The 72,089-nt window shown below is 45.6% G+C and overlaps 2 protein-coding genes across 2 annotated transcripts in view; both read left to right on the plus strand.

Annotated features, from left to right (window-relative positions):
• The first annotated feature begins 33,678 nt into the window (after positions 1-33,678).
• On the plus strand, positions 33,679-50,452 carry LOC125554666 (bidirectional sugar transporter SWEET6b-like). The gene is made up of 7 exons (XM_048718149.1): positions 33,679-33,799; positions 35,580-35,676; positions 35,766-35,975; positions 36,083-36,251; positions 37,194-37,313; positions 37,460-37,613; positions 50,145-50,452. The coding sequence occupies exons 1-7, from the start codon at positions 33,679-33,681 to the stop codon at positions 50,450-50,452; spliced, it is 1,179 nt and encodes a 392-aa protein (XP_048574106.1).
• Positions 50,453-70,397: 19,945 nt separating this feature from the next.
• LOC125554667 (bidirectional sugar transporter SWEET6b-like) overlaps positions 70,398-72,089 on the plus strand; it is a 4,580-nt gene continuing 2,888 nt past the window's right edge. The window contains exons 1-3 of the mRNA XM_048718150.1: positions 70,398-70,477; positions 70,607-70,823; positions 70,882-71,043. Coding sequence (XP_048574107.1) covers positions 70,398-70,477; positions 70,607-70,823; positions 70,882-71,043 — 459 coding nt within the window. The remainder of the gene's footprint in view (positions 70,478-70,606; positions 70,824-70,881; positions 71,044-72,089) is intronic.

Below are 72,089 nucleotides of genomic sequence, written 5' to 3' on the forward strand. Positions count from 1 at the left end.
ACGAGCGCGGGAGAGGGAGGAGGGCGCTGCCTAGCGGCGACCCTCGCCGCCACCGATGAAGGGCCAGGGTTCCTTTTCTCCATGGCGAAAGAGAGAAAGGGGAGCAGAAGCTGAAGAAAGGAGGAGATGGGAGAGTGCGGGCTTCTATGCCCCTCTCCCGCTCCTTATAAAGGAGTGAGGCGGGGGCGCGGCCGGCCCGCTCGGCGAATCAAGGCACGAGAAGAGCAGGGGGTCAGGGCCAACCCACTGCCTCTGCTCGCGGCGGCCCAGCTTCCCACTTCCACCGTCCGCGACTCCAAGCGCATGAGAGCCGCGTGGCGAGGATGCGGAACCGAGGCGACGAATGAGGCGGCCTCGCCCCCACCCCGTGATCGCGGGGAGTGGGCGCCTCAGAAACCGCGCACTGGCCCCGTCCAGTAAATGCACCACGCCCCCACGCCTACCTCCGTTTAAGAAGGAGGGCGTAAACCGTTCCCTTCATCATGGCCTGACGCATGCTCGCGGGGCTTAGCCCCGCACACGCTGCCCACGTCACCCACGACGCCGCGTTTGACGCGTGCCGTTCTGGGCGTGCGCGGTGGAAGCGGAGAGATATGCGGCGCGACCCAGGCCGCGCGTGCCCGTGCACTGTTTTTGGGCCTGGCCCAACAGCGCTCGGCACCGTGTCTGGCCCAGGCCCGGGGGCTCCTGTCAGTGTACTAGAGTAGGGGTACCCCAGTACCCCGAACTTGTGCACGGGCAGTCGTAGCACTCCCGCGGCAAGGCTTGCCGGGTGACCGCCAAGACCCTCCGCGGCTACCTTGAAGACCATTCAAGAGCAAAGTACTCAAACCAAGGCCCTGGCAAGAGGAGCTTGCCGGGAAGAATACAAGACCCCGGCAAGAGGAGCTTGCCAGGAAGGCTATCAGAAGCGTCCCAAGGCCCCGGCAAGAGGCGCTTGCCGGGAAGGCCAACCAAGGCGTACCAGGAAAACTTGCCGCGGCGCCCCATGCGCCCCGGCAAGGCCCGGTGAGCGACAAGCTCCCGGACACGACAAGACGACGACCGCGGCAAGGAGCTTGCCGCGGGAAGCCCCCACTTCGTGCCCACGCTCCAGCACACCCGCCCACGTGTCGCTCTGGGGCCCCTCCCAAGCGCACGTGGCGGGAGGCCGCGCAGCGAGGGGTGCATAGTGGCAAGCAAGCGCTGACAAGATAACCACAGTGGCTAACGGTGGCGTCCCTAGAAAGCCTCTTTCGGTACTGTTTAGGCGACACAGACGGGCATTTAATGCCCTTGTCCCCTGCCGTCAGGGTTAGGTACGATAGCACTGTAGCAGGTAGCTGTGCCTGCTACAGCACCTAGCTGCCCCTACTACGGCACCTTTCCATTTTTGCCCTTGACCCCCGTTGCTCTATGTCGGTAACCCCTTGAGCATATAAAAGGAGGCCCGAGTGCAACGGGAGGGAGGAGAAGGGGGACGGCCATTTTCATACACACACGCAAGGTCTCGTTAGCGGCCGGAGAGTACTGTAGCGCTCCACGCTCCCGAGCTAGAAAGCAATACGATCCACAAAGCAGGAGTAGGGTTTTACGCATCCGTGCGGCCCGAACCTGGGTAAATCGCCCGCGTGTTTCACCTCGATCTGCTCTTTGCGCGACCTCCGCCCCCCACCGAACCGAAAGGGACCCGGTCCGCCGGTCCCATAGGTGTCCGTGGATCAGCTACCCCGGCAACACTCTTCTGAAATAGTGGGATTATCATAAAATAAAGTCATGACCTCTCTAACAGTTCTGTGACACCAAAAATTCTAAAACATTAGGCAAACATAAGCAATTTTTTTATTAATCTTATGTGAAAAGAATCAGTATTTTATCATGCTTCTATAAAAAATGAAAATTATTTTCCTGGGCGCAAAAGTTTCTATTTTTAGTAAGATCAAATCAACTATCACCGTAAGCCATCCCAAAGGTCTTACTTGGCATAAACACTAATTAAAATACAAAACCACATCTAAAGAGAGCCTAGCTGAATTATTTATTGAAAAATAGCAAGGAAAAGTATTGGGTTGTCTCCCAACAAGCGCTTTTCTTTAAAGCCTTTTAGCTAAGAATTGATAACTTCGATGATGCTCACATGAAAGACAAGAATTGAAGCACAAAGATAGCATCATATAGCATGTGACAAACACATCTAAGTCTAACATACTTCCTGTACATAGGCATCTTATAGGCAAATAAATTATCAAGACAAGGAAAAACTACCATATGTAAGGAAGAAGAAACGAACAATAGCAATCTCAACATAACGAGAGGTAATTTAGTAACATGAAAATTTCTACAACCATATTTTCCTCTCTCATAATAATTACATGTATGATCATAATCAAATTCAACAATATAACTATCACATAACATATTCTCTACATGACCACATGCATGCCAAGTTGACACTCTTCCGAAATAGTGGGATTATCATAAAATAAAGTCATGACCTCTCCAAACCCACTTTTATCAAAAACTTCATAAGATTGAACGTTATCCAAATATGTGGGATCTAAAGTTGACACTCTTCCAAAACCACTTTCAATATTATTGCAAACATTATTATCAATCTTATATTCATCATGGGGCTTAAATAAATTTTCAAGATCATAAGAAGAATCACCCCAATCATGATCATTGCAACTAGTAGACATAGAAAAATTAGCATACCCAAGCTTAGGGTTTTGCGTATTATTAGCACAATTGAAATTAATAGAATTTATAACATCATTGCAATCATGCTTTTCATTCAAGGAGCTATCGGGAATCACTTCTTTCAACACTTCATCACAAATTTCAGATTCACAATTTTCAAGCAAAACTTCATAAAGATAATCTAGCGCACTCAAATCACTAGAAATTGGTTCATCAAAATTGGATCTCTTAAAAAGATTATCAAGGGGATGAGGATCCATATCAATAGATTTTTAGAAAGCAAAGATGCAAGCACATGGCAACACAAGCAAAAGGCATACGGAAAAGCGGACGGAAAGAAGGGCGAAGAAAAAGGCAAATATTTTTGAAAATCATTTTAGAAGCGGGGGATAGGAAAACGAGAGGCGAATGGCGAATAATGTAATGCAAGAGATGAGAATTTATGATGGGTACTTGGTATGTCTTTACTTGGCATAGATCTCCCCGGCAACGGCGCCAGAAAGTCTTCCTGCTACTTCTTAAGCTTGCGCTAGTTTTTCCCTTGAAGAGGAAGGGGTGATGCAGCAAAGTAGAGATAAGTATTTCCCTCAGTTTGAAAACCAAGGTATCAATCCAGTAGGAGACAACACACAAATCACCGAATACCCGCACAAACAATCAAACAACTTGCACCCAACACGATAAAGGGGTTGTCAATCCCTTCACGGTTATTTGCAAAGGTGAGATCTGGTACAGATAGATAATCGATAAAGTAAATATTTTTGGTATTTTTGGTTTATAGATCGAAAAGTAAAAGATTGCAAAAATAGTAAATCGGAAACTAATATTGTAGATCGGAAACTTATATGATGGAAAATGGACCCAGGGGCCATAGGTTTCACTAGAGGCTTCTCTCAAGATAGCAAATAATACGGTGGGTGAACAAATTACTGCCGAGCAATTGATAGAAAAGCACAAAGTTATGGCGATATCTAAGGCAATGATCGTGAATATAGGCATCACATCCGTTTCAAGTAGACCGATACGATTCTGTATCTACTACTATTACCGCACACATCGACCGACTCCTACCTTCATCTTGAGTATTAAGTTCATGAAGAACAGAGTAACGCAGTAAGTAAGATGACATGATGTAGAGGAAATAACTCAAGCAATATGATGAAAACCCCATCCTTTTATCCTCGATGGCAACAATACAATACGTGCCTTGCTGCCCCTACTGTCAATGGGAAAGGACACCGCAAGATTGAACCCAAAGCTAAGCACTTCTCCCATTGCAAGAAAAACCAATCTAGTTGGCCAAACCAAACCGATAGTTTGAAGAGAATTACAAAGATATCAAATCATGCATGAAAGAATTCAGAGAAGATTCAAATAATATTCATAGATAAGCTGATCATAAATCCACAATTCATCAGATCTCGGCAAACACACCACAGAAAAGTATTACATTGAATATATCTCTAAGAACATCGAGGAGAACATGGTATTGAGAATCAAAGAGAGAGAAGAAGCCATCTAGCTACTAGCTATGGACCCATAGGTCTGTGGTAAACTAGTCACGCTTCATCAGAAGGGCAATAGAGTTGATGTAGAAGCCCTCCATGATCAAATCCCCCTCCGGCAGGGTGCCAAAAAAGGTCCCTAGATGGGATCTCACGGGCATAGAAGGTTGCAGCGGTGGAAAAGTGTTTTCGTGGATGCTTCTTGTGGTTTGGGGATATTTGGGAATATATAGGCGGAAGAATTAGGTCATGAGGGTCACGGGGGCCCCACAAGGGTGGGGTCACGCCCTCCATCCTTGTGTCCGCCTCGTGGCTCCTCCGACTTCATCTACAAGTCTCCTGGTTTGCTTCTGGTCCAAGAAAAATCATCGCGAAGGTTTCATTCCGTTTGGACTCCATTTGGTATTCCTTTTCTGCGAAACTCAAAAACAAGGAAAAAACGGGAACTGGCACTGGGCTCTAGGTTCATAGGTTAATCCCAAAAATAATATAAAATAGCATATTAATACATATAAAATATCCAAAACAGATAATATAATAGCATGGAACAATAAAAAAATTATAGATATGTTGGAGACGTATCATAGCCGCTGTCATTAGCCAATGGATTACCCTGGTCTAGAGCTCCCAGCCCATCTCACACCAAGCTAGTCACTAGATCCAAATATACCGAACATGTGGAGCGAGCAACTAACATCGCACTCGTCGCCTTCAAATCCAAAGTAGGAGGATTGAGGGACACCCTCTGCATGATAACCCATGTTCATCTTCCCATGGCCGAAGGAAATGACTCCTAGCACCGGCGCACACAACTCATCATCGTATGGACATTGTATTCTCCACTTGAGGCTGCCACCTCGGAATCACTCTCACCAGCGGTCATGTGGCCCTTCTAGTGGCTACAATGGTGGTGAGGTAAGATAAAAAGGGGAGTGGATTATCCCAGGAGGATTCCCATTCACCCTCAGAAGGACGATGAAAGGGCTGAGACAAATTCTTATTATAATCTAGTCCAATCTTTTCACTCCAACATCGCTCATCTCAGATGGTCAATAAGAGAGGTTTCTTCCACTCCAACATGTATTTGAGTTCCTTGCGCTTCTTACACGACTCCTATGAGGAGGCATCTATCTATAGATATGGCCGAATGGAGATGGTTGCCCCTCCCTCTTTTGGTTTCACGGGGAATTAGCCTATTCTTCAGGCCGACTGGGCCCATGGCAGCAACACATATTGTTCTTTGGGCGTGTGAAGCTTTGGTTGTGATGGCTCCAATTTGTTTTGGCTATTCAGGTTGGATGGATTACCAAGTGAAGTGTCACACATGGTGAGATCTTGTTATAGTGCATTCACTTGCCATGCTTCGTATTCGCAGGAACTCCGACATTGGCTCCAGCTCATTCTGCCCTTTATGTGAGGTGGTGGTTTCGACCCCGATCACGTCTTGGGAGTGTCTTACTGCTGTTTTGAGCTGTCCTAGAGGTAGTGTTGGCCCATTTGTCCTACTCCCTTATGCAAGCAGTGGTCAGATCTTTGGTGGTTGCCCATGAGGTGATGTATATACGCAAGGGGGGTACAAAAGAATAAGAACCCGAGGACCTCTTCATAATTTCTTTTCTTTCTTTGTTTTTTCTTATAAGTCGGCCCGCTCCATACTGTTTTTCCCCAAGTATTAATGACAAGGTTATATTGCGAGATAGTTGTCCTAGCTACAAGAGCTGAAATTAATAATGACAAGGGGCGGGGGGGAGGGGTTGTTTGAGAGGATAAATAAGAGAGGGTTCTTTCACTCCAACTGTTGTATTCAATATTATTTCCCAAGAATGTTTACATGCTTAACAGGTTAAGAGTTGAAAAAGCGGACAATTAAACTCCGTTGTACCTATTCACTAGAATGAGCCTCATAGCAGGTTAAGAGACTCCAAAAAATTATCCACACTGATAAATGAAAAAATATGAGTTCAGACACTCTCCCCTGCCCCAGTCGCAGCTGGAAAATGTTGCCGAGCAAAGCTCACTAGTGGTGGCAGGACTCTCTTTCCTGTGAGGCGTTGGGGTCTTGCATTCCAACGTGGCATGGCGCCGCCTCGGCGGCGACGTGGCCTAGGCAATCGGTGGCCACTCCTTCCAGGCGCGGCTCCTCCCAGGTAGCATGACACAACACTCGGCAGAGCGACATGGATAACGATGACATCGTCTCTCTTCATTGTCGATGTGTCTTCGCCTCCTGGTGGTGTGCCTTTGGGTGTGCCCTGTAGCATCACCCTGGTTCCAACTTGTCACTTGGGTGCTCCTGCTGCTCACCAATAGGGCTCGGGCAACCCAGATCTGGTTGTTGCGGGCTCCTTGCTTTGACTGGCTTGGCCTCGTCTTGCAGGGTGAAGCGATGGCGGAAGATCTGTGGGACAACATGACTAGGTGAGTTCCGTGGGAGTTCCAAGATAAAGCCTTCCAACCACAACACTTGTTGGTGTTCAAACCTTCGCGAAGACGTCTCCAATGTAAGATTTTGGCGGTATCATCTTCTTTCTCCCCACAATCTCCGCCACTCGTACGTTGAAAGATGTTTTTGGCTCCATGGATGGCTCTTGCAGAGTGGCTTGTTGTCTAGTGTGTGGTTTTAGTCGCGTATCCACGTCTAGACTGTGTGTACTTGCATCATCTTCATTTGTCCAGTAGTTGTTCAGCAATGACCAATTTCTCTATTTTTTCCTACTTTTTCCTCCACTATGGCATATCTTGATGGGGAACGTTGCATGAAAAGTAAAAAAAATCGACAAACACCAAAGATCCAATCTAGAAGATTGAAAGGATCGAGAAGAGGTGTCTAGAGGGGGTGAATAGACTCTTAACAAAGAAAAGTAGCAGTTTTTAATTTCTTCAAGTTAAGGTGGAGTTTTAGCACAAGTTTAAACATTCACAATACATTTCAAGCAAGCATGGAAAGAGTATATGAGCAGCAGAAAGTAAATCATGCAAGTTGCAAGAATGTAAAGGGATGGCATTGGATTATGCAAATGCAATTGGAGACACAGAGATTTTGGCGTGGTTCCGATAGGTGGTGCTATCGTACATCCACGTTGATGGAGACTTCAACCCACGAAGGGTAACGGTTGCGCGAGTCCACGGAGGGCTCCACCCATAAAGGGTCCACGAAGAAGCAACCTTGTCTATCCCACCATGGCCATCGCCCATGAAGGACTTGCCTCACTAGGGTAGATCTTCACGAAGTAGGCGATCTCCTTGCCCGTACAAACTCCTTGGTTCAACTCCACAATCTTGTCGGAGGCTCCCAAGTGACACCTAACCAATCTAGGAGACACCACTCTCCAAAAGGTAATAGATGGTGTGTTGATGATGAACTCCTTGCTCTTGTACTTCAAATGATAGTCTCCCCAACACTCAACTCTCTCTCACGGATTTGTATTTAGTGGAAAGATGATTTGAGTGGAAAGAGACTTGGGGAAGGTTAGAGATCAAGATTCATATGGTTGGAATGGAATATCTTGGTCTCAACACATGAGTAGGTGGTTCTCTCTCTGAAAATGAATGCTGGAAGTGTAGGCATGATCTGATGGCTCTCTCCATGAATGAAGAGTGGGTGGAGGGGTATTTATATCCTCCACACAGAATCTAACCGTTACACACAATTTACCAAACTCGGCGGGACCGAATCAGAAAACTCGGTCAGACCGATTCAGTTCATAATGTGACCATTAGGCATTTTGATGGGACTGATATGATCAACTCGGTGGGACCGATGTGCTAGGGTTAGGGTAAAAGCTCAACTCGGTTTGACCAATTACACAAACTTGGTGGGACCGATTTTGGTAATAAGCAAAACAGAGAGTTGGTCAAGCAAACTCGATGGGACCAATTGCATATCTCGGTGGGACCGAGATTATTGCAACAGGTAACAGAGAGTTTGTGAGCCCACCTCGGTGAGATCGAGATCCCATCGGTGAGACCGAACTGATTTGGGTTTCTGGCAGTGGCTATGTCAAGTGAACTCGGTGGCGCAGAATAGATCAAATCGGTGCGGCCGAGTTTGACTTTTTGTTTGGGACATATGTGGAAATGAGAAAGTGGTTGAGGATTTTGGAGCATATCACTAAGCACTTTGAGCAAGCAAGCCATTAAGCATAACCTCATCCCCTTTTAATAGTATTGGCTTTTCCTATGGACTCAATGTGATCTTGGATCACTAAAATGAAAATGTAGAGTCTTAGCTTGAGCCAATCTTTGTCCTTAGCATCTTGAAGGGGTTCCGCATCCTCTTGTCCAAGCCACTCCACTGTTGAACTCATCTGAAATATACTAGATAAAAGTATTAGACCAACAAGAGATATGTTGACATTGATTACCAAAACCACCCAGGGAGCACTTGTTCTTTCAATCTCCCCCTTTTTGGTAATTGATGACAACATACATCAAAGATTTAGATAAAGATATAAAGAATAGTAGGTAAAGCTTTGGAAAAACATGTAACATGCATAGGCTCCCCCTACATGTATGCAATCATGTAAATATAGAATACAAGAGCATGTGAATGCATAATCATGATAGAGCAAGCAGTGAGTTACATGTATCTTGGCTATATGCATCAGAGCAAATGATGTGGATATAGGAATTTTACCTTCATGTTCATGAGTCCTTCTAGCAAACAATATGTACATCAGCAAGAGATCATCATGCACATTAGTGTGATGCATATACTTACCTTGTTGTCTTAAGCTGGCTTAGGAAGAGATGAACCTGATTAAACAAGGTTATATAACACAGATACATCCACTAGACAGAGCAAACAGTAAACCACAAGAGTACCAAGATTGGGATGACATGTAGAGAATGAGTACTAGGTACTCCATTAGATATAGACATGTCCCCAAAGGAAAAAAATATGCAATGAATTCAAGATTTCCTTCCCAAGAAGTCTTTATCCCCTTGAATCTTATATTGGGTAATGGGAGAATATAGGGAAAGGAGAATTAGAGCAAAACAAATCAGAGCACAAAAAAACATAACACAAACTAACATGTCTTTCCCCTCTTAAAGACATGTGACTTCTCTCCTCTTGAATACCAAGCATCTGGGGTCTCTGGGGTCTCTCTCTCTGTTTGATGTGATCAAGCATTTCTCCCCTTTGAAGTACTCTCCCCCTTTGAAGTACTCTCCCCCTTTTGAAGTAAGTAAGCTTTGATGTGATCTCTCTCTCCCCCTTTGACATCAATTTCCAAGAAGGATCTTCTGGAGGGTGAGTCAAGATAGGTTTGGTCCTTGAGTCACAGAGCAAAGTAGCATATAGAATGTGATGCTGGTAGAGGAAACGAATCATTGAGTGGAGCTGGAACAACTATGCAGGATGCAAGTGAAAAAGTGTCTGCTCAGCACTGAAATCGCTAACACTAGTTGTTTACTTCGGTAGCACCGAAATGGTTCGGTTTGACCGAAAGTAGCAACCCGGTGTGTCCGAGTTCAACACAGAAACACCATTTTGTCACCTCAACTCACTAGGCAGATAAAATCTCACAAGGATTTGCAAGGAATTAACTGAATTTACAATGAATTGGATGCAGGAAATGCAGAACAAATCAAGAAAACAAATCTAGATGAAGTATGCAAGAGACAAATGCAAGAACACAGAGAAGCACTAGGGAACTTTATCTAGAATTGGTCGGCGACAAAGTCACCTATGTTAGAGTATATTGACTGAGGAGTCAAGTGAGAACACTTGATCGTAGGTCATACTCATCGTTTAAGCTCAAAATGGGGTTACCATTTTTTGTTTAAGCATTTTGATGTATTCACATCTCGTTGAGCTGCTTTGACCCATGACTTGGGGTAAAGCTTCTCTAAGATGGAATAACATACCTTGGGTGGTGGTGTTGAACTTCATCATGTAGTTGAACTTCTGTGGAATGCTCAAGGTTGATGTAGCTCATCAATGGTTGGGAGCACCACTTGTAGTTTGAGTTCATCTACCTACATGGGTTAGTCTTGCAAGGAAGAGCACTTGTGTATCCAAAATGACAATCATGAAATTTGATACCAAATGAAATTTGATATATAGGATTTGTCAAAGGATATGTTTGAAGGGATTCATGCTTCCTTGTCTTCAACCATCATATTGTAGAGACTTGGTGATGTAGATATTGCTCAAGATGTGAGTGATTTGCAATCTCATAGATTTAGATTCATCCAAGTAGCTACAAGGGTTAGATAGCATGCAAAGGTGAAAATATATCCAAGACATATGATCATCATCATAAGAGAAATATTAAGGAATGGTCAAAGGCTCATGCCTTGCATGTATCCAAATGGAGTTTCTACTCCAAGTTTGAAGCATCAATGATGTTCAATTCACCTCTCAACCAGCAAAACACTTTCTCATCAACTGGTTTGGTGAATATATCCGCCAATTGCTTATCGGTACGAACATGCTTAAGATCAATGTCACCTTTAGCAACATGATCTCAAATGAAATGATGATGAACTTCAATATGCTTAGTTCGAGAATGTTGCACATGATTATGATCAATCTTAATAGGACCTTCATTGTCACAAAGCAATGGAACATGTTTCTGTTGGGGATCGTAGCAGAAATTTAAAATTTTGTACGCATCACCAAGATCAATCTATGGAGTAATCTAGCAACAAGGGGAAGGGGAGTGCATCTACATACCCTTGTAGATCTCTAAGCGGAAGCGTTACTAGAACGCGGATGAGGTAGTCGTACTCGTAGCGATTCAGATCGCGGTCGATTCCGATCTAAGCGCCGAACAAAAGCGCCTCCGCGTTCAACACACGTACAGCCCGGGGACGTCTCCTCCTTCTTGATCCAGCAAGAGGAGAGGAGAAGTTGAGGGAGAACTCCAGCAGCACGATGGCGTGGTGGTGGAGTTTGTGGTATTCCTGCAGGTCTTCGCCAAGCTCTACAGAGGAGAAGGAAGAGTTGGAGGAGGGAGGGGCTGCGCCAGGGAAGGGGTGCGGCTGCCCTCCCACCCCTCCACTATATATAGGGGCAAGGGGAGAGGGGGAGGCTCCCTAGGGTTTCCCCTAGGGGCGGCGGCCAGGCAGATTGGATCTCCCTAGGGAAAATCCTAGGGACTTGCCCCCCAAGCCAAGCAGGTGGAGGCTTGCCTCCCAAGCCAGGTGGAGGCGCCCCACCTCCCCATGTAACGTGGGAAAGGGTGTGGGGGGCGCACCACCCCTTAGTGGGCTGGTTTGCCCCTTCCCCTTTGGCCCATGAGGCCCTCCAACACTTGCTGGGGCTCCCGAAACACCTTTCGGTCATGCTGGCCATAGCCTGGTACCCCTGGAACATTTCCGGACTCCAATACCCTTCGTCCAATATATCGATCTTCACCTCCGGACCATTCCGGAACTCCTCGTGACGTCCGAAATCTCATCCGGGACTCTGAACTACCTTCAGTAACCACATACTATTTCCCATAACAACTCTAGCGTCACCGAACCTTAAGTGTGTAGACCCTACGGGTTCAGGAACCATGCAGACATGACCGAGACACCTCTCCGGCCAATAACCAATAGCGGGATCTGGATACCCATATTGGCTCCCACATGTTCCACGATGATCTCATCGGATGAACCACGATGTCGGGGATTCGATCAATCACGTATTCAATTCCCTTTGTCAATTGGTATGTTACTTGCGAGAGATTCGATCGTCGGTATCCCAATACCTCGTTCAATCTCGTTACCGGCAAGTCACTTTACTCGTTCCGTAACGCATGATCCCGTGACTAACTGCTTTGTCACATTGAGCTCATTATGATGATGCATTACCGAGTGGGCCTAGAGATACCTCTCTGTCATACGGAGTGACAAATCCCAGTCTCGATTCATGCCAACCCAACAGACACTTTCAGAGATACCTGTAGTGCACCTTTATAGTCACCCAGTTACGTTGTGACGTTTGATACACCCAAAGCACTCCCACGGTATCCGGGAGTTGCACAATCTCATGGTCTAAGGAAATGATACTTGACATTAGAAAAGCTCTAGCAAACGAACTACACGATCTTGTGCTATGCTTAGGATTGGGTCTTGTCCATCACATCATTCTCCTAATGATGTGATCCCATTATCAATGACATCCAATGTCCATGGTCAGGAAACCATAACCATCTATTGATCAACGAGCTAGTCAACTAGAGGCTTACTAGGGACATGTTGTGGTCTATGTATTCACACATGTATTACGGTTTCCAGTTAATACAATTATAGCATGAACAATAGAAAATTATCATGAACAAGGAAATACAATAATAACCATTTTATTATTGCCTCTAGGGCATATTTCCAACAGTTTCATGTAGATCCCATAATCTTTAAGAGTTTGGGTCATCCAAAGTAATTGAGCACAACATGAACCAGCGGTAATGTATTCCGCTTCGGCGGTGGATAAGGATACCGAGTTTTGTTTCTTGGAGGACCAAGAGACAAGAGATCTACCAAGAAATTGACAAGTACCCGAAGTGGACTTTCTATCAACCTTGTCATAGGCATAGTCCGATTTGGAATAGCCAACAAGATCAAAAGAAGACCTCTTAGGATACCAGATGCCAAAATTTGGTGTATGAATTAGGTGTCTCACTATCCTTTTCACAGCCTTAAGATGACATTCTTTGGGGGGCGCTTGATATCGTGCACACATGCACACACTTAGCATAATATCGGGATGGGAGGCACATAGATATAACAATGAACCAATCATAGAGAGATAAACCTTTTGGTCAACCGGTTTGCCATCCTTACTCAAGTCAACATGTCCACTAGTAGGCATGGGTGTATTCATACCTTTGCATTCTTGCATGTTGAACTTCTTGAATAAGTCCTTGGTATACTTTGTTTGAGAAACAAAGGAACCCTCCTTGGTTTGCTTGATTTGCAACCCAAGAAAGAACTTGAGTTCACTCATCATAGACATCTCAAACTTCTCCGACATCAGCTTTCCAAACTTTTCACTAAAATGAGGGTTAGTCGAACCAAATATGATATCATCAACATAAATTTGGCACACAAATAATTCACCATTAACCCTTTTAGTAAAAAGAGTAGAATCAATCTTTCCAATCTCAAAGCCTTTTTCAATAAGGAACTTGGTCAAGCATTTATACCACACTCTAGGAGCTTGTTTAAGACCATAAAGGGCTTTGTGAAGTTTGTAAACATGATCGGGTTTCTTAGGATTAACAAAGCCGAGAGGTTGTTTAACATAAATTTTATCCTCAATTTCACCATTTAGAAAAAGCACTTTTAATGTCCATTTGGTACAAGGTAATATCATGGTGATTTAAGTAAGATGTGGATGGACTCAAGTCTAGCAATGGGGGCATATATCTCACCATAGTCCATACCTTCGACTTGAGTGTAGCCTTGGGCGACGAGACGTGCTTTGTTGTGAATGACTTGTCCATCTTCGTCTTGCTTGTTGCGAAACACCCATTTGGTACCGATGATGTTGTGGTTGTTGTTGGGCTTCTCGACCAATGTCCACACTTGGTTCCTCTCGAAGTTATGTAGCTCTTCATGCATGGCATTTATCCAATCCGGATCTTCCAATGCTTCTTCAGCCTTCATAGGTTCAATTCTAGAGATGAATGAATAATGTTCACAAAAATTAGCAAAACGAGTTTTAGAGCAAGTGATTCTCCCGGTTTGGATATCATTGAAGATTTGTTCGACGGGATAGTCTCTTGGGACTCTTGCTCGAACTCGTGAGAGCTTTTGCTTGGGTCGGGGTGGAACATCTTCTTCATCATATTTTTCTTCTCCTTGGCCTTCTTCATTCTTGGCATTGTTGTTCTCTTGTCTAGGTGCAGAAGGAGGTTGATGAGGTTCATCTTGGTGTACTTCCTTGTTTTCTTCATATTGGCGTGTCCCACTTGTGGATGCTTCCATGTCAACTCTTGGTTCACCTTGTCGTGATGTAGAAACTTCCACTTGGACGGACGAGGTACTCTCCTTCACCTCCGTTGGACGAATCTTGCCAATAGACAAGTCTTGGATTGCTTCCGAAGGGTCTTTGTCTCCTACCTCAATTGGCAATTGCTCTACTTGCGAGCCATTAGATTCATCAGACTTCACATCTACCGTATCTTCAACCTTTCGGGTGAAATTGTTGTAGACACGGTAAGTGTGAGAGTTTGAGCCATAACCAAGTAGGAAACCCTCATGAGATTTTGGAGCAAATTTAGAACGATGAAGCTTATCAAGAATGTAGCACTTTGAGCCGAATACCCGAAAGTATCCAACTTGGGGTTTGTTACCGATGAGAAGCTCATATGCCGTCCTGTCGAGTAGCTTGTGAAGATACAAGTGATTTTTTGCATGACAAGCTGTCTCAATCGCTTTTGCCCAAAAGTGTTTTGGCGTCTTGTACTCATCAAGCATCATTCTCGCCATCTCAAGAACAGTCCGGTTCTTCCTCTCAACAATTCCATTTTGGTGAGGAGTGTACGTAGCCGAGAACTCATGTCAAATCCCTTCTTCGTCAAGAAAGTTATCCACTTTTGCATTCTTGAACTCCGTTCCGTTGTCGCTTCAAACCTTCTTGATCTTCACTTCAAATTGATTTTGGGCCTTTATAGCAAAGTTCTTGAATACCTTTTGGACCTGTGATTTATCATCAAGAAAGAACACCCACGTAAATCTTGAAAAATCATCGACTATGACTAGACCAAATGAGTTACCACCGAGACTTTTATAGGCATTGGGACCAAAGAGATCCATATGAAGTAGCTTGAGCGGTCTTCTCATGGTCATGATGTTCTTCACGGGGTGGCTTCCTCCAACTTGTTTTCCTGCTTGACAAGCACTGCACAATCTATCCTTGTCAAATATAACATCTTTCACTCCAAGGATATGATCACCTTTAATTAGCTTATCAAGATTTCATATGCCCACATGACCTAACCTTCTATGCCACAACCAACCTTTAGAAGACTTAGCAATTAAGCAAGTTCTAGGTTGAGCCTTTTTAGTGAAATCAACAATATATAGATCACCTCTACGTATACCGGTAAAGACCATATTATGATTATCTCTTCGAAACACTTGGCAATCTACTTCAGTAAATAGGACATTGAAACCAAAATCAACAAGTCTAGATACGAAAATTAGATTATATCCAAGCGATTCAATGAACATAACATTTTGTATGGAGCTATCATGTGAGATGGCCACCTTACCAAGGCCAACCACCTGACCCTTTGAGTTATCATCAAAAGTGACATACTTTTGAGGGTCGTCGTTTTCAGCAAGCTCACGAAACATATCCTTATCTCCGGTCATGTGATCGGTACATCCACTATCAAGGACCCATTCCTTTCCTCCATCCATGTAGCCGCGAAGATTAGCCATGAGGCCAAAGTGTCTCATAGACTCGTCGAGATCAAAGTCACTATCATCATCCCCATCATAATATCCATGTTCAACATCGTCTTGTGATGAATCAATTCCTAGAGAGAATGATTCATTAGATAAATGATCATCACAATAATCATCTTTATGAATTCTAATGGCTTTGGAGATGATATTGTTAATGATTCCAACATCTACTTTGGCACGCATGAGGTTAGTAAACTCAAATAGACAATCACCAAACTTAGGATCATTGGAATTCATCTTACTCAAGGCAATAGACTTATGAAGAATTTCATCTATATTTTGCAAGGAATAGTTTGGAATTGTTCCTCAAGAAATTTCCATATAGTGTAGGCACAATCAAGAGTAGGCAAGCAACCAATCAAGTTTTCAGGCAAACCTCTAGTGATAAGATTAACAGTTCTAAGGTTGCAGATCATGTCAATAGACTCTTCAAGGGTACGTTGCAAAGGATCAACATGGGGTGCACAAGGGCTAGTAATGTAATTGTTCAAATGATATTCATTGAAAATTTCAAGCATGTCAATTTTCCACTCATGAAAGAATTCTCCATCAAGTATAGGCACTCTATGTCTAAGACTCCCCAACGTAGACTCATCCATCTTCCTCCAATGGTGATTAAACCAAAGCAATGGAGACCAATGCTCTGATACCAATTGAAAGGATCGAGAAGAGGTGTCCAGAGGGGGGTGAATAGACTCTTAACAAAGAAAAGTAGAAGTTTTTAATTTCTTCAAGTTAAGGTGGAGTTTTAGCACAAGTTTAAATATTCACAATACATTTCTAGCAAGCATGGCAAGAGTATATGAGCAGCGGAAAGTAAAGCATGCAAGTTGCAAGAATGTAAAGGGATGGGATTGGAGTATGCAAACGCAATTGGAGACATGGGGATTTTGGCGTGGTTCCGATAGGTGGTGCTATCGTACATCCACGTTGATGGAGACTTCAACCCATGAAGGGTAACGGTTGCGCGAGTCCACGGAGGGCTCCACCCACGAAGGGTCCATGAAGAAGCAACCTTGTCTATCCCACCATGGCCATCGCCCACGAAGGACTTGCCTCACTAGGGTAGATCTTCACGAAGTAGGCGATCTCCTTGCCCGTACAAACTCCTTGGTTCAACTCCACAATCTTGTCGGAGGCTCCCAAGTGACACCTAACCAATCTAGGAGACACCACTCTCCAAAAGGTAATAGATGGTGTGTTGATGATGAACTCCTTGCTCTTGTGCTTTGGTGTGTTGATAAAAGGTAATAGTCTCCCCAACACTCGACTCTCTCTCACGGATTTGGATTTGGTGGAAAGATGATTTGAGTGGAAAGCGACTTGGGGAAGGCTCGAGATCAAGATTTTCGTATGGTTGAAATGGAATATCTTGGTCTCAACACATTAGTAGGTGGTTCTCTCTTAGAAAATTAACGCTGGAAGTGTAGGCACGATCTGATGGCTCTCTCCACGAATGAAGAGCGGGTGGAGGGGTATTTATAGCCTCCACACAGAATCTAACCATTACACACAATTTACCAAACGTGGGACCGAATCAGAAAACTCGGTTAGACCGATTCAGTTCATAATGTAACCGTTAGGCATTTTGGTGGGACCGATGTGCTAGGGTTAGGGTAAAACCTCAACTCGGTTTGACCGATTACACAAACTCAGTGGGACCGATTTTGGTAATAAGCAAAACAGAGAGTTGGTCAAGCAAACTCGGTGGGACCGATTTCATATCTCGGTGGGACCGAGATTATTGCAACAGGTAACAGAGAGTTTGCGAGCCCATCTCGGTGAGACCGAGATCCCATCGGTGAGACCGAACTGATTAGGGTTTCTGGCAGTGGCTATGTCAAGTGAACTCGGTGGTGCCGAATAGATCAAATCGGTGGGGCCGAGTTTGACTTTTGGTTTGGGACATATGTGGAAATGAGAAAGTGGTTGAGGGTTTTGGAGCATATCACTAAGCACTTTGAGCAAGCAAGCCATTAAGCAACACCTCATCCCCTTTAAATAGTATTGGCTTTTCCTATGGACTCAATGTGATCTTAGATTACTAAAATGAAAATGTAGAGTCTTGAGCTTGAGCCAATCTTTGTCCTTAGCATCTTGAAGGGGTTCCACATCCTCTTGTCCAAGCCACTCCATTGTTGAACTCATCTGAAATATACTAGACAAAAGTATTAGTCCAACAAGAGATAGGTTGACATTGATTACCAAAACCACCCAGGGAGCACTTGTGCTTTCAAATATGCATAGATACGAGAGAGGAGTGTGTCTACATACCCTTGTAGACCGAATGCGTTAGTGTCGTAACACGGTTGATGTAGTCGTACTCTTCACGATCCAATCATGATCCAATCCGATCTAGTACCGCACGTGCGGCCCGCCGATTTTAGCACACGTACGGCTTGGCGGCGTCCACTCCTTCTTGATCCAGCAAGCGAGGGAAAGGAGGTAGATGAGATATGAACCAACACGATGGCATGCTTGTGGTGGTGGCAGCGGCATTCCGGCAGGGCTTCGCCAAGCGCGTACTGGTGAAACATGGAAGGAGTTGGGAGAGGTAACGGCCGAGGGTGGAAGGTTGGCTGCCCTCAAAGCCTCCCCACCTTTATATAGGCGTGAAGGGGGCTGGTGGCTTGACCTCCAAGCCCCTAGGGTCATTGGCCAACGTGGGAAGAAGGAAATCTCTCATTTCCTTCCACACCGATTGCTATCCCCCCTTTTTAGGGATACTGATCTTATCCCGTTGGGATATGATACTATTCCTTTTAAGGGGGATCTTGGTGCACCTAGAATAGGGGTTTGGGGCCTTTCCCCACTACCCACATTCATGTGGGTCTCCCCATGCAGGTGGCCCCCGCTCTGGAACCTTCTAGAACCTTCCTGGCATAGTACCGAAAAACCTGAACTTTTCTGAAACCCCGATAACAACTTGCCATATATGAATTTTTACCTCCAGACTATTCCGGAGCTCCTCGTGATGTCCCGGTTCCCATTCAGGACTCCAAACAACATTCGGATTTTCCACTATTAATATCTCAATACTACCCTAACGCTACTAAACATTAAGCATGCGAGGCTACGGGTTCGAGAATCATGTAGACATGACTGAGACTCCTGTTTGATCAATAATCAATAGCGGGGCCTAGATGCCCATATTGATTCCCACATATTTAGCAAAGATCTTTATCGGTTGAACAACGATGTCAAGGATTCAATTAATCCCGTATGTAATTCCCTTTGTCCGATGATATGTTACTTGCCCGAGATTCAATCGTCGGTATCTCCATACCTAGTTCAATCTCGTTACTGGTAAGTCTCTTTACTCGTTCCGTAATACAAGATCTTGTGACTAAACTCATAGTCACATGAAGCTTCTTAGGATGCTGTATTACCGAGAGGGCCCAGAGATATCTCTCTGTCACATGGAGCGACAAATTCCAGTCTCGATCCATGCAACCCAACAGACACCTTCGGAAATACCTGTAGAGCACCTTTATGATCACCCAGTTACCAAGTGATGTTTGATTGCACACAAAGTATTCCTCCGATATCCGGGAGTGGCATGATCTTATGGTCTAAGGAACTGATACTTGACATGAAGAAAGTTGTAGCAAATAAGTAAACGTTCTGATGCTTAGCTTATGATTGGGTCTGTCCATCACATCTTTACACATTTTTTTACGAATCATTGACACAACATGCCGATCCTATCTAACATAAACAAGTAAAATGCAAAACTAGGGTAAACCTGTGTTAAAAGTCTCCAAAATCTGATATTTCGATAGAAGTTCCACTAAATGGGGTAGTATGTCTCACAAATGCGCAACTACAGGGTAAAATGTGGAATTCACTCCCGAAAAATATATAAAATATTGGTTCAGGTTTGGCTCCACGGCATGGCGTAGGTGATACTGCCAATTGTGTGTTTCATTGTAGTGATTTCCTTAAACCTCTTGTCACCAGCTACCTAGTAGTACCAGTCTATCGTCCCCTAGTTTTGGTGGTAAATTAATTCACCGTGTACTACACATACATACCTACCTTTGACGGGATGCATGGCTACTACAGGAAACATGTTTAAACAGATGTAAACAAGACCTGCTGTTTATGACTTTAAGACACTCCTGATGGAGAAAGCTTGCATGATTCGGCCAGACCAGAGGGCCCCCCTGCCCCGCCTGATTGTTTTGCCAGGAAGGATCAAGGTACAAGGTTGGGCTGGCTGCACACAGATTTTAGTTGTGGTTTTTGACATGGGAGAGTGCCAACAAGCGAAGTGGATGTAGAAGGTAGTAGCACGAACCCCACTTGCTAGTGCAGGGGAGAACAGTGGTTATGAACATGACGGACTCATGTACGTCTGTGCCGATCGATGCAGTTCATCAGTTCACCCTGAGTCAGTGTGTACAGCCGAAGAACAATCATATGGCAAAAGAGCTCGACTAATCCTGCTGGACATGCGAGCAAATAAACAAAATGTTACTTATCATTTACAACACGTGCTGAAAAAAGGCATCCGGTTGCGGAGACCAGTTATGTAGTAGGTGACCATGCTGTTCTCGTGCATGCACCAGGAGCTACATGACCTCGTCGAGGCCCGCGTTCCCACTTCATGCCTTTTTTGCCTTGTAATTATTGTTTGCTATTTTATTTTGTTTAACTCAAGCCGATTCATGTCTGGTGCTTGTGTATGTGCGCGCGCGCGATTTTGGGGGGCGGTTCGCTTGTTCCACATGCCGTCCCAAGCCACGCTACCCGGGGAACCTTGTGTGAGATCCTCCGCAGGAGGGGTGGCGGCGGGTGCCGCCCGGTGGGTGGGTCAATTCGACTCAACAGGGGTGTAAGACGCTACATCTAGAGTTCAGCGGTATACATCCCAGATGTATACTTAACTTTTGCGACGCCCCATTCATAACCGTGCACTGATCAAACGTATATCATGCACTATCACGAACGATGACTCCACGTTAATATCACAATAACTTTTGAAATTTTCATGCCTATATCTAGTGGACGAGCTTGCAGGGTAGGTCAATCTGCAACAAATTGGGCTTTCCTCGGCCCATTGGCTGACAGTAATAGGCGTGAATGCTTCAAAGCTGGATAAGCAATGACCCATGTAGCCTTGATGTATCTCCGCAAGTGCCCATATCTTATCAAATTCTGCAAAGAAAAAAAAGTCTATTGGGACTAGCCTATTGATAAAGTGCGAGAAAGCCTAGTTGCGTGTTTACGTGTTTGCTTGCAGGAACTTCTAAGCCTTTGTAAATTATATATAAAAATGAACATACGTCGATACATAACATTTAGGGGAGGCCACACTGTATATAAATGGACCGAACAAGAGGGCCGGGGGGGCACGAGGGCACCTCACATGGCCTCACACTATGGCCATGAGACCCACATGCGCGGGTCCCTTAGAATTTTTTCCCTGAGGTCTCTTTTTACAACAAGGCAGGTCACGATCAAGCCTTCATATTTTTTTTTAAAGATTTTCTGGAGTTGTGGATTTTCAGATATTAAGAGACAACGATGGGAGGCAGAATTCAGCATCCAGAAGAGCTCCCGGAAAGTTAGATCTAATCTCGGGGGAGTCTCTCGTCGTCCACAACAATGGTCCAAGGAAGGATTCTGCATGCACCACCATCTACTTTTTAGTATGGGCTTTTCCATCACAAAACATGTGTAATCCATTTTGACACTTGATTTCTTGCACTATACATTATGTCTCCATGATTTATTGCATATTATGTTAATTTTTAAGCAGTAACTTGCTCTATGGGATTGGTGATATAGTATGAAGATTAGTTTTTTTTGCGGGGGGGAAGTCTTTCATTACTTAATGTGGTGCATCATTCTTACAAAGACTAACAACTTCATCAGTGCCTCCTCCTAACCACACCGCAGTGCGAGGAATGCACCGTCCATAGGTAGCGAGATAGTTATTAACTTTATTCTGAGAACGACTAATCTTAGTAACGAAGATCTCCCTATCATCTTTCATCATCTCCTGAATCTCTCCGACTAGCACCATATGCCTCGAACGATCAGGTACTGTAGCTTGCAGCATCGCCACCGCCTCGGCGCTATCAAGTTCCAACTGTATGGGGCAGTTGGTGCGGTGTAGGGCAATAGCTAGGCCCTCCTTGCGCGCCTCCAACTCGGCTACAAGAGCGTCATCACGTGCAAATAATTGCCTGCAAGCCGAGTATATGATCTGACCTTGTGCGTCCCGCAGTACCATGCCGCAACCGCCGGTGTTGTTGCTTGCCACATAACTACCATCAGTATTGAGCTTGGCCCAGCCAACAACCGGCTTGCTCCACTTGAGCTCCATGCATGCGTTCCCGGCCGGCCGCTGATCAGGAGCTGGACGTACACGGCTAGGATACAACACCATTTTTCCTTTAGCTTGGTCATGACGTGGAAATTGCTGTAGGCACAACAATGAGTTTATGTAACTCTGAAGAAATCTGCGGGAAGCTTCAGTAGGCGGTGGTAGTTTGTCATGGGTGATTTTGTTTCGGACATGCCACGTACGCCAGGAGACCATCAATAGAACCATGCGACTGAGCTCCGGCAGCTGATCAAGCACCCAAAGGAGCCATTCCGGCCCTATGTTGCACACTTCGTCCACGTTCGGGAGTGGCCAGTCCTGCGCCACGGCTCTTCATAAATCCTTCGCATGTGGGCATCTGCACATCGTGTGGAAACCGTCCTCGCGTTCCAATCCACAAAGGGGACAAACATCATTAGTTTCTAAATTGTGGAAAAATTTGTTTGCCCAAGTAGCAAGAGAATTTGTCGCCAATCTCCAGGCAAAAACTCGCACCTTAGGAGGAGCAGGGCACCCCCATATGGTCTTCCAGATGGCGCGACGGCCGTCCGGTGCCCTGCTCGACGCACTTGTGAAAGTGCAACTATCCCTGGATGGTTTTGGTAATTCCTAACAACATATAGCTCATTGAGCTAACATTATTCCAAGATTAATATTTCAGGAAAAGCTCAATGAATGGCATGGCATGGATGAGGAAAGTGGATCCCTCAAAATTCTAAGGACAAAAAGTTTGGCTCAAGCTTGAAGCTCAAGACTGTACATTTTATATTTTAGTGATCCAAGATCACATTGAGTCTATAGGAAAAGCCAATACTATCAAGGAGGGATGAGGTGTTGCTTAATGGCTTGCTTGCTCAAAATGCTTAGTGATATGCTCCAAAATCCTCAACTACCTTCCCACATCCACATATGACCTAAACCAAAAGTCAAACTCGGCCCCACCGATTCTTTCTATCCGGCGCCACCGAGTTTCAAATGTCATAGCCACTGCCACAAACCCTAGGCAAATCGGTCTCACCGATAGGGATCTCGGTCTCACCGAGATGGGATTGTAATCTCTCTATTTCCCTTCGTAACATTTCGGTCTTACCGAGATGAGCGATCGGTCCCACTGAGATTGCAATGTAAACTCTCTGTTTCCCTTTTGTAACATTTCGGTCTCACTGAGATGAGCGAATCGGTCCCACCGAGTTTACCTGACCAACTCTCTGGTTAGCTTATTACCAAAATCGGTCCCACCGAGTTTGTGTAATCGGTCACACCGAGATTACGTTATGCCCTAACCCTAACCATATCGGTCCTACCGAGTTGCATCTCAGTCCCATCGAAAATCCTAACGGTCACTAGGTTTGCTGAATCGGTCCGACCGAGTTTAACCATTCGGTCCCACCGAGTTTGGCAAATTGTGTGTAACGGTTAGATTTTGTGTGGAGGCTATATATACCCCTCCACCCACTCTTCATTCGTGGAGAAAGCCATTAGAACATACCTACACTTCCAATACACATTTTCTGAGAGAGAACCACCTACACTTGTGTTGAGGTCAAGATATTCCATTCCAACCATATGAATCTTGATCTCTAGCCTTCCCCAAGTTGCTTTCCACTCAAATCTTCTTTCCACCAAATCCAAATCCTGTGAGAGAGAGTTGAGTGTTGGGGAGACTATCATTTGAAGCACAAGAGTAAGGAGTTCATCATCAACACACCATTTGTTACTTCTTGGAGAGTGGTGTCTCCTAGATTGGCTAGGTGTCACTTGGGAGCCTCCGAGAAGATTGTGGAGTTGAACCAAGGAGTTTGTAAGGGCAAGGAGATCGCCTACTTCGTGAAGATCTACCGCTAGTGAGGCAAGTCCTTCGTGGGTGGAGCCCTCCGTGGACTCGCGCAACCGTTACCCTCCATGGGTTGAAGTCTCCATCAACATGGATGTACGATAGCACCACCTATCGGAACCACGACAAAAACATCCGTGTCTCCAATTGCGTTTGAATCCTCCAAACCCTTCCCTTTACATTCTTGCAAGTTGCATGCTTTACTTTCCGCTGCTCATATACTCTTTTGCATGCTTGCTTGAATTGTGTGGAGATTGCTTGACTTGTGCTAAGATAGCTAAAATCTGCCAAGAACTAAAATTGGGAAAAGGCTAGATTTTTATTTGGTCAAGTAGTCTAATCACCCCCCTCTAGACATACTTTCGATCCTACAGGTGGTATCAGAGCTTTGGTCTCCATTTGCTTTGATTTCCATAGCTTTTGGTGATCATAGCCTTGGTTTCACAACCTAGGAGAGTATGGCGTCTAGCGAGGAAAATTATCACCATAGAGGTCCTTACTTTGATGGTACTAATTTTGCTAGTTGGAAGCATAAGATGAAAATGCATATTCTTGGACATAACCCCGCCGTTTGGGCTATTGTGTGTATTGTCTTGCAAGATGAATTCTTTGACGGGAAAGAACCGAACCGTGAAGCCATCACGGAAGAGTTGAAAATGCTGCAATACAACGCTCAAGCTTGTGATATCCTCTTCAATGGATTGTGCCCCGAAGAATTCAACAAAATCAGCCGTCTTGAGAATGCAAAGGAAATTTGGGATACTTTGATTGATATGCACGAAGGTACCGACTCCGTCAAGGAATCCAAATTGGATGTGCTTCAAAGTCAACTTGACAAGTTCAAAATGAAGGATGGTGAAGGTGTCGCTGAAATGTACTCTAGGCTTGCTCTTATCACAAATGAGATTGCCGGCTTAGGGAGTGAAGAGATGACCGATAGATTCATCATCAAGAAGATCCTAAGAGCCTTGGATGCAAAATATGATACCGTGTGCACATTGATCCAAATGATGCCCAATTACAAAGATCTCAAGCCAACGGAAGTCATCGGAAGAATTGTTGCTCATGAGATGTCACTCAAGGATAAAAGAGGAACTTCACAACAAATCAAGTGGTGCTTACAAAGCCTCATGTGAAGCCCCCACATCATCGAGTGAGAAACAAACCTTCAATGAAGAATTGAGCTTAATGGTGAAGAACTTCAACAAGTTCTACAAGAGTAGAAGCAAAGAGAGAAGCTCCAAGTCAAGGTCCTACAGTGACAAAAGATCTTCTAGTCGAGAGCGAAACTGCTACAATTGTGGAAGGCCCGGACACTATTCCAATGAGTGTACGGCCCCCTACAAGAGAAGAGAAGATTCTCCCAAGAGAAGAAGTAGAAGAGAAGAATCACCATCTAGAGAAAGAAGGAGTAGAGATGATCGTTATGAACGAAGACCCTCACGGAGAAGCAAGGATTCGGAAAGAAAGGACAAGTCATCAAGGAGCTACACAAAACGAAGACATCAAGCTCATGTTGGTGAATGGGTATCCGACTCCGACTCCGACAACCACTCCGAGAGAAGCTATCACTCCGACTCCGAATATACTCAAGATGAAGGTGTTGCCGGTCTAGCACTTGTGACAACCAACTCCTACGACATATTTGACTCACCAAATGAAGGAGTTGGAACATGCTTCATGGCTAAAGGCCCAAAGGTATCACACCCCGAGTATGTTGATTTCAATAGTGATGAAGATGACTTGTTAGATGATTATGATTTACTTGTTGACAACTCTAGTGATGAATACTATGATGAAACGTCAATTAATCATGCTAATCAAGATAAAACGAATGACAATGATAAGGAGAAGGAGAAGATTGAGTCTCTAACTAAAGAACTAAACACTCTTAAGTTAGCTCATGAAACTATCTTAGGAGATCATCGAGAACTTTTAAGGACTCGTGAGAAATTGCGCTTTGAAAAGCTCAACCTTGAGCAAGAGCATGAGTTCTTAAAAGCAATCAATGATGATCTTCGTAAGAAAAGTTCTTCTTACATTGCCAAGCGTTTACTCTTATCCACTTACATGCCTCAAGTCAAGTCTAGTAACAAGAACAAGAAAGATTCTTCCTCTAGTAGTAACAACAATCATGCTAAATCCAATATTGTTGCTTCTAGTAGTTCTCTTGATTCCACTAATGATTCTCTTAGCCAAGTTACACTTGAGCAAGAAAATAGCTTATTGAAGGGAATTATAGAGAAAGGTGTTTACAAGAGCCTTGCCGGAAGTAAGCAATTCGAGGAAATTGTACGCAAGCAAGGAAGGAAGGCACCGGAAGAATAAAGGTGTTGGTTTTGAACGAAAGTTCAATGCCAATGGAGTTGAGTGGGAAGAAGATCAATACCCCAAGACGAAGTTTGTTCCTCAACAAGAGAAGTATGATCCTACTTCTCTCAAAGGGACACAAGCTCAAGATGATCTTCCACCACAAGACCACAAGCAAAAAGGCAAGGACAAGCTTCAAGAGGAAATTTATGCATTTGAAGAAGCTCCTAAGGCCTTGGTCAAGTGGGTTCCCAAGACTACTTCAAGTTCCACTTCATCAAGTACAACTACAACACCGAGGATTCCCATCAAGATGGTGTGGATCCAAAGAAGAAGAACTAGAGAGTTCTTGAGGGTGACTCCGCCAACATACTTCACTCTTATCATCTTGGCAAGAACAAGTGCAATCAACTTCCACATCTTGCACTAGTTCAAGGAGTCACAAACCCTCTTGTTGGTAAGACAAGGTACAAAGTAACCTAAAAGCTTTCATAGACATCATCTTGTGTGTGCATCACTCTATGTCTATGGATATCCTTGTTTGTTCCTTGTGGGACTAACCCGTGTAGGTATTGAAAGTGCAACTCACTCCAATGGATAGCTCCAAATGATCTACATCAACATTGAGCATCCACATCTTCAACATCTACATGAAGTCATCATCGACAAAACCCAAGGTTAGTTCATCCCTCTTAGGGGGGATCTCACATCTAGGGGGAGCTTTACTCTAAGAATTGAGCTAAAGCAACTCTAATGGTGTGAACACAACAAATACTTTATGTAAAAGTGGTAACTCCACTTTTGCTTAAACGATGAGTATGACCTATGATCAAATGTTCTCATTTGACTCCTAAGTCAATATACTCATATATAGATGACCTAGTCATCGCCAATTGTTTGATAGATGCTAGAATTGGTTGTGCATGCTTTGCCACATATTTCAATTGCCATTTTATTGTGTGAGCATGTTGATTGCATATTTCACTCATTCGAGGACATCCACTTGTTGTTTTGATTGATTGGTTTTCTTTTCTTTTGCCAAGTGGATGGACAAGAATGCCTAAGAACCCTCTCTAGCTATCTATGCTTTTCTCGTCTCAAACTCTATTCATGCTACATCACAAAATTTGATCAAGTCAGATTCAAACCACTCTGTGTGAGGAGCACTCGGAGTCCCCGATTCGTCATAGACTTAAACTTCCAAAACTTATTTGTGCTTTTCGGTCTGACCGATTCCTCCATTTCGGTCATACCGAGATCACTAAGTCGATCTAGGTTTTCAATCTTGGTGCAAGCGATTTAAACCTTTCGGTCACACCGAGTTTCAGTAACTGCTTGTAGTTATGAATCTCGGTGCCACCGAGTTGTTCCACTCGGTCACACCGACAGGGTTGGGCTATATATACTCACGGGCAAAATTTTGGAAATTTCTCCGAAACCCCTTCGCCCGCGCATAGCTCGCTCTGCCTCCAGGGTCTCCAGATCGTCCTCCTCGTCGCCAGCCGCCTCCTGTCGCTGGTCTCCGCCGCCGTCAACGGAATTCTTCCCCGCCGTTGCCGCCGTAGCGAGTTCATCGCCGAACTAGGGTATGGACTCGATCACAGTGCTATCCCCGTCCGATTCCTAGCACATTGTGTTCATTATGATTCTTACCATGATTGACATGCTTCTATCCAGTCAAAACACTCCGTAGATTAGAGTTGAATTGAAAATTTAGGGTTAGGTTTCCGCCGAAACCATCTCGGACCCACCGAGTTGTGGAACTCGGTAGCACCGATTCGGCTCAAGCCATTGCACATGTAATTTTCGGTCTGACCGAGAATTGCAAATCGGTGTGACCGAGTTCAGGACTTTGTGAAACCCTAGCGGTCTCGGTGCCACCGAACTGTGACTCGGTCTGACCGAGTTCACTAGTTTAGGTTCCAACAGCTGCTTCGGTATCACCGAGTTTACAAATCGGTTGATCCGAAATGCTTTCTGTGGAAAACTAAAACTAAGTTTTTGACTCATTCTTTTGCAAAAACCTCTGCATTTTGTGATTCTCATCCACTCTATCTCATCTATATCTATTCACAGGGTCTGCTGTCAGTGTTTGCAATATGTCTGATCAGAGTGACAGCCAGAACAGGTCAGAGAAGCAGGTTCACCTGAGTGAGGGCACTAGTCCCTCTAGCAGTTCAGATGATGGTAGCAGGAGCACTCCCAGCAACTTGCCCAAAGCTGCCACCAGAACAAGAAAGAAGAGGTTGCTGCACCAGCACCCAAGGCACAAAAGCTAATGGGTGATGCTATAAAGTCAGGGGCTGCAACATCAAAGCCCAAAGAAGCACCAAAGCAGCCTCCAAGCCCAAGAGTGCACCTAAGAGGAATACCAGGAGTATACCAGCTGCTGAGAAGAACAAGGCCCTAGTGCCTGAAGTTGCTGCTGATGAAGATGATGAAGGACAAGTCCTGAGAAAGCTCAAACCCAAGATTCCAGACCACAATGATGCTCATCCTGTGGCTGAGAACATGAAGATCAGGAGAGACTCAGGGTTGAGGCTATGGAGAGAGACAGATCCATATGCTACCAGGAGAAGGACTGCTGTTGATTACAGGTTCCACACAAAGGAACAGCAGGACTTCTATGAGACAGTGTTGTTGGACAAGAAGCCTATAGTGTGTGAAATGAGGTGGGTCGACTGGAAGTATATCAAGGAAAATGAGGAACACTATCCTGGTGTGTTTGACAGCTTCAGTGCTTGTGGAGTTGCAGACTTTGTTGGGCAGAAGCTCACAAAGTGGAATGAGGAGCTCATAATGCAATTCTACTCCACAGCACACTTCTATCCAGATGGCAGGATATTATGGATGTCTGAAGGTACAAGGTACCACTCAACTATTAAGGAATGGGAAAATCTGATCAATGCTCCTAAGGAAGAAGAAGATGACTTGGATGTCTATGCCATGAAGAAGATGGATCACAACTCTATGACAAACATGTACAAGGAGATTCCTGAAGATGATCTTGAGACTCACCAGTTTGGGTCAGTAAAACACTTGCTGTCAGGGCTACCTACAATCAATTGGATCCTTAGGCACACTCTCTTGCCCAAGTCTGGTGATCACAGAATGATCAGAGGCCATGCAATTAACTTGCTACATATATTTGATGTGGCACAGAAGTTCAAGGTCATGAGCCTTATAGTTGAGACTATCAAGAGGACTACAGCTGACCAGAAAAGAAGTTGTGGATATGCCCCACAGATCCAGGAGTTGATAAACTCAAAGATGGGCACAGGCACATACTTGTTGGATAAGGAACACTTGCCTATCTATCCTGACTTCGAGGACAATCAAGTTGTGATGAATGAAAATGAACCATCATCAGTACAAGCTCAAGAGAAGAAGGAGAAAGCAAAGAAAGAGAAGGCTGCCAAGATGCCAACTCAAGAGGAGGCATCTGAGTACTTTTTGAAAAGCAAGCAAGATCAATTGTTGTGTCTTTGGGGTGCCCCCTGCCCCCGTATATAAAGGAGCAAGGGGGAAGGTGCGGCCGGCCTAGAGGGGGCGCGCCAGGAGGAGTCCTACTCCCATCGGGAGTAGGACTCCCTCCCTTTTCCTAGTTGGACTAGGAGTGGAGGGGAAAGAGGTGGACGAGAAGAAGGAATGCGGGGCGCCGCCCCCCTCTCCTTGCCCTAGCCGCCTCTCCTCTCTTCCACTAAGGCCCACTATGGCCCATTAACCTCCCGGGGGGTTCCGATAACCTCCTGGTACTCCGGTAAAATCCCGATTTCACCCGGAACACTTCCGATATCCAAACATAGGCTTCCAATATATCAATCTTCATGTCTCGACCATTTCGAGACTCCTCGTCATGTCCGTGATCACATCCGGGGCTCCAAAAAGCCTTCGGTACATCAAAACATATAAACTCATAATATAACTGTCATCGAAACTATAAACGTGCGGACCCTACGGGTTCGAGAACAATGCAGACATGACTGAGACATGTCTCCGGTCAATAACCAATAGCAGAACCTGGATGCCCATATTGGCTCCTTCATATTCTACGAAGATCTTTATCGGTCAGACCACATAACAACATACGTTGTTTCCTTTGTCATCGGTATGTTACTTACCCGAGATTCGATCGTCGGTATCTCAATACCTAGTTCAATCTCATTACCGGCAAGTCTCTTTACTCGTTCCGGAATACATCATCCCGCAACTAACATATTAGTTGTAATGCTTGCAAGGCTTATGTGATGTGCATTACCGAGAGGGCCCAGAGATACCTCTCCGACAATCGGAGTGACAAATCCTAATCTCGAAATACGCCAACCCAACATGTACCTTCGGAGACACCTATAGAGCACCTTTATAATCACCCAGTTACGTTGTGACGTTTGGTAGAACACAAAAGGTTCCTCTGGTAAACAGGAGTTGCATAATCTCATAGTCATAGGAACATGTATAAATCATGAAGAAAGCAATAGCAACATACTAAACGATCGGGTGCTAAGCTAACGGAATGGGTCATGTCAATCACATCATTCTCCTAATGATGTGATCCCGTTAATCAAATGACAACCCATGTCAATGTCTAGGAAACTTAACCATCTTTGATCAACGAGCTAGTCAAATAGAGGCATACTAGTGACATACTGTTTGTCTATGAATTCACACATGTATTATATTTCCGGTTAATACAATTCTAGCATGAGTAATAAACTGTTGGGGAATGCAGTAATTTCAAAAAATTTCCTACGCACACGCAAGATCATGGTGATGCATAGCAACAAGAGGGGAGAGTGTTGTCTACGTACCCACGCAGACCGACTGCGGAAGCGTTGACGCAACGTAGATGAAGTAGTCGTACGTCTTCCTGATCCGACCGATCCAAGCACCGTTACTCCGGCACCTCCGAGTTCTTAGCACACGTACTGCTCGATGATGATCCCCGGGCTCCGATCCAGCAAAGCGTCGGGGAGGAGTTCCGTCAGCACGACGGCGTGGTGACGATCTTGATGTTCTACCATCGCAGGGCTTCGCCTAAGCACCGCTACAATATGATCGAGGTGGAATATGGTGGCAGGGGGCACCGCACACGGCTAAGGAACGATCTCAAGGATCAACTTGTGTCTAGAGGTGCCCCCCTGCCCCCGTATATAAAGGATCCAAGGGGGAGGGGGCGGCCGGCCAGGAGGAGGGCGCAGGAGGATTCCTACTCCTACCGGGAGTAGGACTCCCCCCCCCAATCCTAGTTGGAATAGGATTCCCCGAGGGGGAAAGAGAGAGAGAGAGGGGGGCCGGCCACCTCTCCTTGTCCTAATAGGACTAGGGGAGGGGGGAGGCGCGCGGCCCACCTTGGGCTGCCCCTTTCTCCTTTCCACTAAAGCCCACTAAGGCCCATATAGCTCCCGGGGGGTTCCGGTAACCTCCCGGTACTCCGGTAAAATCTCGATTTCACCCGGAACACTTCCGATATCCAAACATAGGCTTCCAATATATCAATCTTTATGTCTTGACCATTTCGAGACTCCTCGTCATGTCCGTGATCACATCCGGGACTCCGAACTAACTTCGGTACATCAAAATGCATAAACTCATAATAACTGTCATCGTAACATTAAGCGTGCGGACCCTACGGTTCGAGAACAATGCAGACATGACTGAGACACATCTCCGGTCAATAACCAATACCGGGACCTGGATGCCCATATTGGCTCCTACATATTCTACGAAGATCTTTATCGGTCAGACCGCATAACAACATACGTTGTTCCCTTTGTCATTGGTATGTTACTTGCCCGAGATTCGATCGTCGGTATCCAATACCTAGTTCAATCTCGTTACCGGCAAGTCTCTTTACTCGTTTCGTAATACATCATCTCACAACTAACATATTAGTTGTAATGCTTGCAAGGCTTATGTGATGTGCATTACCGAGAGGGCCCAGAGATACCTCTCCGACAATCGGAGTGACAAATCCTAATCTCAAAATACGCCAACCCAACATGTACCTTTGGAGACACTTGTAATGCTCCTTTACAATCACCCAGTAACATTGTGACGTTTGGTAGCACCCAAAGTGTTCCTCCGGCAAACGGGAGTTGCATAATCTCATAGTCATAGGAACATGTATAAGTCATGAAGAAAGCAATAGCAACATACTAAACGATCGGGTGCTAAGCTAATGGAATGGGTCATGTCAATCAGATCATTCAACTAATGATGTGACCTCGTTAATCAAATAACAATGCTTTGTTCATGGTTAGGAAACATAACCATCTTTGATTAACGAGCTAGTCAAGTAGAGGCATACTAGTGACACTCTGTTTGTCTATGTATTCACACATGTATTATGTTTCCGGTTAATACAATTCTAGCATGAATAATAAACATTTATCATGATATAAGGAAATAAATAATAACTTTATTATTGCCTCTAGGGCATATTTCCTTCATAAACATTTATCATGATATAAGGAAATAAAATAATAACTTTATTATTGCCTCTAGGGCATATTTCCTTCAGTTATCCTCGATGGCAACAATACAATACGTGCCTTGTGCTACCTCTTGAGCACTGTGTTGGATTTCCCTGAAGAGGAAAGGATGATGCAGCAAAGTAGCGTAAGTATTTTCCTCAGTTTTTGAGAACCAAGGTATCAATGCAATAGGAGGCTACACGCGAGTCCCTCGTACCTACACAAAGCAAATAACTCCTCGCAACCAATATGAATAGGGGTTGACAATCCCTTCACGGTCACTTACGAGAGTGAGATCTGATAGAAATGATAGATAATATTTTTGGTATTTTTGGTATAAAGATGTAAAGTAAAATAAAAAGCAAAGTAAAAAAGCAAAGCAATAATAAAGTGATGGAAGATTAATATGATGGAAATAGACCCGGGGGCCATAGATTTCACTAGTGGCTTCTCTCAAGAGCATAAGTATTTTACGGTGGGTGAATGAATTACTGTTGAGCAATTGACAGAATTGAGCATAGTTATAAGAATATCTAGGTATGATCATGTATATAGGCATCACGTCTGAAACAAGTAGACCGACTCTTGCCTGCATCTACTACTATTACTCCACTCATCGACCGCTATCCAGCATGCATCTAGAGTATTAAGTTCAAGAAAACAGAGTAACGCCTTAAGCAAGATGACATGATGTAGAGGGATAAATTCATGCAATATGATAAAAAAACCATCTTGTTATCCTCGACGGCAACAATATAGTACATGCCTTGCTTCCCCTACTCTCACTGGGAAAGGACACCACAAGATTGAACCCAAAGCTAAGCACTTCTCCCATTGCAAGAAAAACCAATCTAGTAGGCCATACCAAACTGATAATTCGAAGAGACTTGCAAGGTTAGCCAATCATACATAAAAGAATTTAGAGAAGATTCAAATATTGTTCATAGATAATCTTGATCATAAACGCACAATTCATCGGTCTCAACAAACACACCGCAAAAAGAAGATTACATCGAATAAATCTCCACAAGAGAGGGGGAGAACATTGTATTGAGATCCAAAAAGAGAGAAGAAGCCATCTAGCTGACGTCGGTGTCCTTCGGTTGCCTGCCGGCCTGCCAGTCGGCAGCAATGGCGGCCATCTCCTCCTTCTGCTCCGACGTCAGCCCATCCCAGAGACCTTTGACGGTAGAGGGATCCATGGAGGTGAATGGTGCTGAGAGGGATGATTGTGGCTATGGCCGGGGCAGCGGTTTATATAGCACCGATGGGCGGCAGAGGGACGGTCGTGTGGCGCCGGAGGAGATGACTCAGCAACCGCGTGCCACATTGCATGCGGCAGATGGACGGACGGGCGGCCGTCATGTCGTTTGAGCGTGCGATAGTTGACTGCACCGGAAAGTGGCGCGGGCGGCGGCCGGCGCCAGTGAGCGGTCGCGTTCGCTCTGGCCGGGCATGAATGTCGGGTGGGAAGCGAGCGTGGAAGGGGGGAGGGGTTTTTCATGGGCTTGGGCGGTCAGAAGCAGGCTTGGGAGCGGTTCGGACTCCCGCAAACCTCACCATGTTGGTCTCTGATTTGCGCGTACATGAAGGTATCACAATTAAGGCAGTGCGTGCGGATTGGTACCACTATTCGTAATTTATACATATCGGTTCCCGCTGGAGCTGAAGTTTCATCCCTTGTTTGCATAAAGACCCTTACGTTTTCTTTAATCACGCATTCATCCCTTGTTTGCCTAAAATGTGTCCTGCCAGGGCAAAAAATTGTACGAGCCCTTGCGGCGCAAAGAATCGAATGCTAGCCGTCGGGTTCGCAGCTCGACGTCGATGCCACTGGGCTACAACTTCTTTCGTTATGTACAGCACGCGTTTGTCAAATTTATCGTTAGGCTCGTTTCGTCGTGCCAGAACAAAAATTACACGCACGAAGGGCCAGGAGCGCCGTGCCGTTCGACCACTGCGCCACTACGCGGCTCCGTTAAAGTAGCAGCCACATAAACAAATTTTTTTTGAACAATGTACAGACGCAAGCGCTCATATACACGCGCATACACTTATCCCGATGAACGCACACACGCACACCCTATCTTTATGAGCACATTCAAAAGACTGAGCAGGCAAGTCACTGTAGGCACCTCGTCATCGACAGAAACGTCACCGTAGGCACCTTGTCGCCATATATGTTTGTCTGTGTTTCCCTATTTACAATAAGTTCACCTTATATTACAAAAATGTGTATATTAAAATTTCCATATTAAATGTTATACGGTACGGAAAATGGTACCAATCCCCAATTGTGATACTTTCGTGCAATTAACTCCACCGCAGCCTGGTATATATGTACTCCCTCCGTTCCTAAATATAAGTCTTTTTAGACATTTCAAATGAACTACAACGTACGAATGTATGTAGACATATTTTAGAGTGTAGATTCACTCATTTTGCTTCGTACGTAGTCACTTGTTGGAATCTTTAAAAAGACTTATATTTGGGAACGGAGAGAGTACTACTGGATAAAAGAAATTAGAGATCTTTATTATAGACCAATTCATATATAGTACGCCCTTATCCTTTTGCATTCATCTATCCTATCTTCATCCGGTGTCTTGCAACATTATGTTGGTTTGGATCAGCCCTGGCATGGCACTTGCGTACGAGGAGGTTATGCATGCCCGCTTTTCTTTCACTTTCCCGGTCAGGCCACGCACGTTACACCCAACATCGTATGATTTGGCAGTCTAACCCACGAGCTAGACGTTCTAAAAAAAAAACCACGAGCTAGACTCGGTTCTTGCGTATACCCAGGCTCGAGGACCAGTAAAACCCAGCCAGTCTCCGCTAAAAAACAGAAGTAAAACCCAGTCTAACTAACCGTTTAACACCCAACCATGCATCCTCAAAAAAAAAAAAAAAAAAAAACCAAACCATGCATATCGATCAGGGGATAACCCTGGGAACCCGTCCATGCCTTTAAGCTCGGCCTCTCTCATCGCCCAGCCAGATCACAACAAACCTCCTTCCTCTTCCTCAAGTCAGCCGCCTTTTCCTCCCCGGCGAGCAAGACGCAGCTCGTAACATGGTCGGTATCATCGGCAATGTCATCACCTTTGGCCTCTACCTCTCCCCTGCGTAATCCATGCACCCTCCTCTTGCCCCATCTGTGTATATGGAAGGTGGTTGTTGGTAGCTTTTGTTTCCTTGCCTGTGCGTGCACGCAGGCCGGCGTTCTGGAGGATATGCGCGGCCAAGGACGTGGAGAAGTTCAAGCCGGACCCCTACCTGGCGACGCTGCTCAACTGCATGCTCTGGGTCTTCTACGGCCTCCCCATCGTCCACGCCAACAGCACCCTCGTCGTCACCATCAACGGCATCGGCCTCGCCGTCGAGGCCGTCTACCTCGTCATCTTCTTCATCTACTCCACCATCAAAAAGAGGATACGTACATCCCCTATCAATTCCTCTCACAGCCCTTTTCGGGTGTTTTAGTTCGTTTCTGCCCCTAATTGGCTCTAATAACCTGACATTACCGTGCACGCGTGCAGCGGAAGATGCTGATCGTGCTCGGCGTCGAGGCGGCGTTCATGCTGGCCGTGGTGGTCGGCGTGCTCCACGGCACCCACACCCACAAGAAGCGCTCCATGATCGCCGGCATCCTTTGCGCTATCTTCGGCTGCATCATGTATGCCTCCCCGCTCACCATCATTGTACGTACAATCATGATCGACCCATCCTGTCTACTCTTTAATTCTTGGACCCGTTTGTTGTTTGTTCTTCTGATGGCGCTGTTATTTTGTCCGGTTTTATTTCGAACTCAGTTAGTTAGTTGCGTGTAAATGCCACACGTGTGGTGTTAGAGATAGGACATGCAATAGAGAAAAAAGAAGAACGGACCAACATAGAGGAACACAAGATTTTAACATAGAAAACCTCTCCAATATGAAGTGGAAAAAACCATGGACGCTGGCCAGCAAACTTCATTATATCGGGAGAGGTTACAAACGCCGGAGATTTACAACGACGAACTTATCCTATGTGGCGGCTTACAAAGAGCTTATCCTGTGCGACCGGCCTCCGCTCCGCACCGTTAGAAGTTGGCCTTTATAGAAATTTGGACCACAACATAACGTCTAACCAACATTGTCCTCGGCTTATGGATCTGTACTTGCATTGCGTGTATGTAGCTAGCCAACCAAACTCTCATGTTAGCTAGCTATTGAGTGACGTTTCATAGTCTAACTAAAACCCGTGATCCAGCGCTTCATCACAAACGATGTGCCATGCCTAGCTAGGGGATGCATATGCACGGATAGTGCATGATCCTGTTTTCATCATTGCCTTTTGTGATCCTTTCGCTTTTGCCAACTCTATGAGTTTATGATGGTTCCCTTATTTTTAATAAAAATGGGGCGGGGAAACCCCTTTTCGTAAATAAATAAAATATAGGCTGATTCCATGAATCCTATGGGGCCTCCAGGTCTAGAGTCCATCAATGTAGCTGCTGCTAATTAACCAGGGATTTATTTTACTTATTATCTTGATCATACATATTTGTTTCTGAAAAGAAAAAATAGATCATACATATTTAATGACTCAGCCTTTGTGCTTTTAACTAATGCGAGTACTAATAAATATTGTATTGCTTGCAGAGTAAAGTGATCAGGACCAAAAGTGTGGAGTACATGCCATTCTTGCTGTCGCTGGTGAGCTTCCTCAACGGCTGCTGCTGGACGACCTATGCCCTCATCAAGTTCGATCTCTACGTGATGGTCAGTGTGCACTACATACACATCTCAAAAAGTTCCAAACCCAGCCAGACTTACCATCATCATCGATCTAACTGTCATGTGATGATCCTAGTGTACACTTTGCATAGATCTAATCAATTGTAACGCCCTCCGTTGATTCTGTGCAGATCCCCAATGGCCTCGATGCATTTCTCAGCCTCGTCCAGCTGATCCTATACTTCTTCTACTACAAAACGACCCCCAAGAAGGAAAAGATTGTCGAGCTGCCCACTGTTGTTGTTGACGGTATTCTGCGGCAATCCTGGCGGGTTCCTGATTCTGGTATGTATTGCTGGAATTTAGTCTATTTTGGGCAGCCCAATAATTATTTCAGAAATTCCTAATAAATCCTAAAGGCCCACTCAGCCCATTTGTGCAAGGCAAGGGATACTACTAAAGTTTAGTCCCACATTGCTAGTTTAGTGGGAGTTGGACCTCCTTATATGGGAGGTTCTTTCCTCACTTGTACGAGCATGAGAATAAGAGGGATATCCACGCGCGCTCCTCCGCCGCCCGCCTCGCCACGCCACGCCTCGTCACGACGCGCCGTGTGTCGTGGAATTGTCACGGCACATGTCCTAAGGTGAGGACTTAGTCGTGAGGCCAACGCATCTATGTGGTAGCTTGAGAGGGGTTGAGCGGAATCGAGAGACGCAATACAAGACAGTGATTTAGACAGCTTCGGACCCCGAGAAACATCATCCGGTAACAACCCTACATGCTGTTTGAGGCTAGGTCTCATTATCATCACGAGGGAGTCACCGTAAACCGGCTCTCCTTTTTGTGTCTAGCCCTAAGATTGTTTCTCTTGCTTGTAGCTTGTCCCTCCTTGGAGAGCCCTGCCCCTCCTTATATAAGTTGAAGGGGCGGGTTACATGTGGAGTCCTATTAGGATTAGGACTAGTCTATCTCTAATACAAACCGGATACAAGTCCTGGTCTTAACTCCTTGTAAGGTAAATATTCCTCATGCCTTTCCTCTTAAACCGGCCCACCATTAAACGTGAACCGGCCTTCTGAGTCTTGGGCCTTGTCATCCGTCTGTCCCGCATGCCGGATCACCAGTGAGTCATAATGACCAGGTGGGTTGCTTGTAAACCGCTAGGTCAGGGCGGGTCGCCAGTAACTCGCCAAGTGTCAGTGAGGTCTTCAGCTAAACCGCCAAGTCCGGCCGGGTTAACTGCCGGCCAGTTTACACCACGGGGTATATCCCCGACATTAGCCCCCAGTTTAATTTGGATTTATCCATGTTAAACTGATCCTATAAAACAAATACAAGAACAAATTTGATAGATTATGCTCCGGGTTAAGAATTCTTGTAAACCGACATCTGATCATCCTTAATTCCTTGCCATTTCCTTCTTTTAGAAAATCCAGGTCAATAAGCTAGCTTCATACTCAATTTGCTGACATTGGTTTCTCATAGAGAAATATTATGAAGAATAATCCACTTGAGTCGGCTTCCAAAGCGTCGGATTAAGAAATATGGATCTTGAAATACTCATATGATATTCAACTGGTTTGAAGATGCCGAACTTGCCGGTTTATCATTGCCAGAAATTGCCAGGTTATATGACTGATAATTCCGGGTCATGATTGTTGCTAACTCCGGTTCCTGATTGTTGCCAATGCCGGTTTATGATTATTGATGATGCCGGGTTGCAAACACAGGGTCATAATAATTGGTGACGCTGGGTCAATCTGGTTTGCTCAAAACAGAGAATTTGAAAATATTTCTCTGATAATAATATAATACTTGTAGCCCCCAAGTATTGAGCAGAACAAAGTGATGGCTTAAGACTTGCTTCAATATAAATACTGCCACTTTCGAAGAAATCCATGTTGTTCATCCCAGTCACTAGTAAAAACTGAATACTCCATATTATGTAGCCCCCAAGTGCCGGGTTGTCATACTTGCAGCAACCTGGGACTTGTAATTGACTGATGCCCATAAAACTTGAATTGTTGACAGGAGCAATTGGTAGCCCCCAAGGGCCGGCTCATTATGATATGATGAGTCGGGTCTTCAATAAGGCCAATAAAAATGACTTTGCATTAGCCCCCAACTGTCATGGTGCATGCTTGCAGCGACATGAGACTTGCATATTTGATATAATCTCAACTTGAATAGTGTAGCCCCAACCATAATAAAAATCCAGCCATGTTGGCTATTCAAGATAATATAATCCGGTATGAAAATCTTATTCATCCAATATCATAATGAAAATTCAGCCAAGTTTGGCTATTTGAATAATATAACCCAATCATTTATAAGCGCATGATTCCAATGGCGCAATCCAAATATATACTGGCGACTTATAGTCCGAAGCCAGGTCGGTTTAATAAACACCGGATAATTTCTCATCATATACTGGCGACTTATCGTCTTAAAGCCAGGCTGTTTAATAAACACCGGATAATTTATCATCATACTGGCGACTTATAGTCGAAAGCCAGGTCGGGTTAGTATAACGCCGGTGATTTATAATCATGCTTTATTCAACCTGTGACATTGAATCACATCGTTGGTTTACCAACTTTTTGTAATAGGGGTAATAACCCAGATTTTGAGTACTGATAACTCCTTCCATATTGTGTCGGTTTATGATAAAACCATACCAGGTTGTGATAAACACCGGTTTAACCACATATAATACTGGCGACTCGTAGTCAAACCAGACCGGGCTGATAGTCTCCGGATTATAACTTGATCGTGTACTGACAACTTGTAGTTGAAAGCCGAGCCGGGTTGATAAACACCGGTTTACTCCATAATAGGATGGTAACAGAAAATCAAACCGGGCAGATAACCTCCGGATTAAGATTTGACCGTGTTCCGTCAATTTGTAATTTGACAGTCGAACCGGTTTAAGAATTGTCGGTTTAAAATGGAACAAAAGAAATATTTATCAAAACAAAATTTCAAGCAAAAGCAATGATAAAACCATTTGCAAAAAGAGGCGGTTTAAGCCGATCAAGTGGCATTACCATGGTCGGACACGACCAAGCCCCCAGTAGGCGTAGCTATGGTTCAAGTCAGCCAGGTCCCCACATGATGCATTGGCATTATGTCGATCAAGAGGAGTGACGATGGTTCGGGTTCGACCAAAGCCCCCAAGTGATTCTGTGGCCTTAGGCCAATCAAGAGGCGTGACTGGTTCAGACGTGACCAAGTCCCCAAGTGATCTTGTGGCTTTCGCCTATCAAAAGGTGTTGCATTGGTTCGGATACGAACAAGCCCCCAAGTGATGTTGTGGCATTGAGCCGATCAAGAGGTGTAGCTATGGTTCGGATACGACCAAGCCCCCAGTGATCAATAATATGATAAGCCAATAAGGCATGATACCTATGTTTGAATGGCGCATCATGGAAGCAGGTCCTCTTTGGCACCCTTTAACTTTTTGCAAGAGATAAATCCTTCTTGAACCGGATGTTAAACCGGATATTGAGAGCTTCAAAGCTTCGTGGGAGACATCTTTCTCTTGAACCAGATTTTAAACCGGAATCTTCATTTTCAGTTGGAAATTTTCTGACGGCCTTTAAACTCGAACTTGCGAGAAGTTAATTCCTTTTTGAACCGGACATTGTTAAACCGGATCTGAGCGCTTCAGAGCTTTGTGGGAGAATAAATTTCTCTTGAACTGGATTGTAAACCGGATATTTGAGAGCTTCAGTGAGACTGACTTCCCTTGAGCCGGATTTTAAACCGGAATCCTTTCTGATGACCCGGATCTTCTTCATTGAGCCGGGATTTTGTAACTGTCATATACTTTCTAAGCCGGAAATTTTCTGACGGCCTTTAAATTTTCATCAATATCACAGTAGCCTCTAGGACCGGGTTATCTTTTCCTCCATCGTCCTGGGTTTCTTAAACCGGCTGAAACTGGTAAGATTTGCTGAGTCATGTCATCGTAGCCCCCGAGTCTCAAAGGTGACTCGAGGAGTTGGCTTGAGACTCTCCATATTTGACCGTGATATAAACCGGCCTAACTTGTATATCATTGATGTTGATAGCACGATGTGAATCCACAGAAGGTTGAGGTGACTGCGGCAGGTTATAAATGATCTGTATAAGCCGTGTCGACAACTCGGCCAATGGTTCCTTCCAACTGGCTATTTGAAATTAACCAAACTGTAGTGGCGGCGACTTGCGTGCCTGCCCATTGATCCATCCAGTGTAGATCGCGGTTGATGGTATATGATAATTTTCCTCCACTTTGTTGAAAGAAAAACCGGGCTACCCAAGCTGTGACTTGTTCATACTCAATAAACATCTCATGCAGACAGGTGCGGCCCAGTGTGTCGATGTAAACCAGGCCGCGAGAGACGGACGGCAAAGACGACCGCAGCTTCAAAGACGACACAGACAGATGAGTCGGCCGCGGCGTAGTAAGTCGGCGCGGGCGGGAGAATCGGCCGCGGGGGCGGACGACGAGTCAGTCCTCTGTGTTGATGAAGCAGGGGCGGCGACTTGCTCCCATATCCGTCTAGTAGTATGGCACGGAGGAATGCCAGTGCAAAATTATGCCAGCGCATGCTCCATATCCGCAGTATAACAATATCTTTGTCAGGAATAATTATCAGAATTCCTATAGGTCTCGTCCTCTTTCAGGCAGTGCATCCAATATTAATCTGGCTATGGATCCTTGTACATTGAAGGAAATAACAACAGCAGCTACGAGTAGACCATCCGAGTAGTATGCCCAATCAGATTTGAACGTAAGTTGATGGTCTCAGCAACTTGGTGATTTGACGGCTTGACGGATTTCTAGATGCCGTGCATAACAGCCGCCGAGGAAGCTGATCGCGTCCAGCCGATTGCACAGTGACGCAAAGATTAAACTCCTGTTTGCCATTTTGTCTTAGCAGATCGCCCGGCGACAGTGATGGACAAATCGTAGAGTCAATTTTTTCTTGAACCTTAACTCTCGTATATGTCGTTCTGGCTGATTGCCATGGAGACTATGTAGATCCTTCCAAACTCTTTCTTCTTCATCTGGAAATTTGTGAGCTTCTCGAAACCTTGGGATAGATCCCTTCAAGAACTCAACACCACCGTGCGCAGGCCCCACGGTGGGCGCCAACTGTCGTGGAATTGTCACGGCAGATGTCCTAAGGTGAGGACTTAGTCATGAGGCCAACGCATCTATGCGGTAGCTTGAGAGGGGTTGAGCGGAATCGAGAGACGCAACACAAGACAAGGATTTAGACAGCTTCGGGCCCTAGGAAACATCATCCGGTAACAACCCTACATGCTTTTTGAGGCTAGGTGCCGAGCGTGGAGTTTGAATGCGAACGGTGCAGCCCTTCGGCTGCTGGCTGTTCGCTTGGCCTCCGTCTCTTCGTTTCGCCTCCCGTCGCTGCCCTCTCGCCTCCTTCTCTTGCGCCTATAAAAGGGAGGTCGCTCCTCCCAGAGAGACGCACCAGAACTTCTTCCTCCTCTCGCCACAAGTTCCTGAAACCGCACCTCTTTGAGTCCTGTACGGGAGAAGGGTGATAAGGTTTTTGGGGAGCGCTCCGCGCGACTACTGACTTCTTCATCACGGACTCCGATGACTACTTCCCCGACGACGACTTCTTCCCCGACGTCTACAACCTCATCGACGACATGGCTAGAGAGGATGTCGACCCCAAGTCCAGTGCTTCCGCTGCTGCTGTCCCATACGTATTCTTGTTCCTTCTATTAGGAGTCCTGCTACAGTTCTCGCCTCTAGTTTCTGCCTTATATATGTTAGGTTCTATGTCGTATAAGCAGCTTCATCTAGTGTCTGTTCTAGATGTGTTTACCACAAGTTCATATATGCAGACGATGTTTACCTTCTCTCTGTCAGGTTGCATGACTTGCTTTATATTTCCTATATTAGTCATGCTTTATCTAGTATTTCCATTAGCAAAATTATTGGGTAAATTGCTCATATTTCCAACAATCCAAAAACCTTATTATAGGCAATTTACCCCGAGTGGTTTTGCTGCTTCCATGAGACCTCCTATGTTTGAGGGTATCCACTATAAGAGGTGGCGCGTGAGAGCAGTCTTATGGTTTCAAACCATGAGTTGCTATGACGCCACTCTCGGCAAACCTGAAGGAGAGCTTGATGCTCAACAAGCACAAGCTTTTCAGAAAATGGATACTCTGTTTAAGGCTGCTCTCTTGAGTGTTCTTGGTGAGAACATAGTTGATGCTTATGTGTCAATTGATAATGGAAAAGATATGTGGGATGCATTCGAGGCCAAGTTTGGGGTCTCGGATGCTGGCACTGAGCTGTACATCATGGAGCAATTCTATGATTACAGGATGACTGAAGAGCGCTCCATGGTTGAGCAAGCTCATGAGATACAGTCATTTGCTAGAGAACTTGAGCACTTCAGTTGTACGCTACCGGACAAGTTTGTTGCCAGAGGTATCATCACTAAGCTTCCTCCTTCATGGAGGAACTTTTCTACCTTGCTGAAGCATAAGAGGCGGGAGTTTTCCGTCCCGGATCTCATTGGCACTCTTGATATGGAAGAAAAGGCAAGAGCAAAGGACACACGTGCTCGAGGTATTGAGGGAGGATCTAGTGCCAATGTGGTACAGAAGCAGAACTTCCAGCCCCACAAGTTCAAGAACAAGGGCAAGTTTGATGGTAAAGCAAAGTTTGATGGGAAGAACAAGGTTGTGCAACACACGAACTTCAAGAAGAAGAATGGCAAGAAGAAAGGTGCTTGTCATGTGTGTGGGGATCCTGATCATTGGGCTCCTAGTTGCCCTAATCGCTATGACAAGCGTCATCCTGGGAAAGGCGGCAAGACCGCTAATGTTGTCATTGGAGACACTGACATGAAGGATGCTGGGTATGGTATATTTCCCACTATTCTTTCAGTATGTCATTCTCCTGACTGGTTGATTGACACGGGTGCTAATGTGCATGATTGTGGTGATATTTCCATGTTTTTGTCTTATCAGACCGCAGGGACTTCAGCCGTGCTGATGGGCAACGGTTCAAGTGCTTCTGTTCATGGTGTTGGCACGGTCGATCTGAAGTTTACTTCGGGGAAGATCGTGCGGCTGAAGAACGTGCATTATGTCCCCTCCGTCAATAAAAATCTTGTTAGCGGATCTCTTCTGTGTAGAGATGGCTACAAGCTTGTCTTTGAGTCGAATAAATTTGTAATATCCAAGTATGGAACCTTTGTTGGTAAAGGCTATGAGTCAGGAGGCCTGTTTCGTTTATCCTTATCGGACGTTTGCAATAAAGTTGTTAATCATATTTGCAACAACAGTGAATCCAATGTGTGGCATTCACGACTTTGTCATGTAAACTTTGGTTGCATGTCGCGACTAGCGAAGTTGAACTTAATCCCTAGTTTCACTACTGTCAAGGGATATAAGTGTCAAGTGTGTGTGCAAGCTAAGCAACCTCGTAAGTCTCACACGACTGCGGAAATGAGAAATCTTGCACCACTAGAGCTCATACATTCAGATCTATTTGAAATGAATGGTGTTTTGACAAAAGGTGGAAAGAAATATTTCATGACGTTAATTGATGACTCCACTAGATACTGACGTGTGTATCTTATGAAATCTAAGGATGAGGCTTTGAACTTTTTCAAGATCTATAAAGCTGAAGTGGAAAACCAACTTGATCGAAAAATCCAGAGGCTTAGGTCCGACCGTGGTGGAGATTATTTTTCCAATGAATTTGATGCTTTTTGTGCGGAACATGGTATAATCCATGAGAGGACGCCTCCCTATTCACCTCAGTCAAATGGGGTGGCCGAAAGAAAGAACCGTACTCTAACAGATTTGGTTAACGCCATGTTAGATACTTCGGGTCTCTCCAAGGCATGGTGGGGGGAGGCGATATTGACTGCATGTCATGTCCTAAACCGAGTTCCCACAAAGAACAAAGAGATAACTCCATTCGAGGAATGGGAGAAGAAAAGGTTAAAACTCTCTTATCTACGAACATGGGGTTGTTTGGCGAAAGTCAATGTTCCAATTCCAAAGAAGCGGAAACTTGGACCAAAGACTGTGGATTGTGTTTTCCTGGGATATGCTTTTCATAGCATTGGCTATAGATTCTTGGTTCTAAAATCTGAGGTACCTGACATACATGTCGGTACGATCATGGAGTCGAATGATGCGACTTTCTTTGAAGATATCTTTCCCATGAAGGATATGGCTACCTCATCTAATCAGGAGATGCCTAGTTCATCGAATCAGGAACCAGTTACAATTACCGAACCTGCCATTTCGATGGAACACTTTGAAAGTCCCGTGGAGGAGAACAATGAAGTTCCTACTAGGAGCAAGAGACAGAGGACTGCAAAGTCCTTTGGTGATGATTTTCTTGTGTATCTCATAGATGACACTCCCAGTTCTATTTCAGAGGCCTGTGCATCTGAAGACGCCGACTACTGGAAGGAAGCGATTCGTAGCGAGATGGATTCCATCTTGGTGAATGAAACCTGGGAGATAACTGATCGTCCTTGTGGGTGCAAACCTATAGGATGCAAATGGGTATTCAAGAAGAAGCTTAGGCCTGATGGTACTATTGAAAAGTACAAGGCTCGGCTCGTGGCTAAGGGTTATACCCAAAAGGAAGGTGAAGTCTTCTTTGATACTTACTCACTTGTGGCTCGACTGACCACTATTCAAGTTCTACTTTCACTAGCTGCCTCGCATGGTCTTCTCGTTCATCAAATGGATGTTAATGTTAAGACTGCTTTCCTAAATGAAGAGTTGGATGAGGAAATTTATATGGAACAACCAGATGGGTTTGTACTATATGGTCAGGAAGGGAAAGTGTGCAAGTTGCTGAAGTCTTTGTATGGACTTAAGCAAGCACCCAAAAAGTGGCATGAGAAGTTTGAAAGAACTTTAACAGCTGCAGGCTTTGTTGTGAACGAAGCTGACAAATGTGTGTACTATCGCCATGGTGGGGGCGAGGGAGTTATCCTGTGCTTGTATGTTGATGACATACTGATTTTCGGAACAAATCTGAATGTTATTAAGGAGGTCAAGGATTTCCTATCTTGTTGTTTTGAGATGAAGGATTTAGGAGTGGCTGATGTCATTCTGAACATCAAGTTGTTGAGAGATGATGATGGTGGGATTACATTGCTTCAATCTCACTATGTGGAAAAGATCTTGAGTCGCTTTGGCTATAGTGACTGCAAGCCCTCTCCAACACCATATGATGCGAGTGTGTTACTTCGAAAGGATCGAAGAATTGCTAGAGATCAATTGAAATATTCTCAGATTATTGGCTCGCTTATGTACTTAGCCAGTGCTACAAGACCTGACATCTCTTTTGCTGTTAGCAAACTGAGTCGGTTTGTCTCAAAACCAGGAGATGTGCATTGGAAAGCTCTAGAAAGAGTTTTGCGTTATTTGAAAGGCACTGCTAATTATGGAATTCACTACACCGGGCACCCAAAGGTGCTTGAAGGGTATAGTGACTCAAACTGGGTCTCAGATGCTGATGAGATAAAGGCCATGAGCAGTTATGTATTCACTCATGGAGGTGGCGCTGTTTCTTGGAAGTCTTGCAAGAAGACCATCTTAACGAGGTAAACAATGGAAGCAGAACTCACAGCACTCGATATAGCTACGGTTGAAGCAGATTGGCTTCGCCGGCTCTTGAATGACTTGCCGGTTGTTGAGAAACCTGTACTGGGTGTCCTTATGAACTGCGACAATCAAACTGTGATCACGAAAGTGGGCAGCTCAAAGGATAACATGAAGTCATCAAGACACGTTCAGAGAAGGTTAAAGTCTGCCAGGAAAATGAAAAACTCCGGAGTTATTGCGTTGGATTATATCCAAACGTCTAAAAATCTGGCAGATCCTTTTACTAAGGGTCTATCACGTAATGTTATAGATAATGCATCGAGCGAGATGGGTATGAGACCCACAATATGAGTTGTTCACAGTGGTAACCTATTCTTTGTGATTGGAGATCCCGTGGATAAGATGTGGAAGACAAGCTGTTGGTCAACTGGGAGGAGAGTACCCTTACTGCTAAAATACCACTCCATAAAGATGCAATACTCTCCTAATCTGCATGGCAGGTTGATGTATATCTTAATGTGTTCTAAGTGGCTCTTTTAAGCAGAGATGTTGTCCTGCAGAACATCTTTTGAAGAACACACCTATATGAGTCTGATTGTTAAACGTCGCAATCTATGAGAGTAGGGTTCTCTCTAGTAAACTCATGAAAGGTCTCGGAGTATGACGCATAAGCTCCACCCGCGGGGAAGACCCACTGTAGCCAAGTATCGGTCAAGGCTTTATGTGAAGCTAGATTCGCAGAAAACTTGCAGTTCAAGGCCCAGTCCACTGTTCAAGTTGCTTACTAGTGTAGCATAGAGTTCTAGGTGGAACTTCAACTTAACAGTCTCCACTACAGCACCGGTATATAAAACAGTGTTTTGGAACCAAAGGCAAATTTATGTGTGCCTCTGGGATCTGGTGGGGGATTGCTGGAATTTAGTATATTTTGGGCAGCCCAATAATTATTTCAGAAATTCCTAATAAATCCTAGAGGCCCACTCAGCCCATTTGTGCAAGGCAAGGGATACTACTAAAGTTTAGTCCCACATTGCTAGTTTAGTGGGAGTTGGACCTCCTTATATGGGAGGTTCTTTCCCCACTTGTACGAGCATGAGAATAAGAGGGATATCCACGCGCGCTCCTCCTCCGGTGCCCGCCATGCCTCGTCATGACGCGCCGCGGGTTGCGGGCTACGGGAATGAGCCGAGCCGATATCTAAATTTTTGCCACGCACTACGGGTATACGAAAGGTCACACGAAAGTTTGAATGCGAACGGTGCATCCCTTCGGCTGCTGGCTATTCGCTTCGCCTCCGTCTCTTCGTTTCGCCTCTCGTCGCTGCCCTCTCGCCTCCTTCTCTTGCGCCTATAAAAGGGAGGTCGCTCCTCCCAGAGAGACGCACCAGAACTTCTTCCTCCTCTCGCCACAAGTTCATGAGCACTGCGCTGCTGCTACGATCTTCCCCATCCCGGCTTGTGGCATGCACCGCATGTCAGGACAGTAGGCCTCCGAAACCGCACCTCTTTGAGTCCTGTACGGGAGAAGGGTGATCAGGTTTTTGGGGAGCGCTCCGCGCGACTACTGACTTCTTCATCACGGACTCCGACGACTACTTCCCCGACGACGACTTCTTCCCCGACGTCAACAACCTCATCGACGACATGGCTGGAGAGGATGTCGACCCCAAGTCTAGTGCTTCCGCTGCTGCTGTCCCGTATGTATTCTTGTTCCTTCTGTTAGGAGTCCTGCTACAGTTCTCGCCTCTAGTTTCTGCCTTATATATGTTAGGTTCTATGTCGTATAAGCAGCTTCATCTAGTGTCTGTTCTAGATGTGTTTACCACAAGTTCATATATGCAGACGATGTTTACCTTCTCTCTGTCAGATTGCATGACTTGCTTTATATTTCCTATATTAGTCATGCTTTATCTAGTATTTCCATTAGCAAAATTATTGGGTAAATTGCTCATATTTCCAACATGTATTTCCTTCTAGGGCCCTACTCGTCGGTGGTGCGTTGCCTTCGAGCCTAGGCGAGAGGGGAAAGTGTTCCCCTCTATGGGTGTCGAGGTGATAGCGAGTGCCTGAACCTCCGAAAAATCCAGATTCTTGCATAGTGTCGCTGTTGATTTTTCCAGTCCGGGTCATGTCTCCTTCCGACAGTGTGTGTTTTCTATGTAGCTGTGCAATTTGTGCACGTCGGTATACCTCATGCGGATCTCTATTTGTGGGACGAGTGTCTCTGAGTTCCTTTATTTCCTGTCTGCGAAGTATTCATTCGAGTTCAAGGGTGAACCACTTCGCTTGCGGACGGTGCGGCATTCCTGGAGCCGGGACGAGAAGGCAGGGGCCTTTTTCTGCAGTGGAGATGGTGGTATAGTGGCCAACGTATACGCTAGACGATGGCTTACTCCTATCATGTATGTGCCTCCTTCAAGCTATGTGATGCTCCAGTGTGTCGGCTCCTCTGGTGGACGACGGCCTGGACTGATCAAGCTCAAGATGTTTTTTAATTTGATTTTTTCAGTTGTTTGTGATGTCTATGGGCAAATAGCTCCCATGCGACGTCGTTGGTGTGAATTGTCTCTCATGCGACGTCGTTGGCTATAATAGCTCTCATGCGACATCTACGTTGGAAAAAATAGCTCCCATGCGACACTGCTGCCTAATCCAAAGACACATGTTTAAAACTCGAATCAGGTGAGTGGGACCCACAGCGTGGGACCCACTAACTTATCCAACTCAGCATTGGTCAGGTGAGCAGGACCCACAACATGGGACCCACTAACTTATCTAGGTCAGCATTGGTACAAGAGGACACCGAGCCGTGGCCCGAGCCGTGCAGCACCCGAGCCCATCCTCCCCCCCTCCCCCCTCCCCGACCGTTGTTGTTCTTCTTCTCCGGCAACGGCGCGCAACAATGCCGTTCCGGGCCGCGTCCTAGCAATGTTGAGCTCCGCTTCAGCCTCCCGCCGCTCATGGTCGCGCTATGGCGCAGTGCCCATGACAAGGTGCCCTGCATGCCCACGTATCGTACCCCTGAAGCGGCTAGTCACAACGATCGACAAGAATGGCAACCTTGGGCGGGAATTCGTGAAATGCGAGAGCAAACCAGAGCAGGGAAAGGTGAGATTTTACTTCTCAATATGCCAATTTTGGTTTTTGTCTCCCAATTTCATATTTGCCCAATTTTCCCGATTTTTCATCGGATTTGGGATTTAGGGTTCATCTTTCCAATTTTAGAAATTGAAGCAATAAACCCATTTTGAGTGGCTAGATGAGTACATAGAGCGGATTCAACTGGAGGGTGCATCAGGGGAGCTCGATTTACCGTTGGAGGCGGAGAAGTTGGGCAAGTTTGGATCGGGCGCGTCTGGATCTGGGGCCCCTGGATCTGCCCATTCCATTGGGGCTACTGTGGGGGATGCAGTAGTGATGGCAGAGCTGAAGAAGCTGAACAAGCAGATGAAGAAACTCATCGAATTGCAGAAGCAGGGCAATTTGATGGGGCTGATGGCCGGACTTTTTTATGTTTGTGTAATTGCTCTCGCATTTGTTTATGTGATGATAATTAGTCGTAAGTGAATAGATTGGGCATCATTTGTAATCGTAATGATATGTATATTTGAATAAAAAGTGTTGCGCTGTAGCAATTCAGCATGTCCTCTCCACTCTGTTTCGGCCCCGTATTTTTAGTTCTTCAGTTCGTCATCAGTTTCAGTTTCAGTGGTAGAGGGAGAAAAGGAAAAAAAGGTTCGTCCACAGCCCGTTGCCCAAAAAGGCCAGACCCATATAGAAGTTAGGCAGGGCCGAATAGAACATATCTAGGCCCATTGATAAAAGAAGTGTAGCTAGTGCAAAAAAAACTGCACATGGTCATTGACATCGATATATCTTTTCGGCTTTAGGTTATTTCACAAATTTTAAGTTTCCTGCAGTCACCTTTTTTGAGATAACTCATCTGATAATTATTTGAGCTATTTTTATGCATAAGCTATCGTGTCCGATGGTAGGGTCCCTGTAACACCCCGGATGTAACTTTCCCAATTTGTACTCCAACTCTTGCCGTTTCCGGCGTTAAGTTATATTTATTTCTCGGGTTCGGGTCTTTGTCTCCGTGTGTTGTTGCCGTTGTCATGCATCTCATATCATGTCATCGTGTGCGTTGCATTGGCATACGTGTTCGTCTCATGCATTCGAGCATTTTCCCCGTTGTCCGTTTTGCATTCCGGCGCTTCGTTCTCCTCCGGTGGTCATTTCTAGCTTTCTTTCGTGTGTGGGGATTAAACATTTCCGGATTAGACCTAGACTTTCCAAGCGGCCTTGGTTTACTACCGGTAGACCGTCTGTCAAGTTTCGTGCCATTTGGACTTCGTTTGATACTCCAACGGTTAACCGAGGGACCAAAAAGGCCTCGTGTGTGTTGCAGCCCAACACCCCACCAATTTGGCCCGAAACCCACCAAACTCAGCTCCATCATCTGGAACGTTCGATCACGATCGCGTGGCCGAAAACCGCACCTCATTTGGACTCTCCTACCTCCCTCTATGCCTATATATACACCCCCCCGAAATCCGGATCTTCCTCTCCCCGAAAACCCTAATTTCGCCTCCGCGCCGGCCGGACACGTCCGTCCGGACCAGACGAAACCGCCGCCGCCACTCCCGCGCCGCCACGTGGCGCAGCCACCGCCTCCCACCGCTCCGGCCCAGGGCGCCCGACCGCGGCCCTCCCGGCCCGCGCGCCGCCGCCGCCCGGCTCCCACGCCCGCGCGCGCCCCGCCGCCTTGCTCTCCTGCCCCGCCGCCCGCCGCCCCGCCGTCCGCCGCGCCGCCCCGTCGTCCGCCGCGCCGCCCCGCTCCGGCGAGCAGCCGCCGCCCTGCGCCGCCTTCTCCTCCACCGAATCTGGCCCGGCTCCGGCCTCCTCTCGACTCCGTCAACGCCCTCCGGCGAAGCTCCGGCCGCTACAGTGATTCCGACCGTCCTCGTAATCTGCGCTGGATCTGGATCTGAAAAATATCTCGGTTGACTTTTTCCCTCTAAACCCTAATTTTTTATGCCTACTTTGACCAGCCGTATCTCCGCATCCGTAGCTCCGGTTTGGGCATATAGTATATCAAAATGTTCGTCTCGATGAGTGTATCATTTCATTCCATTGCAGCATTTTCATTTGAGTTCATCTTGATGCCCGAAATGCTGTTATAAGGAGGCTTCATGAGTTAATTGTCACATCTGCTAGTTCATCTTAGACTTTTATCATTTTTGCCATGATTATTGTGTGCATGCTATGCCTGTGAGTCCTTCATATGTTTTGTTAAGGATTTTGTCTTCTTTCCAGAGGTGCAATCCATGCATTTTTAGGATGTGTGTGGTGACTTGTGCAAGCTTGCAAAGTGAGGCACCCGGTAAATCTGTTTTCAGGGACTTAGAAGTTTTCACTAAGTCTGGGATTATTTAGTTCATGATGCCATATGTTCAGCTTGTTTCCTAGTGATCCGTGCCTCTTTTGAGGATGATCAGTAAAGGAGTTTTGTTAATCATGTTATTCTCTATCTGTCCATGTCTTTACTTGCAATATTGGAGCACCCTAGCTTGAGACAATCGAGCTCTACTTTTGCTTCGTGGTGAATCTGGGCATATCGTCAACTCGTTTGCGATTTTGCCGGCGTTGTTGTAGTTGATCCGTGCATGCTATGTCATTGTTGTTGCCATGTATAGCTTGTATTTTGTGCCTTCTTAATGGATATATGCTTGTCTTGCCATGACTTGCACCGTGGTGAGTGCATCGAGCTTCGTGAGTTATATTTCAGCATGTCTCAGTTTTCATCAAGTCTGAAAACTGATTGTGTTTTAGCTATGTTCGTGTGCCCGTTAGTATATTTTGTGAACCCTTTTGGCCCCAGGTCACTTTGGTCTTTTGTTAAGCTTGTTGAGTAGCTCTATGCCATGTTCTTAGTTGTCTTAATCAGGTCATGTATCATGTTGTTTTGCTGCTCCGAAGAGGGCTTCGTGATCTGAAATTTCAGACAAGTGTTAATTTCACTAAGTCTGGAATCTGTTTTGCATTTGCGTTTTTGCCATGCTTGTTTGAACCTCATAATGGATGAATTGGCCATGGCTCAGTGCTAGTCTTTTGTTAAGCATCTTGTGTGCATCCCTGCCATGTATTTTGTTGTCATGTTTGGTGGCTGTAGCATGTTCATTTCATTGCTTTTAGATGCCTACTTGCTGTAAATTGCAGACCGGTGTCATTCTTAAATCGCTTGCCATTTCCAAACCGTAACTCCGATTCCGGCGTTCTTTATATCGTTTTCAAGCGATTTCATCTCATATTTCCAGTGGCACCCTTGGAATTCCATGTTGAGGCCAGGTTCATGCTTTTCCTGTCATATCTTGCATTTTGCATCCCGCACCGCATCCCGCATAGCATATCATCCTTGCATCGTGTTGATTGAGTTTGCACGTGGTTGATTGTATCCTTGTTGCTTGTTTGCCTTGTTTGGGTAGAGCCGGGAGACGAGTTCTCTAACGAGGAGCCCGTTGAGTTTGCTCGTGAGGATCCAGTCACCTCTGACAACTGTGCAGGCAAGATGATCATACCCTCGAAATCACTACTATCTTTGCTATGCTAGTTTGCTCGCTCTTGCTATGCCAATGCTACGATGCCTACCTTTTGCTTGTCAGCCTCCCAAATTGCCATGTTGAAACTCTAACCCACCATTGTCCTAGCAAACCATTGATTGGCTATGTTACCGCTTTGCTCAGCCCCTCTTATAGCGTTGCTAGTTGCAGGTGAAGATTGGAGGTTGTTCCTTGTTGGAACATCTTTTATTTACTTGTTGGGATATCATTATATTACCATGTTATCTTAATGCATCTATATACTTTGAAAAGGGTGGAAGGCTCGGCCTCTCGCCTAGTGTTTTGTTCCACTCTTGCCGCCCTAGTTTCCGTCATATCGGTGTTATGTTCCCGGATTTCCCGTCTAGAAAAATGCTTTGAGTCACTTAGGAATTATATATCGGAGAGCTTAGGAATTCTTTTTTACTTCCCAGTCTCCTCATCGCTCTGGTAAGGCATCCTGACGTAGAGTTTTGACTCTTCTCTTCTCAAATTTCACAAAAAAAAAATTTAGGATCACGCGAGTATCTTGGAATCGTTCTGATGGCTTATGATGAGAATACTGTCTTGGTGCCTCCTGTCAGGGGTTTAGTGGAAGTGTCCCGGGGAGTTGAGCTCTGAGGTGTTGTCATCATAATTTTATCGTTGCAATTCTGGAATACTTGAGATATGTTCGCCGACATCGAAAATCTCTTTTATGCAGTTCGTTGGTGAGATAACCTCGACGCCACCCAGTACTGGGGCGGGAGTTCGGGAGTATCGCCATAACTTGTATAACGGATGCTTTTCGAAGGTTGAGGTAAATGGTTTCTGAAGTTTTCTTGGTTATGTGTTGAAGGATGGATACAGCTGGATGTAGGATTTGCTAGTTTGGGTGAGATATTATGCTTCCCTTGTATCCCCAACACCTGATTGCATAACCGGAAAGGTTCGGGAGTTTCATAGGTGGGAATTCTAGTAGCTCTAGTTCTTCTTCCACGAATATTGGTTTGAGATTGGGATTTCTTACCGATTATTCATTCTTGATCCGTATCTTGTTGATTTATTTCTCTACCTTAATTCTACGTGGCTTCTCAATTTATGGATATGTGACCATTTCAAGAGGAATGCATTCGTTCATTTTGTTCGGATGTGAAGACTATATGTTGCAATTTTCATTCCATTGGATTCAGCTTCAATATTTATCTGTCAATGTGCTAATGGTGGTCAACCTCTTCAGGATGGCTCCTCCAACGCGCACGACTCCGAATCCTGATCCGCCACCACCTCCACCTCCTCCAGAGGCATGGCAAGCTGTGATGGCCGTAACTAATGGAAACACTCAGCTGATCATGCAAATTCTCCAAGAGCACAATCAAGGCAGTCAAGGGAATCAAGGCAGCAATCAAAGTCACTTTGCTACACTCAACCAGTTCCTTGCTAACGGGCCAAAGACTTTCAGCAATTGTGTTGAGGCAACCGATGCTGACGATTGGCTTGTGGATATGTGCAAGCATTTCGAGTGCAGTAACATCAGGCCTGAGGACATTGTCAAGTTCGCTTCCTTCCAAATCAAAGATCAAGCTGCAGAATGGTTCCAGCAGTACAAGGATTCCAGAGGTGGACGTGTTATCACTTGGGATGATTTCCGTCGAGATTTCCGAGCTCATCATATTCCGCAGAGCGTGGTTGAAAGCAAGCGTGAGGAATTCCGCAATCTGAAGCAAGGCTCTTTGTCTGTCTATGACTACAACAAATTGTTCCAGAACCTCGCCCGCTTTGCCAAACAGGACGTGCCTGATGAGAAGAGCATGATATATCAGTTCAGGGGTGGTCTCAGAGAAGACATTCAGCTCGCTCTTGTTCTCTTCGAGCCCTTGGGGTACGATGAGTTCTACAACATGGCACTGAAGCAAGAGGCTGCTCAGTTGAGGTGTGATGCTTCCAGGAAGCGAGTCAGAGATGTTACTCCTTCTTCCTTTACTCAAGTGGCCAAGCAGCAGAAGTTTTGGCTTCCTCCTCCTCCGTTCCGTCAGCCGTATCAGCAGAAGAGTAAAGGTGGCAGTGGTTCTTCCCACCCACCCAACCCTGGCTTTCAGAACAAGACTTCGTCTCAAGCTCCAAGATCGAGTGCTCCTATCACCGTCCGCTTTCAGAGGTCACGTGCAACAAGTGCCAACAGAAGGGTCACTATGCCAACAAGTGTCTCAACCAGAGGCGTCTTCCTCCTCCTCCTCCTGTCAGATCAGCAAGTACAGCTGTGGTCAAGCATAACTCCAAGTTCGCCAAGGTCAATATGGTGAATGCAGCTCAGGTAGAGGACTCACCAGATGTGATGTCTGTAGAAGAGTGAAGGTAGAACACCAAAGGCCAGCTGGTCTCCTCCAACCTCTTGCCATTCTAGAATGGAAGTTTGACCACATTGAAATGGACTTCGTGACTGGGTTTCCAAAGTCCAAGCGTGGCAATGATGCTATATTCGTTGTCATCGACAAGCTCACCAAAGTGGCTCACTTTCTTCCTATCAAAGAGTCGATCACTGCAGCTCAATTGGCGGAACTCTATACCTCTCGAATTGTCTCTCTGCATGGTATTCCTCAAGTGATATCTTCAGACCGTGGCAGCATCTTTACCTCCAACTTTTGGGATTCTTTTCAGAAGGCCATGGGCACGAACATCCGCTTCAGCACAGCTTTCCATCCTCAAACAAGCGGTCAAGTCGAGCGTGTCAACCAGATTCTTGAAGATATGCTCAGGGCTTGTGTGATCTCCTTCGGCATGAAGTGGGAGGATTGTCTTCCTTATGCTGAATTCTCCTACAACAATAGTTTTCAAGCAAGTTTGGGCAAGGCCCCTTTTGAAATTCTGTATGGCAGGAAGTGCCGTACCCCTCTCAACTGGTCTGAAACCGGTGAACGTCAGCTTTTGGGTAATGACTTAATCACAGAAGCAGAAGAAATGTGCAAAGTCATTTGTGATAACCTCAAAGCAGCCCAATCCCGCCAGAAGAGCTACTATGATAGTAAGCACCGTGATTTGGCTTTTGAGTCGGAGATCATGTTTACCTCCGTGTCTCTCCTATGAAAGGTACTCGTCGCTTCGGTATCAAAGGGAAGCTTGCCCCTAGATACGTGGGACCTTTCAAGATTGTCAGCAAGAGAGGCGACCTCGCCTATCAACTCGAGCATCCTTCAAACTTTGCAAATGTTCATGATGTGTTCCACATCTCTCAGCTTCGAAAGTGCTTCAAGACTCCTGACCGCACCATCAACTTCGAGGACATTGAGCTCCAAGAAGATCTCTCCTATCGTGAGCACCCAGTTGCTATTCTTGAAGAGACTGAACGCAAGACTCGCAACAAGTCAATCAAATTTCTCAAAGTCAAGTGGTCACACCATTCCGACCGTGAAGCTACATGGGAACGCGAGGATCACCTCCGTTCTGAGTACCCGGAGTTCTTTCAGTCCTAGATCTCAGGACGAGATCTTTTTGTAGTGGTGGAGTGTTGTAACACCCCGGATGTAACTTTCCCAATTTGTACTCCAACTCTTGCCGTTTCCGGCGCTAAGTTATATTTATTTCTCGGGTTCGGGTCTTTGTCTCCGTGTGTTGTTGTCGTTGTCATGCATCTCATATCATGTCATCATGTGCATTGCATTTGCATACGTGTTCGTCTCATGCATTCGAGCATTTTCCCCGTTGTCCGTTTTGCATTCCGGCGCTTCATTCTCCTCCGGTGGTCATTTCTAGCTTTCTTTCATGTGTGGGGATTAAACATTTCCGGATTGGACCGAGACTTGCCAAGCGGCCTTGGTTTACTACCGGTAGACCGTCTGTCAAGTTTCGTGCCATTTGGACTTCGTTTGATACTCCAACGGTTAACCGAGGGACCGAAAAGGCCTCGTGTGTGTTGCAGCCCAACACCCCTCCAATTTGGCCCAAAACCCACCAAACTCAGCTCCATCATCTGGAGCATTTGATCACGATCGCGTGGCCGAAAACCGCACCTCATTTGGACTCTCCTAGCTCCCTCTATGCCTATATATACACCCCCCCCGAAATACGGATCTTCCTCTCCCCGAAAACCCTAATTTCGCCTCCGCGCCGGCCGGACACGTCCGTCCGGACCAGACGAAACCGCTGCCGCCACTCTCGCGCCGCCATGTGGCGCAGCGATCGCCTCCCACCGCTCCGGCCCGGGGAGCCCGACCGCGGCCCTCCCGGCCCGCGCGCCGCCGCCGCCCGGCTCCCATGCCCGCGCGCGCCCCGCCGTCTTGCTCTCCTGCCGCGCCGCCCGCCGCGCCGCCCTGCCGTCCGCCACGCCGCCGCGCCGCCCCGCTCCGGCGAGCAGCGGCCGCCCTGCGCCGCCTTCTCCTCCACCGGATCCGGCCCGGCTCCGGTCTCCTCTCCACTCCGTCAACGCCCTCCGGCAAAGCTCCGGTCGCTACAGTGATTCCGGCCGTCCTCGTAATCCGCGCTGGATCTGGATCTGAAAAATATCTCGGTTGACTTTTTCCCTCCAAACCCTAATTTTTTTATGCCTACTTTGACCGGTCGTATCTCCGCATCCGTAGCTCCGGTTTGGGCATATAGTATATAAAAATGTTCGTCTCGATGAGTATATCATTTCATTCCATTGCAGCATTTTCATTTGAGTTCATCTTGATGCCCGAAATGCTGTTAGAAGGAGGCTTCATGAGTTAATTGTCAGATCTGCTAGTTCATCTTAGACTTTTGTCATTTTTGCCATGATTATTGTGTGCATGCTATGCCTGTGAGTGCTTCATATGTTTTGTTAAGGATTTTGTCTTCTTTCCAGAGGTGCAATCCAAGCATTTTTAGGATGTGTGTGGTGACTTGTGCAAGCTTGCAAAGTGAGGCACCCGGTAAATCTGTTTTCAGGGACTTAGAAGTTTTCACTAAGTCTGGCATTATTTAGTTCATGATGCCATATGTTCAGCTTGTTTCCTAGTGATCCGTGCCTCTTTTGAGGATGATCAGTAAAGGAGTTTTGTTAATCATGTTATGCTCTATCCGTCCATGTATTTACTTGCAATATTGGAGCACCCTAGCTTGAGTCAATCGAGCTCTACTTTTGCTTCGTGGTGAATCTGGGCATATCGTCAACTCGTTTGCGATTTTGCCGGCGTTGTTGTAGTTGATCCGTGCATGCTATGTCATTGTTCTTGCCATGTATAGCTTGTATTTTGTGCCTTCTTAATGGATGTATGCTTGTCTTGCCATGACTTGCACCGTGGTGAGTGCATCGAGCTCGTTTACATGCCTTCGTGGGTTATATTTCAGCATGTCTCAGTTTTTATCAAGTCTGAAAACTGATTGTGTTTTAGCTATGTTCGTGTGCCCGTTAGTATATTTTGTGAACCCTTTTGGCCCCAGGTCACTTTGGGTCTTTTGTTAAGCTTGTTGAGTAGCTCTATGCCATGTTCTTAGTTGTCTTAATCAGGTCATGTATCATGTTGTTTTGCTGCTCCGAAGAGGGCTTCGTGATCTGAAATTTCAGACAAGTGTTAATTTCACTAAGTCTGGAATCTGTTTTGCATTTGCGTTTTTGCCATGCTTGTTTGAACCTCATAATGGATGAATTGGCCATGGCTCAGTGCTAGTCTTTTGTCAAGAATCTTGTGTGCATCCCTACCATGTATTTTGTTGTCATGTTTGGTGGCTGTAGCATGTTCATTTCATTGCTTTTAGATGCCTACTTGCTGTAAATTGCAGACCGGTGTCATTCTTAAATCGCTTGCCATTTCCAAACCGTAACTCCGATTCCGGCGTTCTTTATATCGTTTTCAAGCGATTTCATCTCATATTTCCAGTGGCACCCTTGGAATTCCATGTTGAGGCCAGGTTCATGCTTTTCCTGTCATATCTTGCATTTTGCATCCCGCACCGCATCCCGCATAGCATATCATCCTTGCATCGTGTTGATTGAGTTTGCACGTGGTTGATTGTATCCTTGTTGCTTGTTTGCCTTGTTTGGGTAGAGCCGGGAGACGAGTTCTCTAACGAGGGAGCCCGTTGAGTTTGCTCGTGAGGATCCAGTCACCTCTGACAACTGTGCAGGCAAGATGATCATACCCTCGAAATCACTACTATCTTTGCTATGCTAGTTTGCTCGCTCTTGCTATGCCAATGCTACGATGCCTACCTTTTGCTTGTCAGCCTCCCAAATTGCCATGTTGAAACTCTAACCCACCATTGTCCTAGCAAACCATTGATTGGCTATGTTACCGCTTTGCTCAGCCCCTCTTATAGCGTTGCTAGTTGCAGGTGAAGATTGGAGGTTGTTCCTTGTTGGAACATCTTTTATTTACTTGTTGGGATATCATTATATTACCATGTTATCTTAATGCATCTATATACTTGGAAAAGGTTGGAAGGCTCGGCCTCTCGCCTAGTGTTTTGTTCCACTCTTGCCGCCCTAGTTTCCGTCATATCGGTGTTATGTTCCCGGATTTTGCGTTCCTTACGCGGTTGGGTTATAATGGGAACCCCTTGATAGTTCGCCTTGTTTAAAGCTTTTCCAGCAATGCCCAACCTTGGTCTTACCATTTGCCACCTAGCCTTTTTTTCCCTCGGGTTTCCGGAGCCCACGGGTCATCTTATTTAAACCCCCCCGGGCCAGTGCTCCTCTGAGTGTTGGTCCAAACTAGAGTCCTGTGCAGCGCCCCCTCGGGGAAACTCGAGGTTTGGTTTTAGTTGTATGGAGCGCTCATCTGAGTGTGCCTTGAGTAAGAGATATGTGCAGCTCCTATCGGGATTTGTCGGCACATTTGGGCGGTGTTGCTGGTCTTGTTTTAACCTGTCGAAGTGTCTTAAGTGACCGAGATACCGAGTCTGATCGGAACATCTTGGGAGGAGGTCTATTCCTTCGTTGACCATGAGAGCTTGTCATGGGCTAAGTTGGGACTCCCCTGCAGGGATTGAACTTTCGAAATCCGTGCCCGCGGTTAAGGGCAGATGGGAATTTGTTAATGTCCGGTTGTAGATAACTTGAACCTTAAATAATTAAAATGAATCAACTGAGTGTGTTACCGTGATGGCCTCTTCTCGGCGGAGTCCTGGAAGTGGACACGGTGTTGGAGTAATGTTTGCGCAGGTTGTTCTCTAGCTTCCCGCTCGTGCTTTGCCTCCTCTTCTCAATCTCTTTTGCGAATAAGTTAGCCACCATATATGCTAGTCGCTTGCTGCAGCTCCACATATTTTTGCCTATCCTTCCTATAAGCTTAAATAGTCTTGATCGCGAGGGTGCGAGATTGCTGAGTCCCTGTGGCTCACAGATACTATAACTCCAGATGCAGGTCCAGGTGATTCCGCTCCAGGTGACGAGTACGAGCTCAAGTGGGAGTTCGACGAAGACTCTCAGCGATACTACGTGTCTTTTCCTGATGATCAGTAGTGGTGCCCAGTTGGGGTTAGATCGGGACCGTGTCGCATGTTGGGTTATTTTCCATTTTGGCGCCGTAGTCGGGCCATGAGTGTTTGTATGTTGTATGTTATTTATGTACTTTGATGTGACGTGGCGAGTGTAAGCCAACTATGTATCTCCCCTTTTATTCTATATATTGCATGGGATGTTTGTGATGATTGCCTAACTTGCGACATTGCTTTCAATGCGGTTATGTCTCTAAGTCGTGCCTCGACACGTGGGAGCTATAGCCGCATCGAGGGCGTTACAGTCCCGTGTTGTTTCGGCTAAAACAAAAGGTTGGTTCTAGTTAGCAGTCCAACTTGCTGTCTTTGTGAACCAAAAAAGTTGCAATTGTTTGGTTCTAGTTTATTTCAACCAAGCACCATTTTTTAATATTTTTTCTGACTTGTGCTATGGTGTTTTCAAAGTTTTTACTCGTGTGTTTCAACCGAAAAAGGTTGTGCCCCTCTCAAAAAAAGAAGACATCTAGTGTGCCCCTAGTAGCATCTCCTTACAACATAGAGGGGCATCCCCTTACAACATATAGTGCATAAAACATAAAAGGAAGATAATTAACTAGACACGTGCTAACAACAACTTATATGATTGGATCATGTTTTAGTGCATTTTTTAGTACACATGGCCACATAAATAGAATGCAATGGAGAAACTTTAGGACCGAAAAAACATATAGATAGATAGAGGGGCATCGGGTACCCTAGTAGCATAGATAGATAGAACATATAGAGGGGCATCCCCCCACTACATATAGTTCATAAAACATGAAAGTAAAATAATTAAAACTAGATATATAGAAGACACGGGCACACACGCCCGAACCAACACAAACACAAACTAGATAGATAGAAGACTCGCACTTGAACAACTCCTTGGCCCCTCCTCCTTGCCACTCCTTGGCCCCTCCTCCTTGGGCCCCTCACTCGTCGTTCTCCGGCATCTGGTAGGGGAGGGTGTGCATGCCGTTGGGGTGAGGGAAGATGTGGTGGAAGTTGGTGAAGATGTTGTAGGTCGTGAACGCGATAAACTCGCATCCACACCCGAACACCTCCCCGAGGAGGTGGTGAGCGTCGTAGGGGTTGGTGAAGGTGACGTAGAGGCCGATAACGAAGCCGTTGGCATTGCCATCGTACTGCTCGTGGAGGTGGAACATGGGCGGAGTGCCCGGAGGGAGGTGGCGGTAGCCAGCTTGGAGGAAGAAGCGAGCCAACTCTCTAGGGCCCCTCCACCTAGAGATGGCCCACACCCTCAGGCTATTCTCGACGACGACTCCGGCCGGGTACTGCCTCTCCGGCACGGTGTGAGGGCGACGGTTGGTAGGGCCATTGAACTGCATAGTGGCTCGAGTGGTGGATTTGGCTCGAAAAGAAGAAGGGGAGGAGGCTTGAGAGATGAGTGTGAGAGGATGAGGAAATGGTGCCCTTTTATAGCCGCGTTGCAGCCGTGGTCAATGTGTACACGGTGCCTTCTCGATCGTTTTCTCTTCTCCGTTCGCACTGGCATAAGTAATTGCGGGCATTAATTCAAAAAACAGCGGGCAGAGCATCCAAAGAGGCACGGGCGGCACAGGCGAGATGCATCGTTTCGTGCACTTTCATCGGCGGTGACGCCGCATGGGAAACAGGCCCGTTCATCCGCGCGTGACACTGAAAAAGGAGCTGCACCACCGACGCGTCCGTCTCGTTCAAACATGCATTTGTTAAAATAGCTTAGATGCGACGTACCTATACGCTGCGCCCCTGCCGTGCTTTACTGCATCGATGCGTGCATCCAAGCCCGCATGCAAATGGCTAGGCATTCACGAGCAAAGAATAGCTAGGCTGCGACGTTGCATGGCATGCATGGGACAGGGATGGCCCACATGTCATTGACCCTCTCGCATGCAGCCCATCCCCCCCTCTCGACGGCCGTGCGCACGCACGCCAGGCTCTGCCGGGCCCAATCCGCTCGGCCCAACGGTCACTAAGATGCTCCCCCGCTCAACGTTATCTGTTCGTCAGAGAGAAAAAATGGTGGCCAATCAGATTGGAGCCCACGGATCGCCCCCGCGGAATCCTTCTAGAAGGCCTATCCGATGGCCGCAGTTTGGCGTTAGGGTTAGATCGACGGTGGACGTTTGGCGCTAGGGTTACATGGGTTTTGGAGGCAGTCAACGGGGTTTTGAAAGCTTTGACCGAACATTCAAATGTGTATAACTAATTCAAAAAAATCTAAAAAATGAAAAACCTGCGCATATAGCCTTTTTATGTTACATAGTTATGATATAAAATGATAAACTTGATCTAATGATCTTTGCATGAAAAAACCTTCACAAATTGGACTATCTCGACTGAGGTTGCATAGAGTTCAAAGGAGTGAGAAGAGGGTTTGAGGTTTTGAAAATGCAAAAACATCACCTTAGCTTCATTTTAGAGTGACTAAGGAGGATCTGGAGTTATTTTTGCATTTTAAATTTTTAAACTTGTTTTATTGCTGACTTTGTATTAAAGGGTGTTTTTTCAAAAATAAATTAAATAATATGAATACTTATTCAAAAAAAGGTGAGACTTCGTACTGATCCTATATAGGTATAATATAAGCTAAGAAAATCTTTTTGGGTGATTTTGAGAAGGTCGAAAAAAACTTGCTTAGAAATGGGGCCGTTTTCCCTTACTTTGGAGCCTCTTTGGACAACATTTTCAGTGACTATGAGTTGGACTTCACAAAAAGGGTTGGATTTATGAACTAAAGTGCATAGTAGTACATAAAACGATGCAACATCACAGAACAAACAAATGAACTCAAAAAATATTGGAGATAGGTTCAAATTTGAATGTCGGTTCAAATTTGAATTTTATTTCAAGTCAAATCAACATCATAGCACATAAGTTTTCACATGAAAGAACATGAGTTTTCACATCAAATGACAACAAACTTAAGTTTTCACATCAAATTTGAATGATTTCGACTCTATTTCTTTTGCTTCTTTCTACCACTCGATTTCTTCTGCTTTTTTCCACCGTTTGGTTCCACGGCGCATAGTTTGTTGATGCTGATACTCTTGCTTTTTGGACCCTTGCAAACTCCACTAGGCCCCCTCAACTTTTGCACCTGACCATGTCCCACTTCTTCAGTTTGCACTTCTGCAGATTGAGTAGATGGCACACATTGTTCAACTACTTCAGTTTGCAACTCAACACTTGGCAGCACAACCTCCAAACATGGCAACACAGTTGTCAAAGCAGATTCGCATGGCAGCACAACAGTTGCTTCATCTGCAACAGTTTCAGATTGCCCTAGCGTCTGCAAAACAGATTCAGTGTGCATCACATCGTCCAAAACAGAAACACTTAGCTCATGTTCAGCAGTAACAGTTTTAGTTAGCTCCATATCTTTGTCACCAAACATTATCTGCTTAGTGCTCTTCCTTCTATAGCCATTGAGTCTTGCTTTTTTCACTGGCCAGCATTGTTCAACAACAAGAGGTGGGGCTTTTTCTGCATGCTTCCTCCTAAAAAATAAAGCATTTGACTTGGTTAGATACTAGAACAAGTAGCAAAATCAAAAACTTGCAAAAACAGTAACATAAACATACTTTGGCCTCTGAGGAGTGTAGATGCACTTGGATGAACCAATTCTGTGCCCAAGTACCTCACACAACTTGCACCTATTTTTGTTACCTTTTTGAGCCCTTTTGGGCTTATCATTCTTTTCCTTTTCCTTTTTCCCCTTCTTACTACAACCACCTTTCTCAAACCAAGCTTTGAATCTTCTCTGTTTAGGCCTCCCAACCTTTCTTCTAGTGACAGGGGGACACAAGGTAAATTCTATTTCCACCTCAGGCCACTGAGATTGGTCAGTCAGTGCAGGAATTGGACTTGCATATGCAGCTTTGAATCTTTGTACTGAATAATACTCATGCAAATATGGGTGCATATTAACCTGGGTTTAGATGCCAAAAAAGTATGGAATGCTCACATGGTTTTCCAGTGTGTTGCCACTCTTGGCAAGTGCACTCATGCAACTCAGTATTTACCACATGCCTCTTGCCACTCTTTGTATCTCTAACTTCAGAACCCCACAAGGAAGATTTCTCAACAAATAGATGTGAAAGATTTCTACTCCTGTTGACCACCTGTTGTACCACTGCTGGAAGCTTGTCCCTTTCCAAAATATTAGCAATTTTTCCTCTCAACTCCCACAAACGCATGATCATGATCCTTATTTGGTCCACCATGTCATGCACAGGCAAGTCTTTCAAATCCTTCACTTTGTTGTTAAAACTTTCTGCCAAGTTGTTATTGATATGATCACATTTTATGGTAGTATTAAAACCTGATCTATACCACAACAGAGAATGGTGGGTGTTCAACCATGAAGCAAATTCATTATCACTACATGATGCCAATATCTTACCAAGGTGATAGGAATGTGTCTGTCTGGTGTAGGACCTTGTTGCTGGCCACATGCGCCCAAATTCATCTCCTCTGAATTTTTTTATCAGATTCATCCACATATGTCTAAAGCACTCCCTCTGCTTAGCATGGGGGAAAACATTTTTTACTGCATTTTCCAACCCTTTACATGCATCTGTGTGGATGGCCAAAGGAGAAACTGGCCCTATGCATCTTTTCAGTTGCATCATGAACCATATCCATGATGCCTCTGTCTCTGATTGAAACATTCCTATTGCAATTGGGAACATCCAGATGTGTCCATCTAGAGCATTGCATGCAGCCAACTGACCATTCCACTTTCCAGTCAAAAAAGATGAGTCTATGCTCAAATATGGACGACAACCTGCTTTGAATCCATCTGTGCAAGGCTTCAAACACATAAAAAACTTGCTGAATAAAACCTTGCCATCCTCTGTTACCTCTGTATCTATCTCCACCACACTCCCAGGTGACCTCTTCTCCACCTCTGCTTTAAAACTATACAACATCCTAAATGTATTTGCCCAGTCACCATACAATGATTTCATGGCCCTTTGTTTTGCTTTCCACACTGTGGTATATTGCAGCTGGATGGGGTACAGCTTCTCCAAGTCAACTTTAAGCCTCTTTGCAGTAGTGTTTGGAGTCTTGGCTAAAATAGGAGTAATCTTCTCTGTAACCCAAAGCTGTGATGTCATCTTTGAAACTCTCTGTGAAGTGGTCATATATGTATGCTGGTGTGGTATTTGATTTACCCTTACTGTACTTCCATCAGGTTGTAGTCTGACAGAAAAGTACCATTTGCAAGGATTGCCACCACCATCATAACCTTTGCACCGAGCATAAAATTTCTTTCGATCACTCCACATAGTCTTGGCATCAAACTCTTTTTTCACTGCATAGGTCCTGAAAGACATCCTAAACTCCTTCATGCTTGGCCACAACTTTCCCACCTCAATAACTGGGTTCTCTTTGTCATACAAACAAACTAGCTCATTATCATCTGCATCATCCACATCATTTGCAGCCTCTCTCATCAGCTGTTCTTCATCCTTATTTGCATTTCTAGGGCCTGTGTTACCTTCAGCAGGCAAAGAACTGTCATCCTTCTCCTTATCTTTGTCATCAACTTGAATGCCAAACATTTCGGCCATATCAATGTCAGATATTGGTGTAATGACCAAATCTGTTTTTTCATTCAACTCTACTACATTCCAGTCAACAACAATCTTCCTAGCACCATGGGTTCCCTCCTCTCCATCTGCATCAATCCCTGTATCTTCAGCTACTACAGTCGGTTCAGTCAACAATGCCAACATCTTCTTTTGTGAAACCCACTCATCATCTTCCATCTGTGCAGCCATCTTTGATGGCACATAACCAACTCTGGAATGAGTTTGCAGATCAATTAGCTCTGCATAAAATGTTACTTGTTTGCTTGCCCACCCTTCTTGCTGATCAATTTCAGCAACCATGGATTCTCAATCTTCAATTCTCACATATTCACCATTATAGTTATCGAAACGTTGCAGAGATACCTCTTGTTCTGGACCCCAAACAATACTCTCCCCAATTCTCTCCACCAAATTGCCCACGGCCTTCTCCTTCATGCTCTCCAATTCATGGGGATCAACATCTGCAAATTCGACATCCAACCTCACGGTGGTATCTCTATCAATGTCTTGGACACTACCATCACTGAGCTTGGCTTTACAGGGAAAAAATTCCACTATAATTGCGAATGTGGTGGCAGAACCTGAACCTCCCCTGTTTTGTCAATGGCAGGCAGCGGCGGCAGTCACTACCAAATCGAGTTCGATTCTAAATCGCCAAGAAAAGAGGGTGGCATTACCGATTTGAAGCACTGTCTCCTCGCTCCATCTCATCCAGCCCTCGCTCCATCTCCTATCCAATCGAGATTCTAAAACGCCAAGAAACAGGGGCAGCATGAGGCCACAGATTTATCCAAAATTCATTGGAATGGGAGTAGTGTTTGGAAAATACTCACTCGCAATAGCCGCTGCAGAGATAGGCGCTCCACCACTGGGCCGCGGAGAAGAAACAACCCCCGGATCCAATGGAGCCCGATTCTAAATCGCCAAGAAATAGAGGGCAGCATGAGGCCACAGATCCCCCAAAATTCTGGGGAGTGGGACTAGGGTTTCGGGCTCACCTCGCAATAGCTCTGCCGCTGCCGAGAAATGCGCTCCACCACCGCGGAGAAGAAACCGCTGCCGGAGAAGATGCTTACGGCGGCGCCGCTCGCCCAGTCCAGCACGGGCGAGTCGAGCACGGTCACACAGTCACCGGTCGAGTCGTGGACGGTTGACTCTTGACTACGTGGCCATAGGTGGACCCCACCAGTCAGAGCACATAACCCCCAGTGTCCTAACCAAACCTCAGCCTAACTAACAGCCAACTAGCCGCGTAAATGGTGTGTCGCATGGGAGCTATTTTTTCCAACGCAGATGTCGCATGAGAGCTATTACAGCCAACGACGTCGCATGAGAGACAGTTCACACCAACGACGTCGCATGGGAGCTATTTGCCCGATGTCTATATGGTCTGTTGATTGTTATTTGTATACCTTGTATCTACCGCCTGGGGCTTTCTCACCTCAATTTATTTTTCTTTCTGTTCCTTGTAACTTGTTGCCTTTTTGTAATTCCTGACCGATTAATGGTTCCATTAAATTCCCTTTGAGCCTTCTTTCTAAAAAAACAACAACACTTTTCCGTGATGGCTGAGAGATAAACTTCGCTTTGCAGCAGTGGCAAGCCTGCCGTCGCCGAGCGAATCTGGCCAACACAAAGATTTTAGCCCAAAACAATGTGCCTTTTTTCATGAACCGTTGCCTGGCTAGTGCAAACAAGAAGTTCGTGAACAATCGTAGCGGAGCTTGGCACCTTTGATAGGGCGATAGTGTAGAACCGACCATTGGTTGTGTCCATGGGGTTATCCTTAATTATTGTTGCCGTAACCTGAATGTGAGGAGGAACAATAGTGGGTGTATACATATGCAACATCTTATAAATTTCTACAAGAGGCAAAGCCCATTTCCTATGCTACCTGTGAGATCGACTCTTACTTTTAAAAGCTACAAGTAAACCATGTGACCATGTAGGTCATCAATCTCCTCGAAAACTTGATGTGGCGGCGGCAAAAAAAGGCTCGATAATTAGGGTGGAGTTTGGGGGGGGGGGGGGGGGGGGGGGGGGGGCATATGGACTATGGGCACTTGAGGCCAGCCAGGGGGGCCCATGGGCCATAGGTGCCCATGTGGGCTCCCAAAGCCCTAGGGCGCATACACTAGGAGCCTAGGCACTGGGGGTAGCCCATGGTGTCGGGCCTAGCCTCCTGGGTCTTTTGGTGACTTGAAACTTCCTGAATATATTTTTTGACCTTTTCTCTGTATTTTCCTGAAATTATGAAAACAACAAAAAAAGGAGTTGGCATTGGACACTTGGTTAATATTTTGCTTCAATAAAATCAATAAGAAGTATGCCCAAAGTGTATGTAATTGATTTAAATATAGCATGAATAATACTAAAATTATTGATACATTTGGGATGTATCAGGTTGTTTTTGGTCAAGAGTAGATTTAGCATTGCTGGCTTTCTACTCAAAGCATTGGCTACTACATTTGCTTTACCCGAGTGGTAATGAATTTCCAGGTCATAATCCTTGATTAGCTCGCCCTTGTCGATCACCTGATATTTTCCTTTACATCATCTGTGTGGTCAAGTCCCATCTACAATAATATGTGCGGGAAATGAAGCTAGTGACCTTCGGCCTCCTGTCGCGACTGCTCAGCCAATTAGGATTTCTCCGCATTGATCCCGCCGTTGCCGCCGCCGGCCCCCTTGTATCTGGTGGCTTTAGCGACATGGAGTCGCGGTGCACCCTGGCCCTTGCCGGCGGGAGGGTTCCTGCTTTGTTCTTTTGCTGTTTTTAGGTCGATTAGGGTTTATGTCTGTTCAGGAAGATAAGGTAGTGATAGCTCCATGAAAATGGAATGAGGTCTCCTGCCTAACTCTCATCCCTGTGGTGCATCTAGCGTCGTCAGAGGGCATGTGAAGGTGTGTCTCCATTGGATCTTGTGGGATTCTATTGGTGTTGGTTCGCGTTGGATCTCCATGGATTCAATATTTGTTCATGTGCCTATATGGTCGGATTCTTCCACTCTATGCTTCTCTCCGTCGTTAACGGTTGTTGTCCTGTTGCGCTGGTCCTCTAGGGTAATTAGCATGACGATTTCCCATTGTCTACTTCAACAAATTTTGTCTGGCTCTGATGAAGGAGGGGCACTGATGGTGGTGCAACGTTATCTCATCCAATGCTTCTAGTCGTCGATAGGTGGTCTATGAACCTGGATTTATTTTTTTCTTATTTCTAGTGTTACTTCTACTACTATGAGAGATGATGAATAGGTTGAAAGTTTTTCTCCCAAAAAAGATATTTGCTTTCGCATTTTTTTCATTCTGTCTTTGCAGATCCAGATGCCAGCTCGTACATATCACGTCATATCCTTTTTCATTCGGATGTGTCTAGGGCACATCTAGATGTGCTATAGTTATTGCACATCTAAGTGAGTGAATCAAGTATAAAGAGAAAAATTAAAAAAATTCACACGGATCTCAACGTAAGATCAATGACATAGGATTTAGATGTGCAATACTTATGGCACATCTAGATGTGCTTTAGCAAAACTGTTTTCATTCATCTATCCTACATACGCTGGTTCGGATGAGGCCGGGCACGGCACACTTGCGTACGAGGAGGTTATGCATGCCGCCCCATTTCTCTCGGTTTCCCGATCCGAGCATGCACGCGCGCTACTACACCCAACCTATGACTTCGCAGTCTGACCCACGAGCTAGACTCGGATCTTACCCAGCCACGAGGAGCCAGTCTAACTGAACGTTAATCCCTAACCATATCCATTGTGTGGGGAACGCGAACCCCGCCACGCAATAAGCTCGGCCGGCCTCTCTCATCGCGCCAGCCCCAGATCACAACCAACTCCCTTCCTCTTCCTCGAGTCAGCAGTCTCCTTCCTGGAGCGCAAAATGGTTTCCGCCGACGCAGCTCGTAACATCGTCGGCGTCATCGGCAATGTCATCTCCTTCGGGCTCTTCCTCTCCCACGCGTAAGCCTGCCTCCTCTTGTCTAGCCGCCGCCGCCTCTTCACCTCCTCCTCTTACCTATAATCTACCTATCTATGCATATGGAGGGTGATTGTTGGTAACTTGTGTTTGTTGCTTGTGCGTGCGCGCAGGCCGATGTTCCGGCGGATCTGCAAGGCCAAGGACGTGGAGGAGTACAAGCCGGACCCCTACCTGGCGACGCTGCTCACCTGCATGCTCTGGGTCTTCTACGGCCTCCCCATCGTGCACCCCAACAGCATCCTCGTCGTCACCGTCAACGGGATCGGCCTCGTCGTCCAGCTCGTCTACCTCATCATCTTCTTTATCTACTCCACCAACAACAAGCGGGTACATCCATACACGCGTCCCCTAAGGCCCGGTCTTTTTTCGGTATATATGCGTGCAGTCAAAGATGCTCGCCGTGCTCGGCATCGAGGCGGCGTTCATGGCGGCCGTGGTGGTCGGCGTGCTCCACGGCGCACACACCCACGAGATGCGCTCCATGATCGTCGGCATCCTCTGCGTCATCTGCGGCTCCGTCCAGTACGCCTCCAATCTTACCGTCATGGTACGTATTACGATGATCATCGACCCATCGTGTCTACTCTTTAATTCTTTCTTTCCGTTTCTTGTAGTTTTATTTTGAACTCAGTTAGTTGTTGCGTGTTGATGCCGCACGTGTGGCTAACTAACACTCTCATCTCCCCGCAAAAAAACTAACTAACACTCTCGTCTGCTTATAGATCTGTACTTGCATTCCGCGTATTTAGCTAGCCAACCAACCAAATTTCTGCTGCTATAGGGGAACCACATTTACAAATTACATAAGGTTACTTAATTTTTTTACAAAACCTGTGGCCCATCGCTCCATCACCAACGTGCGGTGCGGTGCCTAGCTAGGGGAACTACATCTACAAAAGGTTACTTTTTTTTACCAACAAGCGGATGCGAAGGATTATAATTGGGAATTGTTAAAAAATGTGTGTACATTTTTGTAGGTCTAGCATTATTGCGGATATAGTGCATGTGGTGTAGAGTTCATCAATGTAGCGGCTGTTAATTAACCAGGGAATTTGTTTACTTACTATCTAGATCATACATATTTTGTTTCTCAAAACAAAATATAGGTCACACATATTTAATGACTCAGCCTTGTGCTTTTATATAATGTGAGTACTAATCAATGAAGAATATAGCATGCTACGAAAAAAGAGAAAAGTGTGTTTTGGTCTCTCGACTTCACCAAATGTCTTCACAGTTTACCAGAACCGGTTTTCATCATAGTCATTAGTGTATCTTTTATTTGCGGAATGGTCCTTACAGTTTACCAGAACCGGTGCCACGTCAGTGGTTTACCCATTGTCTCTGGTTTTGGACAACTTGCTTAGTTGTGTGACTTAAGGGACCAAATGTCACCTAAAAATTCTTGCAAGACCAGACGTAGACTTTTGGTGAACTTGAAGGACTAAAAACATACTCCCTCTGTCCGGTGAAGAGTGTATGTTTGGCTTCATAATTTGTCCACGAAAAAGTGTACTTCTATCTTTTCAATGCACTTTAAAGTAAAAAAATACTTATCTCTCATCACACGGTAATCAAGACCACTAGCAATCT

This window comes from Triticum urartu, chromosome 4, assembly GCF_003073215.2.
Source record: "Triticum urartu cultivar G1812 chromosome 4, Tu2.1, whole genome shotgun sequence".
Lineage (NCBI taxonomy): Eukaryota > Viridiplantae > Streptophyta > Magnoliopsida > Poales > Poaceae > Triticum > Triticum urartu.

What these genes read in the sequence shown, in the direction of transcription:
- LOC125554666 (XM_048718149.1), top strand. Translation starts at nt 33,679, where the DNA reads ATGGCGGCCATCTCCTCCTTCTGCTCCGACGTCAGCCCATCCCAGAGA. An exon ending in GGCCTCTACCTCTCCCCTGC is followed by an intron (nt 35,677 to 35,765) that starts GTAATCCATGCA and finishes GCGTGCACGCAG; the next exon opens with GCCGGCGTTCTGGAGGATAT. An exon ending in TTCATCTACTCCACCATCAA is followed by an intron (nt 35,976 to 36,082) that starts AAAGAGGATACG and finishes TTACCGTGCACG; the next exon opens with CGTGCAGCGGAAGATGCTGA.